This window comes from Medicago truncatula, chromosome 1 (genome assembly GCF_003473485.1).
Source record: "Medicago truncatula cultivar Jemalong A17 chromosome 1, MtrunA17r5.0-ANR, whole genome shotgun sequence".
Lineage (NCBI taxonomy): Eukaryota > Viridiplantae > Streptophyta > Magnoliopsida > Fabales > Fabaceae > Medicago > Medicago truncatula.
Window position 1 is genome coordinate 10,504,956 of NC_053042.1, and position 66,230 is coordinate 10,571,185.

General features: G+C 32.9%; 8 protein-coding genes and 2 non-coding genes across 12 annotated transcripts; 5 read left to right on the plus strand and 5 right to left on the minus strand.

Annotated features, from left to right (window-relative positions):
- Positions 1 to 3,108: 3,108 nt before the first annotated feature.
- On the minus strand, positions 3,109 to 3,738 carry LOC112418131 (uncharacterized). The gene has a single exon (XM_024774395.1). It carries the CDS (start codon positions 3,736 to 3,738, stop codon positions 3,109 to 3,111), a length of 630 nt encoding a protein of 209 aa, XP_024630163.1.
- Positions 3,739 to 7,891: 4,153 nt separating this feature from the next.
- On the plus strand, positions 7,892 to 8,652 carry LOC25482468 (uncharacterized). Its single transcript, XM_013611032.3, has one exon. The coding sequence runs from the start codon at positions 8,094 to 8,096 to the stop codon at positions 8,424 to 8,426; it is 333 nt and encodes a 110-aa protein (XP_013466486.1). The 5' UTR covers positions 7,892 to 8,093; the 3' UTR covers positions 8,427 to 8,652.
- Positions 8,653 to 10,417: 1,765 nt separating this feature from the next.
- LOC11422505 (chlorophyllide a oxygenase, chloroplastic) lies at positions 10,418 to 15,375 on the minus strand. Its single transcript, XM_003589550.4, has 9 exons — positions 15,213 to 15,375; positions 14,028 to 14,252; positions 13,429 to 13,533; positions 13,060 to 13,335; positions 12,763 to 12,910; positions 12,435 to 12,619; positions 12,189 to 12,301; positions 11,412 to 11,706; positions 10,418 to 10,968 (listed from the first exon to the last, which is right to left on the minus strand). Exons 1-9 carry the CDS (start codon positions 15,285 to 15,287, stop codon positions 10,795 to 10,797), a joined length of 1,596 nt encoding a protein of 531 aa, XP_003589598.2. The 5' UTR covers positions 15,288 to 15,375; the 3' UTR covers positions 10,418 to 10,794.
- Positions 15,376 to 18,539: 3,164 nt separating this feature from the next.
- TRNAQ-UUG (transfer RNA glutamine (anticodon UUG)) lies at positions 18,540 to 18,611 on the minus strand. The gene has a single exon. It is a non-coding gene; the product is annotated as a tRNA-Gln (tRNA).
- A 6,092-nt stretch (positions 18,612 to 24,703) lies between these two features.
- TRNAM-CAU (transfer RNA methionine (anticodon CAU)) lies at positions 24,704 to 24,788 on the plus strand. Its single transcript is given in 2 exon segments — positions 24,704 to 24,741; positions 24,753 to 24,788. It is a non-coding gene; the product is annotated as a tRNA-Met (tRNA).
- A 520-nt stretch (positions 24,789 to 25,308) lies between these two features.
- On the minus strand, positions 25,309 to 30,307 carry LOC25482469 (filament-like plant protein). Of its 3 annotated transcripts, none has more exons than XM_013611033.3 (5): positions 30,149 to 30,307; positions 29,140 to 29,303; positions 28,054 to 28,471; positions 26,052 to 27,616; positions 25,309 to 25,800 (listed from the first exon to the last, which is right to left on the minus strand). In XM_013611033.3, the coding sequence occupies exons 2-5, from the start codon at positions 29,251 to 29,253 to the stop codon at positions 25,405 to 25,407; spliced, it is 2,493 nt and encodes an 830-aa protein (XP_013466487.1). In that variant the 5' UTR covers positions 29,254 to 29,303; positions 30,149 to 30,307; the 3' UTR covers positions 25,309 to 25,404. The 3 variants fall into 3 exon arrangements, with proteins under 3 accessions (XP_013466487.1, XP_024631287.1, XP_039689744.1); XM_024775519.2 differs by having other exon boundaries at positions 28,054 to 28,474; XM_039833810.1 differs by lacking the exon at positions 30,149 to 30,307 and adding an exon at positions 29,682 to 29,888 and having other exon boundaries at positions 28,054 to 28,474.
- An 8,574-nt stretch (positions 30,308 to 38,881) lies between these two features.
- On the minus strand, positions 38,882 to 41,306 carry LOC112418135 (protein FAR1-RELATED SEQUENCE 5-like). The gene is made up of 3 exons (XM_024774402.2): positions 39,210 to 41,306; positions 39,016 to 39,129; positions 38,882 to 38,920 (listed from the first exon to the last, which is right to left on the minus strand). The coding sequence occupies exons 1-3, from the start codon at positions 41,304 to 41,306 to the stop codon at positions 38,882 to 38,884; spliced, it is 2,250 nt and encodes a 749-aa protein (XP_024630170.2).
- Positions 41,307 to 47,700: 6,394 nt separating this feature from the next.
- LOC25482472 (uncharacterized protein At4g08330, chloroplastic) lies at positions 47,701 to 50,890 on the plus strand. The gene is made up of 2 exons (XM_024775521.2): positions 47,701 to 48,062; positions 50,009 to 50,890. Exons 1-2 carry the CDS (start codon positions 47,971 to 47,973, stop codon positions 50,403 to 50,405), a joined length of 489 nt encoding a protein of 162 aa, XP_024631289.1. The 5' UTR covers positions 47,701 to 47,970; the 3' UTR covers positions 50,406 to 50,890.
- A 1,504-nt stretch (positions 50,891 to 52,394) lies between these two features.
- LOC11418204 (esterase) lies at positions 52,395 to 56,352 on the plus strand. The gene is made up of 5 exons (XM_003589528.4): positions 52,395 to 52,753; positions 54,155 to 54,364; positions 54,470 to 54,639; positions 55,359 to 55,623; positions 55,951 to 56,352. The coding sequence occupies exons 1-5, from the start codon at positions 52,471 to 52,473 to the stop codon at positions 56,220 to 56,222; spliced, it is 1,200 nt and encodes a 399-aa protein (XP_003589576.2). The 5' UTR covers positions 52,395 to 52,470; the 3' UTR covers positions 56,223 to 56,352.
- Positions 56,353 to 57,413: 1,061 nt separating this feature from the next.
- Positions 57,414 to 60,556, plus strand: LOC11417926 (esterase). Its single transcript, XM_003589529.3, has 5 exons — positions 57,414 to 57,761; positions 59,122 to 59,331; positions 59,432 to 59,601; positions 59,725 to 59,989; positions 60,185 to 60,556. Exons 1-5 carry the CDS (start codon positions 57,482 to 57,484, stop codon positions 60,445 to 60,447), a joined length of 1,188 nt encoding a protein of 395 aa, XP_003589577.2. The 5' UTR covers positions 57,414 to 57,481; the 3' UTR covers positions 60,448 to 60,556.
- Positions 60,557 to 66,230: the final 5,674 nt, after the last annotated feature.

Below are 66,230 nucleotides of genomic sequence, written 5' to 3' on the forward strand. Positions count from 1 at the left end.
CGGACACACACGGCCATGGGCACGTGAATGCCATATGGGGCCTGAGTGCAATTCACCAGACCAATTCTAGGTATGAGACAGGCGTGAATCAGCCTTTGTAATGCTCAATGGCATTAGCGCGGCTGTGCCACCTCATATTGAAGAATCTGGTTCAGTGAATTAGAACAATTGCTATGCCGGAAACAGGAGGAAGGGTGAACAATTGAGCAGCAAGGGAAACACGATGCAGGTATGAAACAGTAGAATAAAGCAGCTGAGCAAAAAGGAAGGAAACAGGGGAAATAATTGCGCAGCAGAGGGAACACGATCAAATTGCTATAGCCATAAAATTATCAAGGGAATCTATGATTCGTTTGAAGCCAATAATTAGGAGAAAAGTGGAATAGCAGCAAAACCTGATCGGTGATGGCATATGGAAGCGATCAAGATTCTCACACAAATAATTGTATTGTGAAGAAAAAACCACAACCGAATGGAACCAATGAACAATTAGTGGCTTTGAACATAGCAGGTGATCAAAATGGATACGGCGCACGGCTAGGTTTTGAAAACCGTAACCTTCTCATAAAGAATACTCCTCCGTCCCAAATTATATGTCGCAGGAGAAAAAAATTGTCCCAATGTCGCTTTACAATAGCAATGCAACATTAATGTTACTTTTCCTATTATAACATTAACTATTTATTACTCCATCTTCTTTCAATTACTTCATTTATATTTCCCATATTATTTATTAAGGACAATTTTGTAAAACAACTCATAATATCTCATTTCCACACAATATTAATTGCATTTCTTAATATGTATGAAATGCCTAAAACGTCATACAATTTGGGACGGAGGGAGTAGTACGCATCAAAATGGTCATAGTGGTATTCCTCTCAATTTGTTTTCGACCAATAAAAAAGAGAGAAAAGTAAGGTTGTCATAAAAGTTGTCACACATGGTTGTACAAATATCACTACTCTTTATTTAAGGCTATAATTGAAAGTGAAAAAGACAGCGCAAAACCATCTATTACAATATAATATAAATTTTTATCGTTTTGAATGATATCAATAACAATATATCATTTTTTTCTCTCTTGTGCTAATGCATATAAATTAAAAATGGAAAAATTACACATTTCGCCCCTTAATTTAATTTTAATTAACACTTTCATCTTTATCTTTTTTTTTTCAATTTCATCATTTATGTTATAATCAGGTAACACTTTCGTTCTATATCTTTTTCTTTTCATGATTTAGTCTTTTGTGTTATAAAATGTCAATGTTGATAAAGAAAGTAGACCATTTTGGGCTTTCTTTTTCTCCTTCCAATCACACCCTTAAGCAAATTTGATCATAAATTTTGTGCTGGCTTTTTCTCCTTCCAATTATAACCTTAAGGAAATTTGATCATAAGAATGCTATTTTGTTGGTGTCATTTAAAAAGATAAGAACTTATATTATATTTGTTATATTTTTCTATACTATATATAAAGAAAGTATACCATTTTGGGCTGCCTTTTTCTCCTTCCAATTATACTCTTAAGTAAATTTGACATAAGAATGCTATTTTGTTGATGTCATTAAAAAAAATAAGAATTTATATTATATTTTTATATTTTTTGAAAGATATTATATTTGTTATATTGTTGATATCATTGAAAAAAATAAGTATAATTTATTACAATATGAAAGTACAAAATATCTATTATCTATACCTATAATTTTGATTAAAATAGAATTAATTTTAATTAAAATTTCATAAAAATTACCGTTTGTAATTTATATGCATTAAATATTAATGCAATAACAAGAGCAGACAGACGGGCACGGTGCCCTTCTAAACTCAAAATCTTATATCTTTATTAAAATAAAAAGATATTTAATTGAAAATCACTTTGTGCCCGTCTATTTGTCCTTCTTATTGCGTCAATGCGTATAAATTATAAATAATAATTTTTATAAATTTTTTATAAAATTAATTTGATTTTGATTCAAATTATAGCGTATAGATAATAAATATTTTGCACTTTCACAATGTAACAAAGGATGCTTATCTTTTTCAATGATACATGGTATAACAAATATAATATCTTTCAAAAACATATAACAAATATAATTAAAAAAATTATCTTTTTGAATGACACCAACAAAATAATATTCTTATAGTCAAATTTGTTTAACGATATAACTAGAAGGAAAAAAGTCGGTCCAAAACGGCCTTTTTTTCTATATAAATAGTATAGATATGTGTTTGTGACTTTTTTTTATAAAGATGTTTGTAACTTTTAAATAGTAACAAACTATGTTTATCTTTTACCTATTGTATATAATAAAAATTCTTATCTTTTTCAAGAACACCAACAATATAGCATTCTTAAAAGCAAATTTGTTTAAGGATATAACTGGAATAATAAAAAAGTAAACCCAAAAAAATAATGTATTCCCTGTATTGTTTATAAATTCATATTGGTATAAAAGATATTCATGATAATCAACCATCAACCATATTTAACATTGATTCATGGTTTCTTTTTTCCTAAAAAGAAATATATTTATTCATTCGAATCGGTCGGTTACATAAAAAACTTTGACCGGAATAATGTGACGAAATGAAAGTGAACGAAATACTCATCTTTCGGATATGCAATATTGACGACTGAGTCATTGATTTAATATGTAATGGTCGAGGTTAATCTGTCAATCTGAATCATACAAACAAACACAGTAACGAAACGTGAAATCGAACAATACCACACAAAGACAGAGAACAAACCAATGTTGTACTTAGATGACGAAATTACAAAAGAAAAACATGTTTTATGTGAAACCAATTGTTTCAATTAAAATATGAAAAAACTGATGTAGATGGATGATTATGGGTCAAAAAATGACCACAAAATCATCGTTATTTCGTGAATGAAGAAGAAGGAAGAGAGAACTTAGAAGGTAGATATTCTTTCAATAAAAAATTTGGGCAGGCTGTGTTGAACATTATGAACTTTTAAGAACTAAATTATGATAAAATTCTAAATACTAAAATACTTTAAAAAAAACAAACACTTATATCAATTCTATTCAAAGTTTCTGTAAAAACATCAATTATTATCTAAAAAAGTGATCATTGAATTTGAGAACGACACACTGGACAAGAATATAAACGATTGTGAAAGCTACATTGTTTAAGCCACCGAGCAACACAATGTTCATGAAAAAAATGCATACACTTGGTACGAATAATGTGTGGTACTTCTGATCCATCACAAAATTCCTCCAAACAAATTGAACATTGTTCTCTTGAACAAAAAGAAGTATCAACATCTTTCACTTTAAGCTTCTCCAACATCTTGGAAAGGGACGCAATAGCATTCTCATCATCACTAATATTTGATGTTGTGTCAACAAACACATCCATCTCCAATATTCTATATCCTTCAAAGTTGACTGTGTTCATATACCTAGCGTACTCACCCATAAGAAGTAGGGTTTCTTCCAACACTTCATGAGGAAGATCCACCGACAAGAAAGTGTTACGCAAAAAGGTATAGGATAAACTATCTTGATCCACGGATTCAAACTCATCGTAATCACATAAGATGTTACCAGGAATAAGGAAGTCATAGTGGTTGAATGAAGTCGAGTGAAAGTGGTGAAGTTTAATGAGGAAACATTCATGTGGAGAAAAACTTTGTGGGATAGTGTTTTGGGATTCCTCAATATAGATAAAATAGGATTCAGTAGAGGACGACATGGATGATATGAATGAGATTATGAGTGATTCTTCACTAGGGTTAAAGAATTGTGTTAAGTTAGGAGTAGGTATTTCACTATTTTGTTATTTATAAAGGAGGAATTCAAAGAGTCATCATTAGTCAAGGAAAACTATTGTTTTTTTTGTTTGACTCATGAAAACTATTGAATTGAAAAATTAGATAACGTCAATTACAGTTAGGATTTTATTTTGAAGCACACAAATATAGTTTTTTTTTTGTTTTATTTGACTCAGAACATAATTGTAGCTAGGATTAAAATATGCAGAGGAATGAAAACTTTTGTAACTACATTTGACTGACTTTTGTTTTAGGACAATGCTATTTGTTTTAGAGTATTTCAAATTTATCCTTCCTATTTAACTACTTCCTCCGTTCTTTTTTAAGTGTTGTTTTGGAATATTAACATCAAATTAGCAAAGTGTATTTTTGCAAATTTAATTTTTATTATATCCTTATTTTAATCCACCAATATATTCCTACTTTTTGCACACACTTTTTCTTTCCAATAAATTTAATACGTTATCTTTCTCTCATAACAAATAATTGTTAGTTACTATCTTTTTCTCCAACCAATTCTTATTCGTTGCACACTTTGTCTCTCTCATAACAAATAATTGTCAATTTTTTTTGGTTGATAAACGAAATGGCAAAGGCATTATAAACTCACACACACAAGTGGAGGTACCAGGGTTCGAACCCCAGTCATTGCATCCGGCCTAACAATTTCGGCATTTTTGTCAGTTGAGCTAGGACTTGTCGATATAATTAACAAGAAACAAACTTTGTTTTAAAAAAAATACAAATAATTTTGTTTAAAAATACAAACTTGAGTTTTGCAAATATATAGCATTAATTAGTTTTATTAAAAAAGATAAGAGTAATTGACAAATGGTATAATTGACAAGGATAACCCTAAAACACCAAAATGACAGTTAAATAAAAACGCTAAAACCGCACTCAAATGACACTTAAAAATAAAGAGAGAGAGTATCATTTTGATAGTTTAAGTGTGCAGTTTGTCAATTATACTCTTTTCTCAATTACTCTTACTAGAGTTTAATATATTATTTTTAGAATCGCTCTTCTAGGGTTTGCACCTAGCATGAGCGCAGCCCCTAATTTTCAAATTCATCACCAAATTGCTTTGTTTCAATTGATTTCAAGGTGAGTGCTAGCTAGTTTCATTTGTTTCATTTCACAGTGAGGTTCCATTCACCATCAGGATTTCAACGTATCATTAGAATCACTTGGTGGGCTGCTAGTTCAATTGCACGTTATCCAATTGCTTTGAATTCACTTGCTAGTTCATTTGCTTGCTTTGCTCCTTGGTGCGGTTCCTTCACATCCTGCCTCACCATGTTTGTTTGACTGGCAGGCGGAACTGGCAGCTCCGGTTTCAATTCTGTTGGTTCACTTCCGATCTCTGCTACTCGAACTGTTATGTTTTCGTTCCTATGCATGTTTAGACTGTTGCACCCCCTCCCAAATATTTTGCGGCGGCATTAGGGGGTTATAGGTCCTCATCATCAGAAGAGGCCCCATATCCGGTTCCCTGCTTCAAAGGGGATGCGCTCTCCATCAAGATCGGACAAAATGAATATTCAAAAGGTCTGGCCGAATGTCAGTATGCTTTTAGGGGACGGCCGATCTTGAATAAAGGAGATAAACCTTACACGACGCATGATTTGGCTTCCAAATTAGGCAAGGTTTGGAAGATGGTACATAAATGGAAGATGGTTTCACTCAGAAGGGGGTTTTATAATTTTCTTTTTGAGCATCCTGATGATTTAAACCATATTTAAGCGGCTGGCACTGTTTCTCTACAACCAGGTCTTCTTCGTCTCTCTCAATGGACGAAAGACTTTAACCACAATTCGCAAAAACAAACTCATGCTTCAATATGGATCAGGCTAGTTGCGTTGCCTTAGGAATATTGACGTGAAAGAACATTGAAGGAAATTGCTAGTGCAGTGGGTCCTCCTATTTCTCTAGACGTCCCTACTCGTAATAGGGCCTTTCGACATTATGCGCGCATTCTGGTATATATTGATTTGTCGAAGAGAGTCTTTGATGAATTCTCATTGAAAGGGAGGGTTTTCCCTTTAAGGTGGTAGTACGGTACGAACGCTGTCCGCTTTTTTGTCATCATTGTTATGTCATTGGACATAATGTTACGACGTGAAAGTGGTTGCACCCGGAAGTCTCTAAGGATATGATTCTTGGTAAAAATCATGTGACTGAAACAAGCAAACATGGGACTCAACAGCATCGTGGTGACAAAGGAGCATCCTCCTCTGGTACCTTACAATATGTGGCAGTTGTTCCGCCAATAGCAGCCACAGTGGTGACAAAGAAGGCTTCGGAAATTGTTGCTACCCAACAAGATATTTCGGCCAACACTTTTAGTTTTGCTTTGGAAAACGTTACGGATGAGATTCCTCAAGTAGAGATGCCAAGGCCAGTCATACCGGTGATGGATTTGGTGACAGATAAAGAGCACGATGACGTCCATACTTTTGAAAAGGAGAGAATAGACGTTGATGTCCCAAAGGGACCGGTTAATTCTTCTCTGCGTGTTTACAATGTTGAGCATGTTGATGTGCATGAGGAGGTTATTGTTTCCCCAGTTAGAGTGATTCCTACTGACATCCAGAGCACGGCTGCACCTACTATCTCTGTTTCTACTGATACCGTGGTTGACTTGGCAACGGCTCAACTGCCTATGCAGTGTGTTCCCCATGAAGGTGCAGCTGCTGTTGCCATTACCGTTGTTATTCAGCCCACTGTGACGAACGCATAACCTATTTTGAATGCCACAATTGAAGAAACTTTAGTTAACAGCGATTTAGTCTCCCATGATGCTTCCCTAGAGCAACATATCAACCCAAGACTTCAGCATGACTTGGATCTTTGGCAGCGAATTAAAGATTATGATAAAAGAACGGCAGAAGAAGCTTCCTTCACTCCCTCTTTGACGAAGAAGCAAAAACAAAATCTAAGAAAGCAACTTCTTGATGGGAAGTCGTCGTATCGTACCCGCTCTAGGGGCCCTTCTCCGACTCCCTAATGAATTTTTTCTACTGGAACACTGGAGGTATTGGTAACTCGGCCTCTAAAGTTACTTTAAATAATCTATATTTGTCGCGTAAGCCTCTATTACTTTTTATTGCTGAACCGGTGAATTCCCGCATTGTATTGGAAGAGTATCGGGGTTCTGAATTTTTGTGTTAATGAAAGAGGTCCATTGATTCCTAATTTATGGGAGCTTCGATATTCAGCCTACTGTTATTTTTGGGTTCTGTTTGGTTAACTGTTTTACTCCCAGCTTTGAGTTTTGATTTCTTTAGGGACAGATGTGGTCTGCCTAATCACAAATTTTCATAGTTTGTTGCTCTTTTATTTTATCTTTTTTTTCTCTCTTTCTTGTTTCGAGGGTTTTGGCATATTCCTCCCTCTTGTACATATTTTCCCCTTTTTTTAATAATATTGTGTTTGGCAGCATATGATGGAGGTTCTCCGAGGTGCAAACCTAGTTGGGATGTCGGTGCTTCCTCTTGATGCTTGTCCTTTCTCCTGACTTGTCCAAAAAAAAAAAAAAATTACTCTTACTAATGCTACCTCCGTCCCTAATTATAGGACCCTTTTGAGAATTTTTTTTGTCCTTTTTATAAGACTCATTTGTTATTGCCAACTACATTATTTATTTCTTTACATACATGCCCATATTTATTATACATCTTTTTATTCAATCAGCAATAAATAACATGTTGAAAATATATACTAATTCTCTCTCTCTTAAGAATAAAATTGTAAAAACAATAGTGATTAGAAACAAATTTAATACAAATATCTACTTTCTTAATTCATGTGATTTTTAACAAAAAGGTCTTATATTATATATAGGGACGGTAGTAAAAGAATATGAATAATGTTGTAAATAGTGTAAAATATGTATAGAATAGATTATTATTATTATTATTATTATTATTATTATTATTATTATTACTACCAAAAATACGGACACCAAAAGATACACAAATTACTTTCTGATTCTATAATCCAAAACACTTAAAACATGTTTCACATTATAGAATCTGAACGGGTAAGATTGGAAAAATGTAGGGCACACGAGAAGGGTGGGGGTGCGATAAGAAGCTCTCCAAAAAAAAAAAAAAATCAAGAACCATAGTACAAATAGCCCATACAAAACTCTCTCGAAAATTCCAGATTCGAGAAAGAGAAACTTGGATAGCAACTCAGCGACATTAACAGCGTAACATAGAAACTCAGCAATATTATTATTAACAGCGAGAGAGAGAGAGAGAGTTGAAAAATGTTCTTCTTCTTTGCAGGAGGGATAGAAAACCAGGTTCGCCAGGTGGTGAAATCAGGTGTGGGAAGGTGCATCAACTGCAATTCACGCGCTGATCTTGTTGAATACGACAAAGTTCTGAAACTTTTCTTCGTTCCCGTTTGGCGGTGGCCAGGGAAAGACACTCTTTTGTATTGTCAAGACTGCAAGTTCATGTTTCCACAATCGCATTCCCTCCCTCCACCGCCGTCTAGCGGTGGAACGACGTTGCCGGACGCATTGCGATGCCGGTTCTGTGATCGGAATGTGGCTGCTGATTTCACGTTCTGTCCTTACTGTGGCGAACAACTGTAAACGCAAGCTTGGTTAGTGTTTGTTGATTGGGTTTAGAAAATCAAATATATGAATTCTAAGAGAAGCTTATGTGATTAGTATAATAAGATTATAGGATGTGTTAAGGTTTTTAATTTTACTTTTGATAATAAAGTATAGGGTTTTATGTTTTGTACTTAGTTTTGTTATATTACAAAATTAATATTCATGTTACTTTTTACATGTTTATTTTCCCCCTTGTTATTAACAGTATGTGTGTTTGTGAATGCATTTTTGTTTAAGCTAATTTCACATTTATATACCAACTTTATCCATTAAAAAGTATGATAGTATCAACATTATGCTTGTCTAAGTAAAACTGAATTCAAATTCCTTTAACAGATCTGTGAGGTTGAACTTTGTGCAAATTGTATACAATTTTTAAACTCATTTGTAGTTTATATGAAGCACGGTTACGGATACACTGACACCTATAATAGCTTGAAAAAATGACATGCTTCAGTATAATCATACGTGTCAATGTCAAACAGTGATGCGCGTCCGACATCATAACACATCTAAATTGAGGAGTATCCATGCTTAATAACTAGTAACTAGTTAGTTAATGAACTAAAAACCCATTGAAAGAAATCAAACCAGGCTCTATTACCACTTGTCGGACTAATATGCAAGAAAATGTCGAAATGAATAAGGGTGAATATAGAGTTGAGAGATTATAAGTGATTGGAATGTAAAAAAATATATATATATTCATGGTAACCAAGTAGTTACTTTATGAGGTCCTTTATATTAAGCAAACAAAACAAAGTACACACAACAAAACTAACTAACTGGTTATTTATTAAAACTAACTAACAAATGAGTTTAAATTATCTACAATACAAATGTGATTGGAAAGAAAGACTCTCTTAAAGATCGTCACCTAAGTACACTTACTGGTGAAGTGGTTCCAACATTACCAGTGTTAAAGTTTCCAAAGTCTCAACAGAGGTTCCATCAAATTGTTATTCTGTTAAATCGGCATACAAATTCTTAACAGAATTTAACAATCAGTTGGTTGAGGAGGTCAACACTAAGATGTGGCATAAATCTAATCCAGTGAAAGTAGTAGTGTTTACTTGACAAGTTATTCATAATTGGATACCTTCGAAGGATAACTTCTTTAAGAGAGAAATTTTTTATAGAGAAGCTCTGAATTGTGTAGGAAGGTGAAGTGAGCAAGAGACAGCATGCAAATTATTCTTCTGTTCTATTCTGGCTAATTGGATGGGTATGAATGTAGTATGCTAAAATAATTGCAGTTCTCATCTTAATTCCTTCTCGGGAATACCTCATGTGGAAGGAAAGGGGTACAACTGAGATTAAGAACGATATGGTTTGCATGTTGTGGGGTATTTTAAAGAAGAAATGCAAAAATATTTAAGATAATATTGTTTCTCTCTTGAAACTTCATGCAGTCGAAATCAATGTTTGTACCAAAAGTTGTCACAAAATGGTTGTACGAATATCATTTCTCTTAAGAATAAGGTCAGCTCTGGAACATATAGCTGGTGCCTTAAGTCCTTGCCAATAGTTTGCAAGAGACGATTGGTGTCAACTTGTTTGCATTAGATTTATGATAGCTGCCATCAAAATTATTGCTTTGGATGCTGCAAATTTTTGGACATAATTGAAAAGTATGGCCTAAGTTGGTTGGCTTATGACCTTGACTGACCTGCATAATTTTGCAAGTTGCACAATTGGGTTTAAGAGAATAATCTCTCATTAAGGAATTAGGATTATTTAGGCTACCTATTTCAAATCAGTTTTGTGGAGTTTCTTGTGTTGGGATCTTTCTTTTTTATTTTATCCTTGGTTAGCTATTATTGTTGCGAATTTTTATTTTTTGCTAACATTAGCTATATTAATTCATTAGTTTAATTTTTCTGTTCCAATCAAAAGTAGCTTAAATTGGAGATGCATTTAATACTAAGTTTCATGTGTTAATTTGAAAAAGGGTAGAAGTACTCAGATTGTAACTGAAACCAGTCAGGAATTCTTAATCAACATTGTACTAATATATTGTCATACAACAATCCCCTTCATTCAAGGGTGTGGTTATAACACCACCATCTAAGATGGTGAAACCATAAATTGGATTTAACACTGTACACAAATTTAAGAGGTAAAAAAATTGTCAAGCCTCAAAGAGTACAACCTTGTCATTCTACAAAGGAACAGACTCTTATATCAACATAACATTCCCGGGTAGCTTCACTAGGTTGATGCAAAGCCATGAAGTTCTAATGCAAGGTTGTCTAAGAGCTTTGACTAAAAAGAAAAATATCCTTATTGGATCTTAAGAAGCATGTCAATAAGTGAGACAAAAAGCATTGTTTAATTTGTGTATTTAATTATTATGTGTGTTGAAGGGTAGTTGCTTATCTCCCTTTTCCAATGCATCCCTCCAAAGCCTATACCTTACTCCAAGCTTGTCATAGGTAACTGGCACATTCCATACATTTGCACCTTTATTCATTCTCTCTTGTTGACCAACCACTAGTCGTAGATCCTCGTTTAAAACCTAAAGTATGGAAATATCAACACAATATTAGAAGTTGAAGTCAGTTTTGAGAGTCATTTACATTCACAGGCACATCCACATATTTATTTATCTTTACAGTAGAATAGCACTTCATCAATAATCAAACTTGAAAACTTCGAGTCATGTCAATTTTTCTGAAATCGAGTTATAGATACGAAATATCTCCATCGAAGAACCAATTAGGCACATATGATGAATACTCTTACCACTTTCTTATGGTATCTGAGTTTCTTACCACTTGGACCAATCACAGGTTGGTAAGTCATATACTCATCAATTTAAACACGGAATTACGTTTTTACGCCATAAATACCCAAAAAAATTCCTTTTGAGGCGTTATTCATTTTGGTTCCTTTTATTCCCCTTGCTCAAACGCAGTCAATTGTGAATTCACAATTCAAAAAGGGAGAAAAAAACATTACCTGTTCTGCAAAATGCCTCCATAGATGTTCCATAAAAGGCATATGCTTAAGAAGGGGAGCGAAATCCAGTGACATTCTATATAGCAGTCTTGTTTTATCTTTTGAAGAGGGTAAGCAGACATGTAGTTGGTGCAGGTGTGTTGAACATTCTTTGGTGCTTTGTCCTTCTAGTTTCCCAGGCTTCGAAATTCCAATGGTTGATAGAACCATACAAGGTGGTCGAAACTCCATATCAATTGGATAGGGATCCCAATATCCTTGCAAACCAGATGCAGGTGTCAAAAAATTCACGAAGCTGCAAATTCAAATTCATAGAGAGTAAGTGACATATAAATGTATTATTTCATAATATTAGAGTAGTTATTACTAAAATTTAAACAGCTTAATTAAGTTCTTGTATTGTAAAAGCATACCAAATAAGTAGTAATGTATAAATTATTTTTATCACAAGAAATAAAATAATATCAAATTGTTCAATAAAATGATATCTTCGAGAGCTCATGGAAATAAGTTGTTTCCATGTACTTTTCCAAACAGTGCCACAAGTGCTTATGCCAGGTAAATAAGATCAAATAAACAAATTCAAACAGGCCCTAAGTTATGATGATACATTAACACAGAAAAAACATAGCACTGCAATACATTTACCATAATGTTGTCAAAAGAAAAAGGCTTCTAAGAGTTTGTTATAACAAATTGGCTATTTTGAAGAACTTAAATCAATTTCATTTTCACATATTGAATCATATCACTTTAAAGGGTATAAACGATACAAACCTGGGAACACTCCATCCCTTAGCAAATGTTGAAGTATGAGTAAAAGGGGCGTGCGCAAGATCCAAAAGGTTGTCCAAAAGTAAGCCGTGTTCAACCGGAAGTTCCATGACAATCTGTTTTGTGAAAAAATACCGGGTAAGAAACCATGATTTTTATCTTCTTTTTTCTTTATAATCATAAAATTGTAATTCACTGTTCTTTCATAGCTCAGAATACCTATTAGGACAGACTATACTTATTACATACCTCGGCATGGACTATAAATCCAGAAGGAGGTAGTAAAGAAGGAAGTGTGGCTGCTGGGGGATCACTGCCAGGCCAAATCCAGATCATCCCTTCTTTTTCAAAACATGGAATTGACTTTATCTTTACATTTAGCATTCGAGTAGATGGCATTTTCTCGCATTTTCCGTCAGTCGTATATTCCCAGCCTGATATCCAACCATTAGGCAATTTCAGTTTCTGTCTCATAGAAATAAATCTGTTGGCCGTGTCATGTAACTCACTACTACGATATAATAAGCATGTTACTGAAGCGAAAATGTTTAACATATTCATTCCGATGAATACTAACCGTGGTAGGGGCATGCGATACGACCCTCGTTTACAGAACCAAGGTGAAGGGGGCATGCTCTGTGTGCACATGTATTTTGAACACATCCAGGTTTGCCATCTTTACCCCTAAAGATAACCCATGGTTCCTCAAAACATTCCATTGGGACCTGGAATAGGGAAGGAGCAACACACTTATGAGACTAAAGACGACAAATATCTTTACGAAGACTAAAAGCAAAAAATGGTATATTTGCAAGGACTAAAAGCCTATTTTAAATCTTTTTTTTTTTAAATAAAAGGACTGATATTGACATACCATGGAATCATCCTTTAAGTCAGCAGAGAAAGCAACAGGATACCAGAAATTCTTTAAATTAGGATGGTATGACTGAACTGGACCTGATACATTTAAGCTTTTCTTTGGCTTCCTTCTTCTTTCAGTATGTACAGATTTATTAGAAGTACTCGGAGGAGAGGACGTCTCGGCAACTTCAGCCGTGCTTCTGTCTTGCAATAGCCTGTCATTTACCAATTCTTCCATGTAAGCGAGTTTATCTAAAGCAGTAGAAACTCTTGCTTCAGATATATGGACCTGCAGTAATTCATTAACTTTATTATATTGAGAAAGAAATCCGATTCGAAGCTTTGGTGGCTAGTTCAGTTCTGCTAATAGTTATTTATTTACCTGTCTGTGTGCTTCTGCTAATTCGTCCTGCAACCCAGCTAGATCCTTTTTCATGGTGCCAATTGACTTGAATTCACGAGCTAGAGGATTGAGAACTTCAACCACCTACACCAATAGTTCCTGATTATTAAGATAAACGCATGGTGGGATGCATTTTATAGCAAATCTAGGGAGAATACAACAACAACCAAACTTTATCACACTTGTTTGGATAAACAGCTTAATCAAGTGTTTTTCATATAAGTACTTGCATATTAAGCCACTTACATAGCAAAAGATAAAATGAAGTCAAATTATTTTCATATAAGCTATCAGCTATATTCAAAAACTATCCTGGAGAGTTTATGGAAATAAGCTGAAAGCAGATTATGGACATGTCATAGTTTGTTTTCATAAGCTCTCCCAAATAGTCTCACAAGATCTTATGGCCATAAATAAGCTCAAATAAGTCAATTCAAACAAACATAGATGGTGACCAATCAAAAGTTATATAGTACCGAATCTCTAATTTGATCCAACAAGGTCCATGCATGTCTGAATTCACAAAGAATCGGATTCTTTTAAAAACTTATACAACAATGACAGAAATTAGCTGAAACCTTTTCATGGAGGAGCATGATGGTAAGCACATCTTGCCGAGCTCGCCAATCTAAGTACTCAATATCATGCCTAGCCACTTCTATGGCTTGAAATACATCCAAAACTTTCCCTTTACTTAGTGGCGCCTTAGATCTTGGATCCTGTACATCAAATATCGCACCCCATGCACTTTTCTTGTCTGCTTCTCCAAACACAGCAAACACTCCAAATTTACCTTTCAAACCCTGAAAATCCACAACCCAAAAAACTATAAGCTTAAGAATAAGAAACCATACTCTTTCATATATAGACCAGAAGATGTAGACCCTACAGAGGAGAAACTTGCTTCTTGCTATACTAATAAATGGTAATGGTTATATTAAGTTTAAATTTAACAATGGTGTTCTTTGAACAACAAAATGCAAACACTTCATAAAAAACTGTAGGTAGTGAACTTTATCTCTCACTTTTTATCTTCTACAATTTGCACAATTTTAAAAGTACACGAGTAAAAAGACATAATATTTGACATCAAAATTCTGATGTCCGAAATTCGTTTCTCTAAGTTCAAACCCTAATTTGGGCATGCAACAGCGTTGAAACTCTTGGTGACAATTTGTCATCCATCTTGATCCCACAAGGCTCGAGGGATTACGCAGTTGTGTGCTAGGGATATCAGTTTACACAAAAAAACATAAATTCATTTCTCTAAATTTAATGGCGGCATAGATAGGTATTTCCTATTAAAAACCTAAAAGAAACAATGTATGATAATGTCAAACACTCAAGCCACACCTCCAACTTTGTCTAGTTAGCCTCAAACTCGAATTCTAAAATGGTATCAGAATCTATCTTAGATCAATTGGCCACCTATTATTAAACCACTCGAGTCACAAGTCTTGAGATTGAGGGAGTATATATTGATAAGTCTCATATTAAATAGTGATGTAGCCTAAGTAGTGACTAAATTTATATAATCTATATACAACTCATGCATCCCTTACCTTACAAGTCAACCTAAAGTCAAAATATATTTCATCTAAGACTGAAAGCTAAGTTTACATACGAAAAAAAAGACTAAAGCTAAGTTCATGATGCTAAATATTCATCTTGAGCTGAATTAAGATCATCATTCACCTTCGAAAACAAGCAACTAACAAAATAACAAAAAAAGGAAAGAGAAGAAGAAGAGGAAAGAGAGGTACCCTTTTGGTGTCAAGCTTGGAAGTTCTACAAAAGATAGGAAGAGATAAAGCAGAAGCAGTAGCTATGGCATTCATGGCTATGAAAGTGATGAGAAGAAGGAAAGAGAAACGAAAAAAAACATAAACAAGTTTGTTTGATATATTTGATGATTTTTTGTTGATAAGAGGTTGGTGTTCCTCGCGATCTCGGTTTGCCTAATACATAATGACACGTGGAAGAATGTGGAAACTGTTGGTTTACACGTGGCACTTGTTACTTCCACATGATTGTTGAAAATGTGGGACCTATTATGTTGCCAACTAGGATTGGGATGATATCTTCTCTATCTTCTTTGAGTTGTGTCTCTTGTCGTTTTTTGATTTCATTAGAGAAAATGAAGTGGGCATTAATTGGTTATTGGTTGTTCTGATTTTTGTGTTTGTGAAATCAAAATAGTAAGTCATTTTGATCATGATTTAGGAATCAAAGTAGATACTATTAGAATTTGATTGGAATACGCATATGTTCGGTATCACGGTGGTATATTAGAAACTTATTATAAGAGTGTTCTCTCGTAATTTTGTAAAAATACAAACATGATATTTGAAAAAACACGGTAGATAAATGAATTTGTGACATATCCATCAAGAAATCAAATACACACTGCATCGTGAAATACTAGAATTTGGTGTTATGATAATTTAACAAGTGAACTAAAGTGGTTAATAAACCAACAAATAAAATACACACTAATGTTTGAAAAACTTTGAGTTTGATCCATAAATAAAATAATTATAGATCAAACTTCAAATTAACATGATTCATTTCTCTTGAGAATCAGAGATTTTAACACAGAGTTTGTTGTTGTGTTAATTTTGATTTAGAGTTTTAAAGGTTGGATGGAAATTTATCTAGAGATATTTTAGGATTAGAATGACTAGTTTTTTTTTTTAATTATAAAAAACATATAATGTTTTGTTTTTATATTTATGAAATGGAAAATTAGTCCTTCAAATTTAAGATGATTGAGTTCACCTCAAAAAAGGAAAATAAGATGATTGGTTTATCTCCTAATTTGCTGATGTGCATAATTCAAATATGCAAACACTCTAATAATGTTGTTTGAATTGAACATCAAAATATGGATATCATATATTTTGTTATGTGTGTGTTTTATTTTTTTAAGAAACCAAATTAGCTCGTCGAAAATGTGTTTATGTTAAGGTCCCTTTTATCATCTCAAAAAAAATGTCCCTTAAAAAAATCATCTCAAAAAAATGTTAATGTCCTTTTTACATATTTTAAAAGTACACGCAAAATTCAAAACCATTATATTCAACAATTTAATCTAAAAAAAAAACTCATCTATAAAGTCGCATTCAGCAACAAAAAAATCTTCCATGCAAATAAATTCATAATTTTTTTGTTAAAATAGTCCTTAAATTTATTGGTCAAAATAGTCAATGGAAGGTGGCAGTTACGTGTAGATGTCTATATATGCACTTAATATCTTCTGAATTTGGACTCCCCAAGTAACCCAAAAATAACAATGTTAGATGACTACGATAGATGGAGGGATTAAAAAGTCACTAAATATTCCCCTTTTTTGTTTTACTGGAAGTGACTATAAACCTTAAACTTGGGTGAAAATTTTCATTTCATAAATTTATGTGACCTAATAGCAATTTTGATGGTAAAAATTATTCGCATCTTACAAATTTGTTCACTGTAAAATCTTTTTTTTTTTTTAGTTTTTCATATCAAATGTTTTCATTTTTAGAGATGACAATCGAAGATAGAAAAGAAGCCGATTAATTAATCGTCAAAAGTAAGTGAGATTTAAAGCAAATTTTAATATGTGTGGTATTTTTAATTTTTAAAGACGCATTTTAGTTAATAGCATCTAATGAAAAATATTTTTTTTCTTTTTAGGTCTAAAACGAGGATTTTAGAGTCTCAATATGGGCATGATCTTTTTTTATGAGGAGAGTTTCAGCATTCAGCATGATCATATTCATCGTTGTATCTACCGTTTGTAAAAATGCATGGTGATATAATAGCATCTACAATGTTAGAACCAAAATTTTGTTCTTCAACCATTTTTTGTGGGCTCATGGATGTCACGTAGGATTTAAGAACTATCACTCATTTCTACTTCAATGTAAAGAACCATATTTGTGTTCTTATATTACTTTTTAGGGTCTCACAATTCCTATGATGCCCGGATACTCCAAAACGGAGACGTACCATATCGGATACCGATACTCGCGGATACGTACCCACAAAGTATCGGAATTAATTATTTTAATTTTAAAAAATATTTTATCTAATACTTATAGGATATTTCATAGATACACGAGGATACTTACATGATACTTCATAGATACACAAGGATACTTCCAAGATACTTTACATATATGTATCCTAGAAAAGATGAAGTATAAAAAAGTGAGAGAATGTTGTAGAAATCCAGTAGAGATGTATATGATTCAATTTTAGATATTCATCAGTAGAATTAATCAACATTGGATAAAATTTGTGTTGAATATTTATCTCGATATCCTAACAAATGAAAATAAATATGGTTTACAAGAAAACTTTACATACACGTAATAATGAAGGGTAGTCAATGCTTATTTTCTTCAAGTATTTTATATACATATAAGTTTTAGTATGAAAATTTCGTTAACTTATCATAGCCGTATCGTATCCTAAATTTAAAAAAATCCACGTATCCGCGTACCTGTATCGTATCGTACCCGCACCCGTATTCGTATCCGGGCTTCATAGCACAATTCATAATTTATGTTTTTCCTTTTTTAACTTGCATTTTTATGGTCCCCATAATTTCTAATTTCCCTTATTTTTGAACGTTCTTCAGGGAGAACTGTTCTCCAAAATGGCATCCGCATCATTCCTCTCCAATGGGCTAGAAAGTATGAACACATTCTTAGTGCCTCAAGGACTGTGCATGGAACAGCGCTGGAGATGCTATAAACCTCTCGGACTTACACCAATAGCATGAGTGAATGATGTCTCCCAAAATATATTAGGGAAGTTTTATGGTGTATAAGTTAATCAATTTGTTTGATTAAGTATTGTCATAGGACTTATCATTGATTTTTCACGCCATATATTTTTTTGTCGATTCTCTATTACTATAAAAATTAATGACAAAGAGAAATGGAGGGAGAGAAAGAGTTTAAGATATAGTGAGTTTGATTTATTGGTCAAAATAGTCCTTAAATTAATCCCGTGAAAAAGTAAGATGTTAAAAATTTAATTCTCAGCATTAAAAAAGTATGGGTAATTGTTTGTCACGGAAAAAACAAAAAAGATTATTAAGGAGGTCCTACCGGGAGTCGAACCCAGGTCGCTGGATTCAAAGTCCAGAGTGCTAACCACTACACCATAGAACCACCACATGTTCATATTTCACATAGTGTAAAAATAAATGAAAGACGAAATAAGCTTTTACCACTGCTTGCCAAAGAAATACAAACTTCTACAGATATAATAACGGTCAAATTAAATCATTCAACTATATATAATAATAACTATTAATTAGGATCTTTCAAAAAAAAAAAAAAACTATTAATCAGGTTCTCCTACACCTTAAATTGGAACTTTTTCTCTTTAAACTTCAATAAAAAAGTTTTTTTTAAGCTTGTTGACTGTGTGAATTTCTATAAATGCTAGTGACTCAGACATAACAATGATGCGGGATGAGAACAATTTATATCCTCCTCGCCCATAAAATTGATGTGATATGGGTAACCTTGTCTCCAATTCCTGACATGAGTGAAAAATAGAACCACAAAGTTGTATCCAATCAGGTTTAGGTATATGTGTCCCGTCCTTCCTCCGCAATAACTTGGAGTGTATTATGGTACTTTTATAAATAAAAAAATAAAAAAGTTTAAGACTATGTAGTTTCAACAATATGAACAAATGAAAGAAATAATTTGTTTTAAAAATATATCCAACCACGTAACTTAGAAAACTAAGTTGCGGGTTATGTTGCGCCTTGATCCACATGCATCCTCCAACATCATTTATCTAAAAAAGACAAATTAAACTCTCATAATCCTTCTAGGTTGTTAGGAATAGAGATTCGATCATTTCATGGGACCAATGTTGGATAGACGAGGTGTTGGTTGTTAGGAAGTTAGACATTAATATTTCTTAGTTTACGCTCTGCTAAGGTTGCATATCTTGTAGATGAGATTGGAGAGTGGAACTCTAGGAAGCTTCAAGAGTGACATCCAGTGCAATTAATGCATACAATTCATGCCATTGGGCATATTAGGGAGTTGATATTACTTTCTGCCCATGGGGAGTCGATGATTACTCTATTACTTTTGGTCATAATGTGTTGTGTAACTTTAACATCGATAGGACAGTTTTCTATCGGGGACCAGGTGTGGAAAATTGATGCTCAGGAAAGAGTCTAACTATTGTCATCATTGTGGTGATGTTACTGAAACCACTCTTCATGTCCTTAGGGACTGTCCAATGGCTTTGCTGGTTTGGATTAGTAAAGTTGATGTCCAGCTTCGGAGCAGTTTTTTATAGCGAATTTGGATTATTGGATTGACCAAAACCTGCTAAGACCAACATGGGCTAGCTTTTAGACGACAACGTGTCATGCTTTGTGGGTGTGGAAAAACAAATTGATTCATGACAATGATATCGTTATACCAAGGTTTCCATGGCAAAACATCAGCCAAAGGGTTCAGTTGTATCATACTCATGCTAGTGCTAGTCCTTCAATTATGTAGTTGAATCGTTGAAGAAATCTAATAGAATCCTCTGGATTTTGGATGGATTTGACTCAAAAAAAATGGTGTTTCTAAAGGCGTGTTCACCATTGGATGTGAAGGAGTGCTCGGGGATAAATATTGATTGAATTTGCAAATTTTCTAAGAGGTTAGGTGATTGTAATGCCTATATAGCATAATTATGGGGGGTTTATGAAGGTTTGATGTTGGCTAGGACTCGTGGCATTAACAAATTGGATATTGGTGTTGATTTATTAGTAGTGGCTACATCAACCGTTGCTGGTGAAGGAAGCACAATTGTTGGGTGGAGTCTCATGCAAAATATTAGGCGTTTGCTTCGCTTAGATGGGGAGGTTCAAGTTAGTCACATCTTTAGAGAAGCTAACAAATGTGTGGATGCTTTGACAAATATGATGGGTGAAGACATTTTCTTCTTTATTTGTAGCTAATTATGATGGTATTTCGCCACCACAAGTAGTTAAGCGGTAGTTGTCCTTCTCTTTGGGCTTCATCCCTCTTGTATTCCCCCACCCCCTAAAAAAAAACTTGTATTTTACGAACCCACCAACCGCCAATGTCCTTATTCTCAAACACCTTATCCCACTTTACCCAATTGACTTTCCTAGCTTCCTTACTCCCCCCTAATAAAAACATTTAAAAACATATTCAATATAGGAGAAAAGAGATATGGGAGACTTAATGAGGGAAAAATAATAGATTGGTAATGAGGATTATCCTTTGATAACAATCATACTGCAATTTATGATTGGCGATGTATCATTTGCAACGCATATCACTCGTAAATAAAATACTCACCTTCGATGAAAGATACATTTTCTCGTTCATATTTACGTTTGGGATCTTCTAACACTCATATTGACTTGAGCCTGGAGTCAAAGTCATCATCTGCCGCATCGAAGCAACCCATCTCGCCGTCTCACGTGCACCTCATATCAATACTACATTATAATATTATTTTCTAAGTTTCCAAATAAACATTTCTTTAAGAGATGCTTAAATTACATTATTCTCTCATCTTATGTCAATGTTATTACCCTTTTATATTTACTAGTACTTGGACTCATGCGATACACGGGAAGTTAATTATCTAAATTTTGATATTTGTAAAATTGCATTATCATATATAAAAATAAAAACACTAATTTGTTATATGTTTGAATCAATTTTGACAAAAATTACTCAATAAAAAAAAATGAAATAAAACACACATGCATGCACGCACGCACACTCGCGTGCGCACACACATACAAACACATATAAACTTGAACTCCGTAACACATTGATAAAACAATCTTGTATGTATTTTCTTATAAACATAGTAGCAAGTGATGAAGCATTGTGGATATGTCATGGAAAAAGTTATAATATATATAAATGAATATGTGTATCAAAACTAAACATTGGGATAATTAATATAATGAGAATGTAGAATTTAAAGACACTAACGGGTGCTGGTAGTGTTAGAGTAATGACGGGGCCTTTGCAATATTGTGGTTGTGGCCTAGTATGATTCTGGGGCCACAACCTGTGAATCCGAAAAGTCCATTACTCCATGCTAATAAGCTAGTTTGCATGGGTATGTTTTTCTACTTGGCGAAGCACAAAAGTATTTGGCCTTTGTTGTGCAAACATTAAGTAATCATATGCACAAAAGGTTGTTGAGTGAAACAATAAGAAAACCACCAAGAAAAGTTGCAAATGAAATTCCATTACTCAAGTTTTAGATGGAGATTATGCTAAGAAGTGCAATGGTTTCTCAGTTTAAATAGGAGAATTGTACTAAGAAGGGTGTTTATGAGGAAATGTGTTTCTGCATGCACAATTGGAATGTTTTAATGGAACTTGCAAAGAAAATCAATTGAAGTCTTTTTTTTTTTTTTTTTTTTTCACATAACCATGGCAAAAAAAACTATTGTTATTTAATATAGTGATTTAGTACTATTTCAAAAACTATCAAACTAAAAAAAACATAATGAATGAAATGTACGTATTTCCAAATTATACTATCTATGACCGTTTATCCTCTCTTTTTATTGGTCTAATGCGTATAAATCATGAACAATATTTTTTTTTATGAAACTTTGGTTTAAGTTATTTTGATTTTGATTGAAATTCTACGTATAGATAATAAATATTTTACACTTTCCTATTGTAACATATTATACTTGTCTTTTTCAATGGTATTAACAATAAAACAAATATAGTATAAATTCTTATCTTTTTTTAATAACATCAACAAAATATCATTCTTATATTCAAATTTGCTTTTAAGCTCAAAACCATGTATTTTTATTTTATTTTATATATATATATATATATATATATATATATATATATATATATATATATATATATATATAGTATAGATAAACCAAGATTATTCTATATCCTTAGTCCTTTCAGCCACTTCCGCAATATTTGACACCTTCCCATTATAAAAAATAAAAATAAAAAATGTTATTGCGCTCCAATCAGATGCACATCTTAACTAACCAAATTAGATGAGACATTTGACTACCAATCTTTCCATTACATACCTATTCTATAATATATAACTAGACATCTAAGTCAAATTATTTTCAATGAATAATGATTTAACTCGTAAAGGAATGTTGTCTATGTAATCTTAAAGGAAACTTTAATGGAACATTTCTTTCAGTATAGTACAGTTGCAGGATATGCAAAAGGGAGGACAAATTTCATGTTCTTGATTTGGTTTGCGACTTCTTGGGTTCTCTGGAAGGAAAGAAATAACAGAATTTTCCGGGGCGAAGAGATCTACTCTTAAGCTTCTGGAAAATATAAAACTTCTTTCCTTTTGGTGGCATACGGCAAAATTTACAGCATTCCCTTATAAGTTTCATGATTGGTGCCAAAATCCTTTGTTGTGCTTGGGTGGTGCATAATTTTTGTTTCCTTGTTGTTTGAACTCTCTTGGTAATCTTTGGGCTATTCACTTTGGTACACCTTGTTCTGGAGAGATAGTTGGTTGTTAATATATTTCATTTTAATTTCTTAAAAACTATAAGGATCATATTCATTAATCTAGTTGTGTTATTTTTAATAGGCAGTATTAATTTAGTTGTTAACATTATTAAATTTAATTATTTTGAAAGATAAATTTATCATACAATAATAAAATAAATTTAATCAATGTAGTCAAATTCTTAGATCATTTTAAGAAAATTATCCGTTTAATAATACTACTAGCTATCAGTAACAATTATCTTATTGAAAGAAAAAAAAAACTATATTGAATATATAGCTGTATATTTAGCAACAACATTGGTATAGCAAAAGGAGTTAGTCTATTACATTACAATGTGACAAATTACGATTTAAATCTCGATTAAATGAGTTGTCGATATAAAAAATAATATAATAAGTAAAATGAGAGTCCCAAACAAAACCTCGACAAACAATAGTCTTGAAAGGAGCAATAATTGACCCATCCAGATATATCTAACAACAATTGGGGGAGAAGAATTTTTAGGGATAATACTTGGGTGACATTGTGGTTGGTGACATTGACCAACCACAATGTCACAAGTGTACAAAGAAACAAAAAAATATTGTGAAAGAGAAAGAAGAAAGATATTTGTGACATTGTGGTTGACCAATGTCACAATGTCACCAACCACAATGTCATCCAAGTGCTACCCAATTTTTAGAGTGATGAGATGGTGTTCAACATAAAGTTAGGGAATACTTTAAGGTTTTGTTTGTTTTTGAGTTTGAAAAGGAAGAGAGGGGAGGAATTTGGAAAGAAAAAAAAAGAGTCAGTGGAGGAAATAGAGGACAATGGCAGAGGAGAGGGATTTGAAATGTTAACTTTTCTTCATAATACAAAACTCTCTTCATTTGGAAAACTCAAAAATTATACTTGTGGAGAATTTTGGAGGGTTTTTGAAGATTTATAGGAATGTTTCAAATTTAATATATATCGTTATAATATTTTTAAAATTAAAAATATGGTAATCATAAGCGTTAACTTATCATTACCTAAAAAACACCTCCTTTAAAAAATGTGAAAAACTTCTCTATTTTCCACCCCCGTCCATGGGTACCCGCCCAAACCAACCCCAATTTGACGGGTTTTCCCCAATTTGACTGGGCTTTCCCCAATTTTAAAATACGGGTACGGGGCGGGTAACAGGGATATATGTACCCACCCCGAACTCATACCCAAACCCTACCCGAATGTAGAAAGGTCATGTTTTTGTTTTTGTTGAGGGGGTTTATAATGATATGTCATGTTATTTGGTTTAATAATTGTCATGATATAAGAACTTTTATTGATAGTTAAAGGAGAAACCGAATTATTCGATAAGGAAATGTTAAAATGAACGCAAATTGTTGGATAATGCATTACAATATTACCATTGAAGTTTAATAAAAACTCTTTTTTTTATTAAAAATATTGATTCCACTGCGGGGATGGGGATGAGGCGGGAATACCCGAACCCATTAAGGACGGGGACGGGATTCAATTTCTCATCCCCGTTGGATATTGATAGGGTAACATGTAAGTATATAGGAGTAAGGACTGGGGATGGGGAAGATAAAATCAGTCTCCTCACCGTCCCATTGCCATGCCTACCCTCCAAACTCCTAAACTATGCGCTCAAAAAATGCTTACAAAGAAATTTATATTTATTTCACATAGTGTGGTATAATCATATTAGTAGTTTGTGAAGAAATAGCATCAAGGGGTGGTGGCGCAGTTGGCTAGCGCGTAGGTCTCATAGCTTCTGAGTAATCCTGAGGTCGAGAGTTCGAGCCTCTCTCACCCCAATAACTATTTTTTTTTCTTTTTTAAATTTTCTCAATGATTCCAATTCCAGTAATTAACAACGTTGAACTTGAAACAAAGACAAAAGCAAAAGACACGCTGCGTAATGCTTAAAGCATATGTTTTGATCGAAAAGAGTGAAAAAGCAAAAGCATAGGCCACGTTATGCCATGTTACATTTCTTTCTTATCCATTATTATGATTTGATCATAAAATGTTCAAGGGATAGACCTAGAATTTTAATACCATAAAATGTTGTTTTTTATTGATTTTTTCAAATGTTATCAAACGCCGATATTTCTTATTGAAGGTGTCTCCAAATGTCTAACCGGTATTGCTAATATGTATTGGTGTCTAACATTGAAGCACGTTGCACTCAAAATATCATTTTTATTTTTTTAAATTACTACCGGTGTCTTCGTGTTGGTATCATTATCGTGTCTGGTATCTGTTTTGTTTTTTCATTGTTCAAATGTCAAAGGCATAAAATACCCAACGCAAAGATTTAAATAAAGGAGATAATTTATGCAAATAAACTGAGTGTAGTTGGGTCTTTTCATTGAATGACAAAATGAATCTGTCTACAACGGAGTAAAAGAATAACTACTTCTGTTTAATCTAAATTTCTAGCCGAATACCACTCTTGGTTCGCGAGAAAAATTTTGCGAAACCAATTCGACCCTTCTCAGAACTGGCGTGATTTGGCAAGGTCGCTGATGAAGTAGAAGAAGTCGATGAAAGTGGTGAGCTTTCCTCATATTTGTTCAGGGAAGCACCGGAGCTACCATCAGCCAACCTAGAAGAAGTGGAGTCTCTCTTAGGTGAAAATGTGCCATTTGAATGCATCCTCCACATCTCTCCACCAGCATGAGCAATGATTGCTGGACTTGCGGGAATGCTAGCAGTGTCAATAAGGAAATCCTCAAGTGTGGCCAGGGATTTCAGCTGGTTCCCCAAAGATGCTATTGTTTTCTGGCATTCGGCAAGCTTTCCGGCAGCGAGTGCTAGGTCCTCCTGACATAGAAAAGATCAAATGCATTGCATGAGTGCAGCTACATTGAAAGTATATATATGCTTCTTCCGATTTCAAATATAAGCAAAAAAACATAATAGTCCAAAATAAAAGCAAAATATAACCTAGTTAATGATATCAACCCTATAATATCTTAGATGTTATTTTCCAATAACCTATTTTTATGAAATAAATTTCTATGAAGTATAGTTTGAGGAATGCAATCATTTTATGGATGTCAATGATGACCAACCTGCTTGATTTTCTTTTCTCCATACAAGCTAGCTGTTGGCCTGAGTATCTCTTCCTCCAATTCCCTACACTTCACTGCAATTTCTTCAGACATGGCCCTCTCCTTTTCAACCTCTGCTTCTAAGAAATCAACCTTCGCACATTTCCTTTCAAACTCTTCCACCAGGTCCTTACACTTGGCCGCAATTTCGTCTGACGCAGCCCTCTCCTTAACAATCTCTGATTCTAACAATTCAAGCTTTGCACATTTGCTTTCTAGCTCTTCCTCTAGACCCTCACATTTTATTGCAATTTCATGTGACATGTTCTTCTCCTTATCAACGTCAGCTTCTAATAAGCCAAGCATTGCAGACTTGCTTTCTAACTCTTCCTCCAGGTCCTTACACTTCATCACAATTTCATGCAACAAAGCCCTTTCCTTATCAACCTCTGCTTCTAATAAGTTGACCTTGGAAGATAGCGTGTGAGAGTCTGCCTCCATGCTCATTAGGCGATTTTCTATCGTTTGCTTTGATTTGTAGGCATTTTCTAGCTCAATTTGAAGCTCCTCCAATTTCTGAACTGCCTCCTTTAACTGAAGATGCGACTCCTCGATACACTCTTCACTTTTCATCAAAGCTATCTCTAGTTCAGCTTTATCTGCTTGCACCTTCTCTAACTTCCCTTTTAGTTCATCCATTTGCTGAGTCATGATGTCAAATTCAGCTCTGAGAGTACTTTCTTTGTCAACGCATTTATCGGCAACAACCAACTCCTCAACAAAGCTGCTTGCGTTCTTAGTCTCAGGCAATGCAGCGAGTCGTTCCATTTCAAGAAAATCGTCCATCAGATCTATTTTAAGAGAACTTGATGGATCAGCTTGTCGGCAGCACTTTTCATTCTTGAATTGATCAAGCTCGGCAATTAGCGCAGACGCCCACGAGTCAGAACAACTTGGTTCACACCTGTTTTCTGAACCATTCATCTTGAGGATATCACAATCCACCGCAGTTAGCCTCTCCGTACTGTCCGACTGACTATCTGTGAGAGATTCAACGCAAAATGAGGATGAAGCAATGGATTTATGATCTTTTGAAGCTATTGTCTTCAATCTCCGACACTCAGACTCAAGCTTGGCTACTTTCTTGATGCTTTCTAAATGTTGCTTACTAGCTGTCTCGGCTGCTTGGGTGCTCAAATCCCTCTCAACAGTTCTGATTTTCAGCTCTTCCGATTGAACTAGGATCTCGTGCCTGAGAGCCATATTCTCAGTCTCCAACCATTCGACCTTTTGACGCATATCACGTTCAATAGAAGATTTGGTATTTGAAGCATCTAATTTCTTCTGGAGCTCAACGAGCTTGCTCTCGAGTTTAACTTTGTCTGATTCCAATTCGTGAGTCTTTTCGGCTACGGCGTCTTGGATATTCGCTTCGTGCTCTTCTCTTGTTTGTCTTAGCTGCCTAACGCACTCCTTAAGTGCTCCATCTAGATGAGTGACTCTATCTTCAAGAGATGAATTCCTGAGAGTGACTGTGTCAAGGTTCTTCTTTAAAACTGCTACTTCATTTTCAGCCTTTTCCCAGCCTAAGCAAACAAATAAAAAGGCTCAATTAAGACTACAAAAAAGGGAGAAAAAGAATAGGATGGCAAACAATATATCCAGGAAATGGAATCATACAAACAGATAACTACGTGCCAATGTAAGAAAATAATTCTAATTCTAATATATCACATGAACCTCTTAATCTAATATAATAATGACATTATAATTCAGAAGCAATTTGAATTTTGCTTTTGATAAACCCTATCTAAGTCCTAACCTAACTCCCATTTATGAGGTGAAACTTAGGATTTGGAGTTTTTGCAGTCACTGGTGACTGTTGAATAGAGACCGAACGGTACAGTATCAACACATATCCAAGAAAGGATAGAATGGTAATCAAGTAATAGAGTATAGTTAGTGATTTTTCCGAGAATTACAGAAAGCAATAGATGAATGTACTTAGTTATTATTAACATACCTGCTATGGCTTCTTCAGCGACTTTTGCATGCTGTTTAACCAAGTCTTCTTTGGCATTGACATTAACAAGAGCAGCAGATAGCTTCTCAGATATATCCCTCGACCCGTCATTTAGATCTTCTTCTTTTCCATTCGATATATTAACAATAGCAGCAGATAGCTTCTCAGATATATCCCTCGAACCATCATTTAGATCATCTTCTTTTTCATTTGATTTATTTTCATTTTCTCCATTTGCATCTACCTCTGATGAACCACCATTTATGATGCATGTAGTAGGTAAAGGTGTTGATGCAATGTCATCGGGAAGTTGTTCATTGATAACTGAACAATCATCAACATCTTCAGCACAAGCTACAGCTTTTGAGGTGACATCAGGTGAATAATTGCTTCCATTGGAAGATTCCTTTGATACTTCCTGCTTTCAAGTTTCAATGACACAAAAATACTAATCAGAAATGAAAGAAAAAAGCTGGTCTAACACAAGTGTTTAGGGCACGAGGTGTGCGAGTACTGTAAACCCCGGATTGCCGAATTTGATTTCTAATGATAAAAAAAATACTTTCAACACTCCTTAAGTAAAAACTTCTTCCTGAACAAGTCTAGGAAAGATAACTAACCGCGGAACTTGACTTTATCAATAGAACTTACCGATTCAAGACCAACTGTTTCAGTCTTTTCAGACACTCATCTTACAGAAATTTTATTTATATTACAAGATTCACACAAGCATAGCTAAGAAAAATGTGGTATGTGGTATATGGTATGCAATGTGTTGCCTATTATATTATTATCGCAATACTCTCTTTTGCATGAATCTGGTACATTGTACGCAGGAAGGTGAATTCAGTAGCAGTGTTTATTGAGAAAACCCAGTAACTATATTCAAAAGGATGCTTATGTAGAACATATTTACACAGTATTATTATAATATCATCAGATTGGAGAAAACAATAGTAACTTAAGTAACTTGGCAGTAAGTGAGTGAACCTCGTGTTTTCCATACATGAAATAAATGAAATTCAAATTCAAATCTCGTGACTAATACTTATGAGACATCCAAAGAACACAGATAATCTTTCATACCTGTTCATCAGAAAACTTCTCAGAATGAGAGGAAACTGATCCTGAACTCTCAGCTTCGCCCGGACTCTTCTCGGAAGACTTTCGCTTCCATAACCATCTCTTCTTATCCGTCATTGTGTTTACCAATCAAACACCAAATCAACTCAACACAAAAGAGCATTCATCTGCACACATTTTTAACCAAAATGTTCACAAGATCAGTCAAAACTCAATACAAAATCATGTTAATTCAAAATGTTTCAATATACTATAATCAAGAGAAAACTTGAACAAACCCTAGCCAAGTTGTCAACTTGTCACAGAATAAACACATTCAACAGAAACCCAGAAACAAAAATACACTTTTTCTTCAATAATCTCAATGATGCATACAACAAAAAAATAAAATAATGAAAAGATGAAAACTTTTTCTAACAATCACAACCAACTTTCCTTATAAGAATAAAAAAAAACTAACTTTAAGAGAAGTTTGAGCTAGAAATCATTGAAACCCATTTTTCCTACACAAAATTCAAATTTAAAAATCCAAACAGCAACATTACATTTTGCAGCATATTTACTAGCCAAGTCTTCAACTTGTTACAGAACAAATACATCCAACAAAAACCCAGAAACAAAACACACTTTCTCTTCAACAAATTCAAAAAAAAAATCAAAAAATTCAAAAACAAAAAAAAAACAACTTTGCTTAAAAAAATGAACTTTATGTTGATTGAAACAAATAAGAGAAGTTTGAGCTAAACATCACTGAGACCCATTTTTCCTACACAAAATTCAAATTTAAAAATCCAAATATCAAACATTAAATTTTCTGCAAAATTTTCTGACCCTATGTGATAAAACAGTGGATGGTTACTGTCAATTTCTCATTCAACTTAAATGCATTGAACATTCCCATAAAAATCTAATCTTTACCAAAAAAAATACAGTTCTTTTAATAAAGTTTAATTATGAACTGTTAAATAAAGAAATGAAATAGTAAAAAAAAAAAAAAATGAAAACGAAATACCTTTGACTAGTGATGATGGCAACTGAACTGAACCAAATGAAAGGAAACAATAAATGGAAGCAAATGAAAGGTGAGAGTACAGAGTGGAGATTTAAAGACTGTTTTAATGTGAAAGAAAATGAAACGGGTGCATAGTAAATGATAGCAATAAATTAATAATATTAATAAAAATAGTAATAAAAAAACAAAAACATTTAAATAATCAGATGATAAAGAATTTCTTTCGACTTATTCATGGATAGGAGGTGGGCAAACTTGGACCAACCTGTATGTACCCAATGCAATCAGGCCCATTCGATTTGGGTTAATACGGATCACGGGTTGATCGGATGGTTGACACAGGTTGCAATGAGAAACTGATATTGAAAATGGTTTGCAACGGACTTGTATGTAGCACACGATTGGTTGTTCGATTTGAGGGTTTGGGTTCGAACCCGAACCGAACTGATGCCCACCCCTATCCAAGGGTTTTGCAAATGGAATAATGTTAAATTTTTAATGGCTCAGTCGATTAGTTCATACAATTGTGCGTAAATGATATTTAATTTAAAAATAAATAAATATACTGGTATTAATAATTAAAAAAAATGGGCAGGCAAAAAATCTGTAAAATGTGTCAGTAAGAGTAACAGTGAGTGTTCACATAGGAACGCAACAAGAACAAAGGTAGCAGGTAATGGATTGGGTTAGGCTTCTTTTTCTTGTTTTATTTACATATTAGGTGTTATTAATTATTATTTATATGAAATAAAACTATAGTATAAAAAAGAGGGGCATGTGATATTGAAAATGTGTCAGAGTCATAGTTGTGTGAAATTGAAGGGTGTGCTTTGTGGTAGTGGGGGTGTGTGACCACAAACACTTTTTCAGCTTTTCACGAAAATGTTTTTATTTGTTTATTTTTGAACTTGAACTGCACTTATTCCCGCCCACGGCTAATACTCCTTCATTGTTGGCTTCATTTTCTCATGTTATTATTTGATCAACTCTATGGTATAGAAGGGATCTATATCACAAATAAAATAAAGTAGATTCAGATAGTTAATGAGATCAACCAACTAACTAACGAATTATTAAAAAGAATTTGAATTGGATTTATGAATTTAACAATTTTGTATTAGACTTTATTTATTTTCTAATCAAACTTCAGATTATCAAAAATTATTTCTTTTAGAATCGAAACGTTAACACAAAGATGCATCATATAAAAGTTGTTTTTACCATTGAATCAATAAATCTTATTATTAAATTGTATGTAATAAGATTATTATTGAATAGATAATTTTAGTCTTGGAATTTTTTTTCATTCAATTTCCACAAATTCAAATTTTGTTGTTTTTAATCCATAACATCAACTTATTGGGCCACGTATGATGTCAAAAACTAAAAACAACAAATTTTTAATTTACAAGGACTATACTCAAACAAAAAACTTACAGAAATTAAACAAACACTATAAATACAGGGAATAGAATTGTATTTAAACCTTGTCATCATTATTAGTATTGGTCAAACATGATTTTAATATATTTATTTTTTGTTTTTAGTTCTTATAAGAATTTGTTTGCCACTTCTAGTCTTTTAAAATATTTTTGTTAAAGCTTTTGATTTTGGTTGTTAAATTTCGATCTATGAGGCTGACAAATACTCAAACACCCAATGGTTAATATGCTTTGACTGGTGTATCATGTAACAAAGAACTAGAGTTTGTATATATAGCATTGGTCTCCCTCTTTCTCTACAACTCTAAGCAATATGACCTTAACTTATTCGTAGTAGCCATTGTGAGATTAAACCATTCACATTTTAAACCCAACAATCTCACCATCGAGTTTGAGTTTCCACCTTTCTCATATACTTGATCCAAACAATAGGATTCCACTTGTGCTCCCCCATAAAGCCGAGCCATGGCCACAAAAGAGATAGACGTCATATCTTCATCCGAAATCTTAATACATTAGGTATATGAGTTACATTTTACTCATTCATATGCAATGTAAAACTTAATCACTCACATTTAAACACCAATAGTTATTTATACTTTAGTATTAGGAGAACTTAAAAAATCACTATTAATTTTGGTGAGTCTGATACATATTAAATTTGTCTACTACAAAAATGATTTTAAGTTTATTTATTTTAAATTTTTTGACTAAAATTTGTTAGTTTATCTTTGTAGAATATATTTTTTTTGTTACCTTTTCTTGCATGTATAATAAAGGTCTCATTTTATGGTTTACTTTATGCCTTAGAATTTATGTTTGAATCGGCCTTGTCTAGTGGTGGAGTCAAACAACATGTCCACTGGTCTTTAACACTTAGGAAGATATTGTTGAAATTATAGAGTGATTGGATCAATGGTCTAATATTGAATATGAATGAGTTACATAACAAATATATAAAAGAAATAATTCATTTATTTAATGACTTAAAGTTTTTAAATGGAGATATGGAGTCAGGATCTTTTAGTAGTTTATATCATTAATTCATTGTTTCTTGCGACGTTCCTTTGAACTTTTTTATTTGGCATATCCAAAATACTACTATATATAGAGTTGACAAGTTCATGATGATGACGATGACGACTTGAACCATGCTAGTTCATGGCTTAGAGGATGATCAAATTTTAATAAAAGCATTTGGCATACCCTCTTGGCTTTAAGCTCTAATCATGTCAATCTAAAATGTTTGTGAACAAGATGGCATCAAGATGGAACGGTGAAAAATGCTTTGCACATAGCCACAACTTTCATCAATGTATTATACATGTACACTAAAATATCCACAAACCAAATATTGTTGTGACCCATTTTGCAACTGAGAAGAGGCAACATACATCTATTATTCAAATAAATATTTGGAATTAATGTTTTATGAACACCTTTTTTTTTTTCATACCTCCATTATAACCCTCATGTGACATTAGAGACATTTTTGTAATTTCACCTCACCATTACTCTCTCTTTCATCTTCATCCCTCTTCTATCCCTCACACAGATCTCTCTCTCTCTCTCTCTCTCAAACCTTTCACCCTCCCTCATCACCACCACCGACGCCCACCCACCACACCCCACCACCACCATCGTCCCCCTCCATACTGGTGTCTATCTTCCATCACAATCATCCTCCTCCACCATTTTTCTCGCTTGCGTTTTATTTATTTATCTCTCTCTCTCTCTCTCTCTCTCTCTCTCTCTCTCTCTCAACTGCGTTCTCCTCTATCACCATCATAAGAGAAGGAAATTTTAAATGTTCAGGCTATATATATCTTCTTCCCTTTTCCCTCTCTATGAACACAACCATCGCCACTCTCTCTTTCACCTCGCCACCACCATCACCGTCGTTCGTCAATCACCACCATCGTGCATTTTTTTTCGTTTTTTGTTGCAGATTTGTGTTTTTTCTTTAGATATATGTGTGTTTTTTGGTTCATCCAGCACCACCTCCGCGTGTTTTTGGTCCACTTTTAGTTCGTTTTTTTCCTTCAGATATGCGTGTTTCTTGCTGTTTTGTTGGAACTTGGCAGTTAAAATTTTCTTTATGAGTTGTAAATAGCACACGACTTGGAGGGAAGAAAAGGTAGTACAAAGTGATTTTGATCTTATCCAAACAGGTGAGACATCAACTCTAGTTACTTAATGTGTTGTCCACTTCTCATAGGTGGCATTTAGGATGCACAAATGTTAAATTTGTGCACCATACACAAGTTTTTGTGAACCGTTGGATCATATGAAGAACATGTTATTACAGTAGACTCTCAACACTTGATAAAATAACTTCTTGGATTTCTCTCTCTATGTCTAAGAAGAAAATAACTTCCAACCAAGAACAAAAACAGTGAAGAACAGGATGAATAAGTTTGGTAAACGAAAAATTCATATGTTTCTCAATTGAAGTTATATGAAATCAAAGTTCCAATTCTACTCATGGATATACTTTAGTGTCAAAATCTCCCTTCTGATTTCTCCCAATTTCCTTAATCTTTTGTTGTTTTTCTATATATCAGCAAGTGTAAGAATGAGGACCAGACAAGGGAATTCTAGCAAGATCAACCGTGCAGATTTCTGTATCAATGTTGATTTTTCTAGATCTTGAATTTTACATTTAACACCCAAAGTCTTGAAATCGTCCCAAAAATCAACATTCAATTCAATGAATCAAAGCCATGAAATCAAAGCAAAAAAAGGATATGCATGAGATTTTAGATCTGAATAAAATTCTCCTCAACAACTCTTGCTCAAGACATGAATGATTATTTCATTTTTTATTTGTTAAATTGTAGGTTTTTATTTTATTTAACGAAATTAAATTAAAAATAATAAGCAAGAACAAGAGAAGGAGACGAATTTGATGTTGTTGCTGGTGGTGGTGGGTGGGTGAGAATGGAGGAGAGAATGGTGAAAAGAATCTAGTGGTGAGGGTCTATAACAAAACTATGTTATTCATTTAATCTAATGGTCACAAAAAAACTTGTGCATGGTGCACAAATTTGGTATTTGTGCATTCTAAATGCCACCCTTCTCATAGGTTCCTTCTTAGTTATTTTGATGTATTGTTCATTTCTCATAGGTTCTCTTTTGTTTGCCATAGGTTCTTTATGCATCCAATATTTATTTGTTCATGTCTTTCTTTTTGTAGCATGTGTCATATTAAATATGTTTCATTTGTAGCACATGACTTTTGTTTCACTTGTACATTAATTTCTGAATGATCCTTGACAAAACAAATTATTCCTTAAAGGCCAAAATCTTTTGTACCCATGATTAACAATTAATTCTATTTTGTCTTGCTTGGGTTGACTTTGGCGAAGCAAGTATTAGGTATGGAGAGGAACATTGTTCAGAGAATGTTCTAATGATTTTTGTTTGCTTTGTAACCTGGTATATAAAATTCACTCAAGAGCACAAGTTAAATAAACACTAATATCATAATTCTTAAAATATAATTTAAATGTTTTGTTATCATTAAAAAATTAGAAGGGATTTTTAGATTTTATCTCAACAGAAAGTAGACTTGAGAGGGGTCTGCACCGGCGAGAAGCCAGCGGCATTGACGCGGCGGATTGTCGAAGAAAAAAGTGGAGAGAGAGGGAGAGAGAGAGAGAGAGAGAGCTGAGTTGACACAAAGTTATTGTTTTAAATTAAACTATGTGCCACATGAGGGTGTAAAAGGGGTGGATTGCCGCATGTGGTGGTCTATATATCAGGACTGAATATTTGGTTTATATTAAGGTAATTTGTGTAATTTTCAAGTTTCCATTTTGAAATTTTCAAAAGAGAAATGTTATATTAACAATTGTTTGGCTGTTCAACACCACATATATAGTGTAGATACTATATCATTTTTTAATTAGCTGTTTTTCTTTTTTATAGTCATAAATTGTGTTTTTTTTTATAAATTTATAATTTATTTATTTGTTTATGCATAATTTTAATATTAGTGGTTGAAAGTGAAGGTTGATGAAGATGGCAACGGACTATCATAATGATAATTGGTGGTGGTCATAAAGGTAGCCGGTGGTGATGGTGATTAGAAGTGGATGGGCGTTGATCGGAGTGGTGGTCAATGGTGGTTGGAGTAGTTCCCTATGGTGGTCATATAAATGATCAAAGTGATTGGCGTTGATCGTAGTGGTGGTCGAAGTTGTGGTTGAAATGATGACTGGTGGTTGTCAATGTGGTGGTTGGCGATGGTCGACAATGGTGGTCAAAGTATTGTTGGGTTACTACTAGTGGTGACATGTTAGCGTTAAAAAAATAATACTTATAAAACTTATTTTTGGGTCTTGAGATTTAAGTGAAAATTGATTTCAAATTAAATTAAAAATCAATTCAACAACATTTTATGCGAACATGTTATGTTTATAAATTTGACTTTCAAAATAAAAAAATTCGCAACCTCCTTAAGGGTTTGTTTGTTTTGGGTGATAGTTGAAGGAAAGATTGAGGAAAGGATAGAAAGTGGAAGGATTGACAATCTTTCCATAGTTTAGAAGTTCCTTAAAATGTGAAGGAAAAATTCTGATGATTGGGTCCCACACAAAAAAAGTTTCAACTCTATGTTGAACGGAAAGTGTAGAGAAGAAACTATTTATAGCAAAATTACATAAAAGACCTATAAATGCAAATGATTTTCAATGTTATATTAAAGTATATTGAATCAAAATTAAAATACACTATGTGATAAAGTAACTTCTTACTGCTGTGTTCTATCTTTTTTTTTTTTTGAATAAATATATCTGTGTTCTATCAAAATAAAATCAACGTACGATTTTGTAGTTTTATATTATTAATGAAATTACAATTTTAAATCATACTTTCCTTCCACTTTATTAAATATAAATCTTACTTTCCTTCCACTTTCACTCATACCAAACAACTAAAAAATCATTCCATTTTCCATTCATTTTCTATTCACTTTCTTCTTTCCTTTAATAATCTTTCCTCTTACTATCCTTCCTTTCACTTTCTTTGATCTTCCAAACATACCCTAAATGACCCCTAAATACTTCTTAAATTAAATCATAGTTGTTCTCAATGATAGCGAAAATGAAATTTGAAGTTTGAACGAAATTCTCTATTTATTACTGTAAATTTTATTTTATTTGCTATATTTTTTTAATTTAAAATTGATTAAGATGAGTTTTGATTCGTTTTGTGAAGACTTATTTGATTTAAATTTAATATTAGAATTAATTTAATTCAATTTTTGATTATATAATAAAGAAAGATAATTTTTTTCGTTCAAAATCAAAGATATCTCTGGCTCCGTGTTTAACTATGGAGTTTAACCTTTCGAGTTAATTGAGATACATTTACAAGGTCAATCTCTTCCAATAAATTAAGGAGTCTAAATAGGGGAGCACTTCAGTGCCATAGCAATATGGTGCCATTGTGCCATAGGACCAATTAGAATTTGACACGTGTCAAGGCTTATTAAAATAATAAAAAATAGAAAAAACAAGTTTAATTGAAATAAAAAGAAAGCGATGCAGAAAAAGCACAGAAAACGTGATCCAGCAAACATGTTCTTTCTCGCTTCCAGCAAACGCGATCCAGAAACCACCACCGGTTTTCTTCGCCGTCCGCCACCGTAACCATCAACCACCGCCCTCCGCCGCACTGTTGTACATCAATTTATCACAGGTCGTCGGTTATTCACATCCCTCCTTCTCAATCTCGTATTCGATTGAATCCATATGTTGTTTTGGTGAATAAGATTTTTGGCTTATCAAGATGATTTTTGGTGTGTCAAGGGTTGCAGGAAGGTTGGATCTGTTTGAAGGATTTTGAACAAGAAGACTGGACAGCTGCTATTGGGATGGAAAGTCTCTAAAGAAGGCTTAGATCTTGTTATGTGTATTCAATTAATTCATTTTTGATTACATGTATATTAGATTAAGTCTCTGTCATGTAATTTGGATCTCAATGTGTATATGAAATTAAGTTTTATCCATCAATGAAATCATTTTTTGTTTCAATATTTTTTTTGTTAGTATTATGCTTTCTCATTATTTCTTCATAACAATGGTTACTCTTGATTGAAAACAATGTATTGGTGCTGTTTTGAATCAATTGTAGAATATGGTATACTAATATAACAAGCTTTCCATCAATAATACATAATTAGCTAAATTGTAGACATACTTTATTGAGTTGAATTGGAACCAGATATACTACTTAAAATTTCCTGCTTACTGAATTTTAAAAGGTATTGCGTTGCTTTTCATTCTGCTCTAATGGTTTGAATCTGGTTGATATATACTTACTTTATTTTAAGGTTTAGAATATGTGTTTTTAACTGTCATATAGTTAACAAGATTTTATAGCTGGCAATTAGTTTAATGAGATACTACCTCCTTTGCAAATAAGCTCCTTTTTCCAATTTCACATGTATTAAGGTCATCTCAATGTGTCTATTTTGTATATGGAAGTTCGTAATATAACAAGTTTGTGTTTGTGTTTTTTGCGCGACTGGTTTTGGTCTGCTGTTTGTGCGACTGGTTTTTGGACTTTCAGGAAAACCTGTCTACCTTTACAATATATACATTAAAGGATTTGAATTGCACAACATTGCTGAAACAACATTGCAAAATTGCACAAGTTTGGTTAGGAGTTAGGACTCTGCTGAAACAACATTGCAAAATTGCACAATTAATTTTTGTATATCTTTACAATATATACATAAAGGATTTGAATTGTTAGTGCAAAATTACTAACTAGTTTACACTAATTTTTTTTTTGAATCAGTTAATATTATTCACGACGAGATGTACTAAAACGGTACTGCTCGCGGATAAAACAAAGAAAATCAGAACAAATCAAGGTGCCGCATTTATACGGAACACCTATAGATACTCCCAACAAAAAATACAACTCCACACTAAGAAGCTCAAAAGCTACACATGATGCTAACATATACAATTAAGGAACAGAGGTAGAAATGAACAACTAAAAACAGTCCCTAATGGAAACTGTCAAAATGCAAAATTCAACTATTCCCAGCCAAGCATATCCAAGCATCAAAAACAGCCCCTGAGAACACACCAACAGAGCTGTACGAATCCAAAAAGCAGGAGACACACCAAAATAGCTGCCATTAAAAAACAGTTACCAAATACTCCCCTAACAGAGACTTAATCAGCTCCAAATACAACTCTGTAAATGCAAACTAACTGCACATAATAATTTTCAAAAAATAATCAGCTCGGTTTCTTTCAATTGAGATCGAATGTCAAAGTAATGCTCCAATATTTGTATCATCAAAAGGTGCCTACATTAATAACAAAAAATAATTAGAATCATGATTGTGCGATGAAAAATAATTAGTATAAGAATAGTTCCTTATGAAAAAAAATATGAAATTACCATCAACATAGTTGTGTGACTAACAAACATATCCTCACGTGCTAGCGGGGGCTCATAAGTTGGAGGCGCGGAACAAGATACTCCATCAACCATATTAGTTGTTAATTCTCTAACCTAAAATGATTATGTAACATTAAAATAAGTGAAAGTACATGTAAAACTAAAACAAGTAATCTATGTATCGACTTATATACCTGTGAACTTCTTTGAGGTGCGACACGGCTAGATTGAGCGTGTTTACTTGGAGGAGCACTTCTTTTCTTGGGCTGACGCTCAAGGAAACTTTTATGTCGCTTAGTTCCCTTTGAGCTGGGTTGTTTCTTGAATCCCTTTGGTTGCATAGCATCAGAACTCACAAATGATGGATGATCGTTGTCATTGTCTCTACCTTGTGTTGGACATTCTGTTACTTTCTTGAACATTTCATCTACACTTTTATCAACAAACATGAGACTTTCTTCACTATGCGATGCTGCTACAGTTGCCGCTCTAATGAACTTAGAGACAACTTGTCTGAACATTCGATTTCTAGACAACTTAGGATCTTGTTCAACCTCTTTTCCCCTAAAATCTTGCACAATGCCACAACGGGCTTCTCTTGTCCACCTTCTTAAAATATACATATCAGGAATCACTTTAACATCGTTCAGCTCAAACACTTTTAATGCATGGGAACAAAGTATGCCAAATGTATCATACTTCTTACAACTACAAGTAATGGAAGTTGAAACACGATTAAATGACACTCTAAAAGATCCTTCATGTTTCGTATTAGTAATGACATATTCACATAGAGAGTCAGTTTCATGTCTAATAGGTATAGACAAAGCCAAGAATAACTTAAACTCGTTTTGAAACAACTCAAATATAGTGTGTGTGTATATCTTTCCCATTTGGATTAGTAATGGTGAAGTTTCATACACTAACCTTGCAAGCTTATGTGAGGACTCATAATCACATTTCAGTTCTTTTTCTCTCTTCTCCCCAACAACTCTTTCGAAATGTTTGAAGAATTGCAGGATACCCAAATTCGGTTTTAGACAACATTTAAAGTGAGCATTCAAACTTTCACTAACTTGTGTACTTCGCATGCCAAGTGTTAATGCTTCCTTCATATAACATGCAGCCCATTTTTTTTTTATTTCATAAACTGAGTTGATCCAAGTTGTTCCATGAAGATTATGTTCATTGACCAAGTCAAACCAAGCTTTCTCAAAATCTGCTTCAATGCCAATCTCATACATGCACTTGCTGAAATCTGTTAGCAAAGAAGCTCCTTTCTTCATCCTGTTTCCAAGATGTTTAATTCCATTCTGCAACAAATGCCATGTGCATAAACCATGGTGAGTCTCAGGCATCACTTCTTCAAGTGCCCTAGACATTGCTTGATCTTGGTCAGTGAAGATCGTCTTTGGTTTTTTGTTGTTGTGTGCTTGTAAGAATGTTTCAAACAACCATTTAAATGATGGAATTGTCTCATCATACATTAGAGCTGCACCAAAAATGATCGAACCTCTATAATGGTTGAAACCAGAAAAAAAGGCAAGCGGTCTATTGGCATCGTTGGTACAATATGTGGTGTCCAATGAAACAACATCACCAAAATACCCGTAATCCAAAATCATATTTGCATCACACCAGAACACATTTGTAATCTGTTCATCTATATCCATCTGATATGCATAAAAGAAGGACGGATTCTCCAACAACTGTCGTTGAAAATACTGTGAAAGATATCCAGCATCACCATACACCATACTTCTTTGTCTTTTTGTAGTGATATAGTTTCTTACATCCACCTCTGTAAATCCAACATTAGCGCTATGCCCTGCATGTGTGCTCATAAGTTGATACACTTCCTTCTGCCTTAATCCAGAGTCATCGGCCATATCAATCTCATATGCTTGTACTTCAGTTATCTTTCTATGTGATCGAAGCATGTGCGTTGTCTCTCGATTTAGTAGATCATGGTTATGGTTTTCTACAAACTCATTGATAACCAACTTTCCATTTTTACTCGAAAGTGTAATTCTTGCTAAGCATTTCGTTCTAGTCTCGCCTCTCCGAATTTTTCCTTCATATGCACATTTATCCTCTTTCTTCCGTATTCCTTCCTTACAACAAACAAACCTACATGACGATACACTACCGTCTTTCTTCCAGTTTGTAAAGCGTACTCTAACTCCGAAGCCCTCACGTAAACCATAAGCAAGATAAAACTGTTCAGCCTCTTCTCTAGTGTCAAATTCCATTCCAAGTCTTGGCTTCCAATCATCATTTGAAGAAGCCATGTCAAATACCCAAATGAAGGTACCTGACAAGTAAATAAAAGACGTAAGAACAAGGAGTGTCACTAAACAGGTTAACAATACATCCAAATGAAGGTATCTACTCATACATCAGACCAAAAAACAGAGCATATTTATTGCTCCTAAAAAACCTAATTCATCTAATGTTTAGCTATTAAACAGAGCATATGTATTGCTCCTAAAAAACAGAGCATATTTACCCCTTGCAATGAGTTTACTTCAATCATAAAATAAAACCCTAAATTTCTTAAAATCTAATCCTACAGAATTGAAATTGGTTCAAAAGCTTGTTTTCTTTCCCTAATCAAGTGTAGTTAATCCTTATTTTAATTTTGAGTTCCGTTTTTGTTTGTTCTCATGACCATAACTATTCAAAAGATGAAGAAAAAAAAAGATAAGGAAGAAAGAAAGAACCTTACGATGCCAGACTATCAAGCGACGGCGCGGCGGAGGTGGTCATCGGAGGCGGACGCGTGAATACTAGTTTGGGTGAATGTCACCGCTGCTGCTTGAAGTGGCAAGAAGAAAGAGCGGCAACGTATTCTACGTTTTGCTTTTTCTGCATCGCTTTCTTTTTATTTCAATTAAACTTTTTTTTCTATTTTTTTTATTATTTTAATAAGCCTTGACACGTGTCAAATTCTAATTGGTCCTATGGCACAATGGCACCATATTGCTATGGCACTGAAGTGCTTCCCGTCTAAATATCTATTATATATGGCAACTATGTTGGTTAAAGAAAGAAAAATTGTAAATAAAAAAGTTTAAGTGAATGATAAAATTGAAAGAAAAAACCCTACATCGAAACTTAATATCCCTTTATATACAGGTATTTTTCTACACAGTATGCTGACGCTACAATTTCTTTGTAAACTTATTTTAGTTGACTTAATTCAGTTAGGGATATAGGCACATGTTATGTTAGTATCTCTAGACACAGTCTTCAACTTTAAGGAACTACACATCTGCATTTATAAAGAAAAGGTTCTATATAGTGTTGTTATTGACGTGAAGGCAACGCATGTGTTTTTCCAATAAGAATTGCATTTTAAATTTACTCTTGAAAGTCTCATTGGTGTTATATTTGTATGTTTTTTCTTTGTCTTTGTTTGCAGTTGTAGACATGGATTGTTTCCACCTTAAATGCAGCCTTGTTCAAAGTATGCAAATGAGGGTTTTCCTAATCTTGCCCGACTTAAGCTGCAATAAATATAATTTGAACATTTTTTGTGAACCTACCAATTTATTTTTAGAAGAAGGTGTCATTGATAATTTGAAAAATGTGGTCGTGAGGTAAATATAATTTGAACATAATAAAATGGCTTTTTCTCTTCATATTTTTTTTTCCTATATAAATATATACAATTCCATCTATTTTTTTTTATTGAATACAATGACTCCCATATCCGATTATCTAATGTAATATCATATTTTCAATGCATAGATATAAATGACATATGTCAAATAAATCCAAGGGCTAATAATAAAATCTTAAAATAGAGACTAATTCAGTTGATTCCTCTCATCATCTTCATTGCTGAAACACCAATATCCATCTAGCTTCTTCCACTCATCAATATCCATGGCTGCCTCTCCCTTTTCCTCTCGCCGGTGCCGTCGCCGCCACCCATCACTTTCCTTCCGACAGCGGCCGGATAGTCACCGGAAGCCATGGAGAAGATGTAAAGGATCAAAACTGTATGGATAACATGTTTCTATTCTACATCATCAAACTTTTCAACCAACAACCGAAACCCACACGCCAATTGATGCCTACTTGCTTGCTGATTTATAACTTCAGAATATGATAAATGTACAGAAATCAAATTCTACAGTCTATACTATTTCATTCAGTTCATAAACAAAATGAAGATTTATACAACACATATGAGATAAAAGGGGTAAATTGAAACTATTCGATCTGTGTACATCTCATCTTCACCCACCCCTAAAAAAATACAATTTGCTAGATTATTATTATTCCAAACAAAATTCTCTTTTTCAGCTTCCAAAAAACAAATCTAGAAGGGTTCCGATCAACAACTTCAGAAAACGGTTACTATCCGGCAGCTGTCGGAAGAAAAGAGATGAGCGGCGCCGTGTTGGTTAGTGTTGGTTGCGGGATGGTGGAGTTCGCTCATGACGCTGACGGCAACGAAGAATGGTGTGTGAGGCTAGGGAAGAGATACGCCGCTGGTATAGGCGGAGAGGGGTTCCGTCAGCGGCGGCGGCAATGATAATGGGGGAGGAAGATGGAAAGCTATGAGAGAACAGAACACGTGATTGCTTTCTATTTTTTATTACCTGAATTCTTTAATCGTTAGATTTAATTTTGTCATGTGTCATTCATCTAAGTCTTAAAATGGAGTAAATTGAGGAAACATAAATTGAGCAAAGATGGACTCAACGTTGCAAAGCCTCTATCTATTTTTTAAACTTTGCTCTATCTCAATGTAGCGTCTCAGTCATAAATGCCTTCAGAAATGAAAATTCGTTGTGTGATTGGAGCAAACACTAAGTGCCTGTTTGGTTCAGCGTTTGATGGCCCCCAAACGCGGTTCTGACACTCAAACGCGGTTTCAGCCTTTTTTATTATGTTTGGATAGCTGCAGAATCAATTCTCCAAAACGTGGTTTTGCTTCCAAACGCGAGTCTGTGAAAAGCTATAGATTGGAGCTTCTGCGGCAAAGCACAATTGATTCCAATCAATAATTTTCAATAACAAACATATTTTACCTAATTACCCTTAACCTCTTCTCCAATTTACCCAGATCCATCACTCCTTACAAAACCCACAACCACACAGATCTGTCTTTCCCCTCTATAAGCTTGAGGCCATCTTGCAAGAATTGAGTCATGGAGAGATGGTAGAGTGGGAAAATAATATTGAGAGATTTGGAAAGAAATCGAAATGATAGTGTAATGGAAGAAACACCAGAGAAGAGGGTTCTAGAGAAATCAGAGTGATGCTGGAGAAATGAAAGAGAGCACATAATCTTATTTTCTTTGATTTTTTTTACTATGGGTTGGGTTAATGTTTTTTTCTTTAATGGTAGTGTTATTTTACTATTATGTTTTTTTGCATACGCTGAAATTTTCTTTACACCTTTTGATTCTTATAGTATATTAAAAATTAGTCAATTGATAAAAATAATATTAAAAATAAATGTTATAAATTAATTATTTTAAAATGAATTTGTGAAGCAATAAAAATTCAAATATGATAAGTTCAAATAATTATCTAAAATGATATTTATTTTTAATAACATTAGAAGGATAATTTAGTCACTATACATTCAAAATCAATTTTAATTCAAACTATCCAAACAACATCAACTCATAAGAATCACTTCTGTTAACGTGTATCCAAACATAATCAATTTACATTCAACTCACTTTTAATCAAAATCAATTCTCTCAAACTCAATTCTATCAAAATCAATTCTCGCCACCGCCCTACCAAACACACACTAAGACTAAAGAAATTCAAAAGGCTTATTCTAGCCTAAGGTACAACAAATTCAAAATATATTGGTAACAACAGCTAGAATTTAAAGGCTGCTCTAAGACAATTAAGTCACCATCAAATTTTATTTAAAATAGAGAAAATGTTGGAAAAACTTTTAAATTGAAAAATGGTTTTTGAAGCTAGATTTGGAGTTTGAGAGTTGATTAAGTGTAAAGAATGTATTATCACTCCACAACATAAAAAACGGTTATCTCTAGTTAATTGAAAAAGATTATGCTAACTTTATTTTCTCGTAATTGTTAAATACTGTAAAAATTCAACTTGTCAAATGAAAATATCTATTATTTTGCAATAGATATATATCTAAATAGAGAGTGAAATATGACTTGACAAAAAATAAAGAGAGTGAAATATGAAGCCTTTTTCATTATGTTAAACAAGAGTGGTTCTTTCTCCTATGTATCTTCTAATGCGATTAAGAATTCAACGCTACACATATCTTGAGTTAAAAATGTTTGTCTATTAGTTGTTTTTAAATAAATATTGCTAATTGAATGTTGGAAACATATATTAAGTGCAAAATTAACTATGATGAGTTTGTCTTATTACTGGTTGGTGTATTTTAAATATCTGTTTGTTTAGGGGTTAAAATATTTGTTGTAAATGAGAGTTTTAGAACTATCAAATTGTACTATTTAAGTGTCAACAACTCAATGATTGAAAAGATGCAAAGTCTAGTTTAACATTTTAAAATGATTTTTTCTCTCGATTAATTTGTTTTAAAAAACAATTTTAAAAATATAAAGTTGTCACAATTTATCCCAAAAAAAAAAACTCAAGGTGTGTATTATCCCAAAAAAAAAACAATTTTAACACATACTTCAATTTTTAAAAAGATAAAAGAATCAAAAATTATTTCATCCATAAATCGAACTCGATTTAACCACATTTAAGCTCAATCACTTGATTAAATATTAGGTATACAATAAAAAGGAAAGAGGGGTGTTTGCCTCAGAAGAAAAATAAAAATAAAAATAAAGAAAACGAAGTGAAGGAGCAAACATGAGGGGGGGCGCTTGTGCTCTTTTCTTTCCCACTATGATTTATTTTCATCTCTCTCAAACTCTTGTTTTTTCTTTTATGGTGATAAAGATATAGAAAGATATTCGGGGTTTGGTTCCGTGAGTATGTGTTCTTATTTATACTAAAAAATTAGGTTAAAGTTTTTGGTTGCTAAGGAAGAGGCCAAAAACTGGAGTGAAGAGCAGTTGAACTTGTACCATACTATTGTTGCTTGCTTGCAGGACTGTTTGCAAGATTGTGGAGAGGTGTTTCAAAATTCCAAAGTAGTGGTTTGATCAAAATGGAAAAATGAAAAAGTATACGTCAAAGAGAAATTGAAGATACATTGCCTTTCCCATTCTTTTTTGATGTTGTTTGTTTTAGATGTTTTTTTTTTTAGGAATTTTGTGAGATAGCTTGCTGTACTTTTGTTTTCATTTTGTAATTTTACTTTTTCTTTTCTTTTTTAATTTAAGACTAATATGAGAGATTATTTTATTTTGTTGGGTTTTTATACTTTTTGAGATGACTAAGAACATCCACGATTGTAGTAAATTAATAAGGACTCTTTAAATAGATTTCACGTGTACATATCATTTATTTATAATTTTTTAATAAACGTTCTTATTAATGATCCAATGACTCCAATGATGATACACTAACATGGACTCTAATGAAGAGTTTTTAAATAAGTCCTACAATATGCAAATATATTATTTCATTTATGTGTCCATTTAAAAAAATTTAAAAAGAAATTAAAGATATCTAAAATAACATTAATTTTAAAGGTCAGACCAACTTATACATTTTTTATTTCTTCTTTTAATTGTGGGACTTAATTGTTGAGAAGAGAAAATTCTTATATAGTTGCTGATAACTAATAGGTAACCATTTTTTTCTTCTTTCAATAAGGGTTCTTAATAAGTTGATGTCCTTGTTAAGTAAAAAACTCCATATTGAAGATGCTATAAGAATGACGACAAACATAAAAAAATTCTTATTTGGATTTTTTTATTGGCCCGATAAAATTAAGGTGCCAAACACATAGATAAATGAAAAATATACTTGCATATTTACAACTCTTGCTTTATCACAAATGTGTGAGGGAGTGTTGAGGAGTTTCATGATGGCTGGTCTTAATGTGGTGTATAATTGATAATGGTGAAGGTTACTCCTTTTGAAATGATCCTTGGTTAGATGAGGGTTCTTTACGTTTATGGTTCAGCAAATTGTTTGATATTCATGTAGATAAAAATATTTTTGTGGCTAAGATGTTTAGATTAGGTTAAGGGATTGAGGGTGAGGGATGAAGTTGGAGGGGGTGCTTTTTGCTTGGGAAGACGATCTATTAGGGGAGTTTTGTTCATCGTTGGATAACGTTGTTTTACATAATTCTACAACATACACTTAAGTTTTGGAAAAATGATCTAAAACATGGTTCTACAACAAAAGAAGTCTATAATCTATTGACTCTCGAAGAGCAACCCATTCATTCTACTTTCAAAGATATCATTTGGAATAAAATGGTGTCTCTTAAAGTTTATAACTTCACATGACGGTTGCTAATAAAAGGATACCGACTAGAGACAACTTAACTCGTTGTGGAGTTTTTCATTCACAAATCTTTGACCTACTCTAGGAAACAAGAATCGATTAACACCAAAATAACACCCAAACATATGATACAACATTCTATCAACTGAGTTAAACTTATACCACACCGGACAATTTTCCCCCAATAAAAATAAAAACAATTATAAAATTACAAAAAATTAAATTTTAAATATTTTTTGTTTTATATTGCTTTCAACACTTTTCTCTCCCTTCTTAATTATTATCCCTGGGTCATGTTCATGTAAGTTAAACCGAAACTGAAACTTTTGTTTCTCTCTACACAACAAGGACAACAATAACTCACTTGTGAAACAGCGTCGTTTCGATCTTGTTCTGTCTTCGGTCAAACACGCGTTTCATCAGGGACACGCTGTCCTCACAAACAACTTCCAATTCCCCATAACACATATCTCTCTCACACGCGCTCTTCGCCGTCACGGTGGCTCTTCCTCAATCCACCGCCACCACCGCTATAAAACCGTCACCGGAGAAAACCATTTAATGGATAATAATTCGGTTTTCAATGGACATGGAAATTATAACCGAACATTCTCCTCTTATTCTTCCGCTTCTCAGAGAGATGTTCGTTACAGGTTTCATTCTCATGATTCTCAACTTTGTTTAATCCAATTCTTTGAATTTTTAAGGTTTTTTTTTTTGTTATGCTTACGAGGTTTTTGTGTTTTCGATCATGACAAGGATGCTTTTTTTTTTTTTGGTCTATTTCAATACACATGACACAATTCATTGTCAATCTTAAACCTATTTTATTAACTGAATCACTAGTTTAATTTCTGAAATTGTAGTTAATTGTTCAGTTGATTAAGTGATTTAGGAAATTTCATAAAAATCTCTTTTTGTGAAAATTTCTAATTATATTACTCAAAAGAACTATGCATGAAGCACAGATAAGTTATGATTTTCAATTGGGTCATGCTAACAATTGTTAAGTATTCAAAAAAAGGAAATACTTGATAAGTTTTAGTATGTAAAAAAATTTGATTTTTAAAGTTTCAATATGTTGAATACACAATTCTCAGAAGAAAATTTCCAATTTAGGTTTGTTAGCATTTCCCTTTTCAATTTTCAGAGCTATTTTGAGATACTGAGAATCTTTTTGGCTAAATTGACTTCTGACTATAAATTTGGGGACTAAATTGGTGATTCAGTTTATATGTCACATCAGAAACTACAAATTAGGATGATAGTACATTGCATTGATAGAGGGCCATTTTAAATTGTTAACTGATTTAAGAAGGAAAGAAATTTTCATGGTTGGTAATGAAACATTAGATTATTGGGTGATCAGTCACTTTCACAACTTGGATTTGCTTGTTCTATCATAGAGACATATGTTATGCTATGTGATGCATGCATAAACATAGGAAAGTAAAGTGTCTGTTTTTCTGTGTCTTGATTTCCGTAGAAACTTCGAACATTGATAGGAGTTGCATTTGACATTTACTCTTGAATGTCTCATTGGAGTTATATTTGTTTTTTATCCTGTCTCCTTTGTTTGTAGCTATGAAGCATGGACACTCCTCGGATCAGGTGTGTCCGACACGACACTGAATTATGTGATTTTCTCAAGTTATTAGCGGTGTCGGCGTGTCAATGTCGTGTCCGGTGTCCGTGTTCATATCCGTGCTTCATAGGTTTGTAGGTTTTAGGAGATTTATAGACTTGTGTGCTGTTTTTACTGTTCTCTAATCGCAATTCAGCTCATGGGTTGTGTATTCAATATTATAAATTGTTATATTTTATTGGTGAATAGTACAAACAAAAATTATAGAACAACATCTAAGTTTAGAATTGGAGTACAAAGCCTTCCTTTGAGCTGAGTATGGCACAGTGGTGAGGTTCAACTTGTTGAATTTTAACTATAACCAACAATTGTAACAAGGCTTTTGTACAATGTACAAAGAGCAATCTGGTGCTATAGAGTTTGTGTTGCTAGAGTCCAGAGAAGGGGTAAACCTAGTATGGATCAGTTGCCGGCACAGCTTTACCTTACATTTATAAGAGGATTACTTGACCCCTTCCAATCATATATCAACTACTTAAACCGCTGCGTCAAGCTTCCATTTAGACTTTCATGGATAAAATGTGTTAGGAAAAATAGCCTTATTTTGAATACGATCAAGCTCTGTTTAGTTTGCTAGGTTCAAGCACTGAGCAACAGTAGAAAAAATGACTTAGTTACACAAAGTTCTAAACTTTTTAACATTTTCTTTTGATCATTTCCGAACACTTGGTTGGTGGTTGACAGCTTCATGATTTTGATTATGGCACAACATGGGAAGTGCTATAGTTTGAGCCCCTGGAGCTTAAAAATAGAATACAACATAGGTTAGATTGCATTTCTCCTTCAGTTTAAGGATTTTATCGGATGCTCAACCAAATATTTTGTCAAAATATGTTGTGGGCTTGTTATTTTGGTTATGATTTGTTAAAGTGGTGGAACTGTATTTTGTTTTCTTATTGTTGCCTTATTATCTTTCTTTTCAAAAAAAATACCCTATCTTTATATTTTTCGCAGCTGTGGCGCTTGTGGTTATGAGCTGAACCTATCATCGTCAAACCGGAACACCACATCTATCGGATCAAAATACGGGAAGTCCATAAAGCGAGGTATCATATCATTTTTCAATATTGATGATAGCAGATTTACCCAGGTTGATGAGATTCAGTGCGCACCACATTTTCATAAGCACTCATGGGGCTTGTTCCGCCGAAGAACGAAGCTTCTTTGTCGCAAGTGTGGCAATCATATAGGAAATGCATACAATGGTTTCACTTCTTCTTTCCCTCTCGTGACAGACGGAGAAGAGTCATCCCCTAGCTCCAAAGTGTCCAGTGGTGTAAAATATGACATTCGTATTCGTTCATTGCAGCCCTCATCTTCCGACGAATCTGGAATTCCTGTATTAGCTTGAAATACCGGGTAATAGTTGTACTTTTTCCTTGCTACATAGTAGTCATTGGTGCAGGTTAGAAGTTCATCGATATGTGCAGTGATCCGGTTTGGCAAGGTTTTTGTATTTTCCCTCATCAAAATGTGAATAATAGATGTATGTGAAGGTTTAATAATCGAGTTTAAAAAAAATACTTAAGTGGTGACATTCTGTCAAGTTAATCAACTTGGCAACATCAGATATTCATTTCATATCATCGTAGGGCTCATTGATAAACAACTTAATTAAGTGTTTATACGATAAACACTTGTTGTTTAAGCGAACACATGTGAAATGCATCTTATCAATGAGCTCACATGCGTTCACTTATATAACAGGTGTTTATCATATCTAAGATCACTCAAAAACTTATGCTTGTAGATAAGTCTAAATAACTGGTTGATAAGTCAATTTAAATCGTAGTCTTCATAATATTTTAGTGTGTGATATTTTCTGAAGACTTTGTCGAAAGTGCACAAGTATAATAGTATTGCATTATATGCTTCTTTTTCATCATTGGATCAATATGACCCTTCATATCTCATTTGATCTAATGATAAGATTTTTTTATCCAATTGTTGTGAAAATTAAATTGTGCATGATGCAAGACTTATCTCATCTGTGCAGAATAGAATTGATCGTTTTCTAAAATGATAAGAAATATGAACAATTAGGAGTTTTGATTCTGAAGCAAACACCAGAAAGTAAGTTACTATCAAAATTCTCAAATTAGGCAAGACTTGAATACTAAATAGATGTATCAAGTCAATACATAATTGTCCAACATGGTGAAAAGACCAACTTTATTCCATGGATGTTTCTACAACGAATACATGTTTAATCTAAGGTCGACGTTAAAGCGACATTAAAGTGACTTTGAAGTTAATCAAAACAATTCTATTGCTTAAGTCAACATTGGCTGCACAATTCGTACCTCAATCCCCATCCATGGTATTAGTAGTATTTTCTTCATTGGATTTGGAAAATATTATTTGTCAATTAATATGTACATCTGAAAACCACTCGAAACTCTAACGATGAACGACGACATCCTTAAAGAAGTAAAGCTTTACCGCCCTTTTTGTCCTTATTGTTGTGACATTTACTTGATTAGTGTCGATTTGACAAAAGTAAGGAAAAACAAAAGTGAGGCATATTGAAATAACTAATCAAGTCACCGTCTTGGCTGTGAAGACGACGAGAATCGTGAACATCTACTTGACGACGAGAATCATGAACCTAAAAGTAACATCAACGATCGATAAAGTTTTAAACGAGAATCATGAACATCTATTTGACGACGAGAATCATGAACTTAAAAGTAACATCAACGATCGATAAAGTTTTAAACGATTTTAAAGCGTTGCTTTGCGGTAGACCATTTATCGAAGTGGCTACCAGATAATTTGTTAAAAACTAGACATGTGAATTAAAAATGGAGAATGAAACTACTACTTAACCTAGATATTAGCTTGCTATTTTGGTTTTCAATATCAAGCAATATCAAAGAATAAAAAGCCATTTCAATCATTCAATGTATTGAATATGTGAAATGTTAGTCAGCAGTCACTATAATCACCAAAATATTAAAACATATTCAAAAGTTGAAATTTCAAACCTCTAGAAATCCATGTCTTATCATTGTTAAGAATAATCAGTAGTGGTAGGTTTCACTTAGCGACAACTCATTAATTTAAATAAATTCAAACTTTTAATAAATAAAAGCTAAAGATGTAGAAAGATCATATGACAATCCCCATGAGTTTAGCTCGGTTGGTAGGGATATTGTATTTTATATGCAGGATCAGGGTTCGAACCCCAGACATTCCACTTCTGCACAATTAAATTGTGTGAGCTCTAACCACTAAACTACTTGACAACAAAAAGAAAGATCATATGACATGTGGTTAGAAAAGTTTCATTTACAAGTTATCATCATGTAAGACAATACATTTTGAAAGAAACATAACATAAACATAACATTGGAAAAGTCTAAATTTCTAGTAAGCATATAATAGAGACCAACAATGTTAGTTCTTATTCTCAAATGTTCTTGTCTTGTACCCAAATGGAGTTTGGTAGCAGAAACATGTTTCATATTTCAAGTGTAACATTTTTTGTGGTGTTATCTATAGCTACTACCACAGTGATTGAAAGTAGCAGCAATAGTGAGTGCAATTTCCGTGCAATCTTTAACTTTGGTGACTCAAACTCAGACACTGGTGGCTTGGCTGCTTCCTTTGTAGCACCAAAGCCACCATATGGAGAGACTTATTTCCACAGACCTAATGGGAGGTTCTCTGATGGCCGTCTAATTGTTGATTTCATTGGTAATGTTGTTTTCTACTTCAACATATTTCTATGTACATGATTGAGCTTTTATGTTTATAAACTTAGAAGTTCTACTTCTACATATTACAAGGTTGGGAAATTTTCATGAGTTTAATTGGTTCATGAGGAGTGTAATATTTTTATTTTTGGTAACTAGGGTAAATTTATTTTAAAGATGCATTCGGTTACATCTCGTTACATAATAATTAAGGAAAATACTAACGACCGCCTTTAGGGTACTCTTTAACACCTTAATTAGTAAGGTTTTATATAAATTGATGAATTCAATGCATTGAAAATTGAATCATTTGACATTTTCTTAATTAGGAATCTTTAAAGAGTGCTCTTAAGACACTCGCAATACATAATAGTACAAAAGAAACAATTCGATATTTATATAAGACCAGTTCGATATTGTACAAAAGAAACAAAAGATTTTTAGAAACAAAATTAATTGAAATCACTTTTTAAAAAATTAATTATGAAAGATGATTTTTAAGAGAAGCTACTCAAAAAAATTTTCATTTTAACAAGTTTTTAGATTACATATATTTGATATTTCTAAAAACTTAAAACAAACAACTGGAATTTTTTAAAAGTAACTTTTTTATTTTTGAAAAATAAGCTTTAACAAACAGACTCATAAGTTAGAACTAACTGTGTATGTATAACTATAACTATGAACTCATTTTCTATAGTATTTATTTATTTATGCTAAAGCTAATGTTTAAAAAATTGAACTAATGGAGGTTAGTTCAGTTGGCAAGAAGTTGGCTCATAACCCCGTAAATGTTTGATTTCAACTTCCATTCTCGATATGTCATTGATGTGTAATCTATAAATATCTCTTTCAACTCTCCTAAACCTTCAATTACTACTATTCACAAAAAATCAGACATCAAACTCGCAATTTCCCGAAAACTTTTGCCACGACAAGATCATGATTGTAGTTTATTAATGCATGCATTTAGCCATTTCAATCTTTAAGACTTTAACCATCCATGTTTTCCATTTAAGGCAAAATCTAACGGTTGTTAATTAGTCGTGATAAGTCGGAACGTTTTTTCTCGCTGTGAATAGCATGACTCTTGTTTTAAACCATTCGAACCAAGATAAATCTATAGTCAAATTGCTCAAATAATTGAACCTTAAACAATCTTGGTTCATAATTCAACCAGTTGAACCGTTCAATTCAATATTTAAAACATCTACCAAAACATAATAACATCCTTTTGGCAGTACCAAATTAACTCTAAGTCCGAATTGTATGCCTCTTGTAGCAATTTATTCTAATCAATTTAATTCTAATTCTAAATAAAAGGTTTACATTCCAAACCAATTTATGATATATTTCTGCAAAAAAGAAAACCAAATTATGATATGTAATATTGTAATTTCAGCTCAAAGTTTTGGACTCCCTTATCTAAGTGCATATCTTGATTCATTGGGGACCAATTTTTCACATGGTGCAAACTTTGCAACAACATCATCAACAATTAGACCCCCACCAAGTATTATACCTCAGGGTGGATTCAGTCCTTTCTACCTTGATGTCCAATACACTCAATTCAGAGATTTCAAACCTAGAACACAATTCATTAGACAACAAGGTACAAGAAAAACTTACATTAATTTAATATTCACACATACTTTTAGGTGGTTCTTAATAATAAAGACATGGTTTACTATGGTTTTATTCTTGTTTTTCTTTGTAGGAGGATTATTTGCAAGCTTGATGCCCAAAGAAGAGTATTTCTCTAAGGCTTTGTACACATTTGATATTGGTCAAAATGATCTTGGTGCTGGCTTTTTTGGAAACATGACTATACAACAAGTAAATGCTTCTGTGCCAGAGATAATCAATAGTTTCTCCAAAAATGTTAAGGTAGTTCAATATCCTTTCTAAATATTTTATTTAGCTTACTTTTTTTTAATGGATTTTCTATTTTAAATGGACTCTTTTTTTAGTGCATGTAAATTAGCAAGTTATAGTCCTCGTGAGCTTAACTCAGATGGTAAGGACAATGCATAATATATGTAAGGTCTGGAATTCGAATCTTGGCCAAAAAAAAAAAAATAGCAAGTTATAACTACAAACTTACTGTTATGCCTTATGATATATTTTTCTAATTTGGACCAACCGAAAAAATTAGTGATTTCAAGTGAAAAAATGAAAGTTACTCCTCTCATCAGAGAAATTGCTAAAAATATATTCAACAGTAGTTAACTACAGTTCGTCTTTTTCAATTGTAGTTAACTACTGTTGGACATTTCTTAAAGCAGTCTAATAACTTTTTAAGTCGGTTTTAGCCAGCTTAAAAAGTAATTGAACCACCGGACTATAGTTAACTACAATTGGATACATGTTTTGCAATTTTTCCCATGAGAAGAATAACTTTCTTAAAAAATTCTATCGAGACTTGCAAAGTTACACCCACTTATTTTGTATTGCGTATAATTTAACAAGTTATAATACAAAAGTTGTATAATAATATACCACAAGGTGTAACTTGCTATATACACCCCTTTAAAAATAAATGGGGCGTAAATTAGTAATCCCCTTTCTTAATTTATTAATCTCATTTGATGAACTTGGTGATTCAGGACATATACAATTTGGGTGGTAGATCATTTTGGATACACAACACAGGACCCATTGGCTGCCTCCCTTATATTTTGGTGAATTTTCCATTAGCTGAAAAGGATGAAAATGGTTGTGCAAAGCAATATAATGAAGTAGCGCAATATTTCAACCTAAAGTTGAAGGAAGCAGTGGTTAAACTTCGTGATGATCTTCCTTTGGCTGCAATCACATATGTAGATATCTACTCTGTTAAGTATTCCCTTTATAACAACCCAAAAAAATATGGTGAGTCAAATTATGAGTACATATGTTACATTTTATTTTGAGAAAAATAATAGTTTTCTAGGAATATTCTTCCTTTTGTCACTACTTTAAGTAGTTTCTATTAAACATAATTTTCCAAATATAATTTTCAAATAAAAACTTGAAACTGTTTCAAATAATCTAAAAACTGTTTCAAATAAAAGGCTGTTTTAAGTAGCTTCTATTAAACATATACCCACCAGGGTTGTCTTGTGATATTTATTTGGGACCGAGTATGCTCTTTTTAAAGGTTTTAGGTTCGATATGTCAATTTAAATAGACTAATTTAAGTTATTCATTGATATGCAGGATTTGAGCATCCCCTAATTGCTTGTTGTGGCTATGGAGGAGAGTATAATTACAGCAGTAGTGTTGGATGTGGAGGAACCATAAAGGTCAATGGCACTCAAATTTTTGTAGGTTCATGTGAAAGACCATCTGCAAGAGTGAATTGGGATGGAGTTCACTACACTGAAGCAGCTAGCAAGATTATTTTCCATGAAATTTCTTCTGGAGCTTTCTCTGATCCACCCATTTCCTTGAATATGGCATGCCACAGAAATTCTACCAAAATATATTGAGCTTTATTTGCTTATTGATGCAAAAGTTTATTACAGAATAAAGTGTTCTTCCACATCATACCTTAATATTCCATCTCACAAGAAATACATTGGGTTAACCTATGATTTCAATGCCAATTTCATACTCATACCCAATAATATCTTTTGCATAAGAGGAAACATGACTATATGTTTTAACATAAAAGGGGAGGAAAGCATAGTTCAAGCTTCTTTTAGGGTTGAGGATTATTTTACCTTAAAGATGGGCAATTTTTATATTTAAACATACCCATTTATTTATGTATGTCACTTTCTCTTTTCTTTTAAAAAATATGATATTTTTTTAAAAATTGATAAAAAAAGTTTGGCAAACACACTTGCACGTAAGACCCAAGTCTAGAAATGAGTTGAGTCAAACTTTGTTTGAGCTCAACTCAACCTAATAGGAATTGGTTCGATTCAAAATTCGATTAAAATTTGAAACAAACATTTTTCTTTTGGCTTGAGTTCAGTTCATTTAAAGTTCATGAACATACCCTTATGTAGAGTGTAGTCATTGAGCGTTACACTTTACAATGATAAGGAGCCGTTATAGTATGTTGGTTTGAACCATTGCTCCATATTGCTGCCAACATTTCCCTTGTGAGTTGAACTTTAGATATATATATATATATAACTAAAGTTCAACTCATTTATTTAAAGAAATTAATATTCAACTCATGTTCAATTCATTTAGTTTATCAATCAAAATAAAAGAGTTAACTGTCAAATCAAATTTCAAGCATTAACGGAGTTAATCCGATTATTGCCAACCCTACATATGGACGCCCCTTTTCTTCTCTCTGTCGTGCTATGCATGCTCCCTGTTTCGCACGCTACTGCACTCGACGGATTTGGTGCGCAACTACTCTCTTTTTGATTGCTGCCACTTGCCATAGGGAATTACTTCTCTTTTATTCTCTCAAATCATGGGCCAAACTCATTACAGTAAAAACTCTATCTTTATTTATTCTTCCTTCTTTTAATTTGTGCGTGGACTCCCACTTACCTAACATAACACCCTTATAAAAAATGCTAACAAATATCCTTAAAACACTTGTTAAAACATTTAAAGAGGAAGTTTTGTTTTAGAAATGATGCATTTAATACATTGAAAGTTTTAAAAGTAATTTTTTCTATGCTAAATTACAATTGAGGTCCTTTAAGTTATCTAATTATAACATCCTAGTCCTTTTAATTTATCTATAAATTCAAGGTTTTGATAAGCATGATATGATCATATGATAATTCCATTGGTTCATTTGTGCTTCATAATGAAATTCATGGCACCAATTGAGATGTCACTTGTGTCTTTGATTGTGCTTATTTTATGTACTAGTGCCCCAATATCTGCCACAAATTTTTTTGATTGTCCTGCCATATTTAACTTTGGTGCTTCAAACGCTGATACTGGTGGTTTGGCTGCTGCCTTTCAAGCACTTCAGTTGCCAAATGGAGAGACTTTTTTCAATAGATCAACTGGAAGATTTTCTGATGGACGAATCATTATTGATTTCATAGGTAATCCTTTCTTTCTCTATTTCATTTTCCATATTGTAGATAACTACAGTAAGAAATATTGCACGGTCGGTGTAAATAAGTTCTACACATACATCTAATATTGTTTTGTTAAATCATTTTAGAAGTTAGAAATATATAACTTATTATACCTTATTAGTTGATATGGCACCACATCATTTGATGCAAATATAAAAAAACTTGTATATCGACATTATATATAAATTAAACTCTAATTTATCATTAAAAAATGTAAATACATTCTCAATGTTATGATATCAATGATTATAAAGATAAACCTCTGAAAATAGCATACATTTTAGACAAATGTATTTTTTAAATTTATGTGTCTAACTTTATATACAACGATTAATTGGTAATAGACAGATAACAATAATGAGGTAATTGCCTAAGGCTCTGTTTGAGAGTTTGGAGGGGAGGGGAAGGAAGGACTTGAAAATAAAGGAAGAAAGGAGTGGGAAAAATGAAAAGTTTTGGGAGAGGAGTACTTTAAGGGGCTTAGTTTTCTTTATAATACAAAATCTTTTCAATTTAGAAGAACTAAAAAATTGTATTGAAGGAGGATTTTGGAAAGGAGGTGGGGTGAACAAATTTTCCAAATTCAATATATATTGTTATGATACATAAAAATTAAAAGTATATATAAATGTTAGACCGTCTCCAATCAACCCTAATCCCGCCTTTTTTGGCGGGTCTAAATAATTATTTTGAAAAAAAAGGTTTGCAAGGAATCAAACTAGGTACCCATAATAACAACCTTAGAGCTTTTACCACTAGACCACTAACATTTTTATTGAAATATTGTTGCTTCTAAAATATATATGCAATCCTAAAGGCCTTTTTTTTTAAGCCACCAACACTCATTTTTATTGTGTTATTTCCACGTTTGATTACTTTCACATAATTTAATTTATGAGTTTGATTCCATATTCATTTTTGTTGATGCAAACAGAATGTTTCTAATTTTCTTTTTTGAGATTTTGTATGTTGACACTCTCAATCATATTTAGTTTGATTGTTTCTATGACTTCGAATGTAACTATAAAATTAATAATATAGTCAGTTTGATACTTATATATGAAACTCTACAAAACCCGTACATCGTACGGGTTGGAGTTTAGTCTAATTAATAGAAAGAGATTAGTTGGAGGGAAAAGAGGTTTTGGAGGGAAAATTTATAGGAAGAACTTGTAGGATTATAATTATAAAATAAATCATAACAAACCCAAATACATCACAATAATATATAGGAACTCACATAGTTTTACATCATTGAAGAATAATTGCTTTATTTATGAAGGATTTTAATTTTATTTAACTATGTATAATTTTGGAATTTCAGCACAGAGCTTTGGACTTCCCTTTCTTAGTCCATACCTTAATTCTCTCGGACCCAACTTCACACATGGTGTAAACTTTGCAACAGCAGCGTCAACAATCAAAATTCCTAATAGTATTATACCTAATGGAATGTTCAGTCCATTTTACCTTCGAATTCAGTACATTCAATTCAGAGATTTCATACCCAGAACAAAATTCATTAGGGATCAAGGTCAATTTAACATTTTTTTCATTGATTTTTTTTGTTCTCATTGATATCATTCTTCAAATATACCATTTTCTTCTTCTTCATTTTTCAAATATATGGCCAGGAGGAGTTTTTGCAACGTTGATCCCCAAAGAAGAATATTTTTCCAAAGCCTTGTACACATTTGATATTGGTCAAAATGATCTTACTGGTGGTTTTTTTGGTAATGTGACTATACAACAAGTCAATGCTACTATACCCGATATAGTAAACAATTTCATAGTGAATATCAAGGTATTTTTTTTTTTTACAAGAAATATCAAGGTGATCGATTGAACACCCATCTTCAATAAACATTATAATTTGTTGATTTCTCAATTTATTGTTCTCAATTGATGACACTTATTGGTGATCTAGAACATACACAGTTTAGGGGCCAGATCATTTTGGATACACAACACAGGGCCAATTGGTTGTCTTCCTTTAATTTTGGCTAATTTTCCATCAGCTATAAAGGATAGCTATGGTTGTGCAAAGCAATACAATGAAGTATCTCAATATTTCAATTTAAAGTTGAAGGAAGCATTAGCTCAACTTCGTGTCGATCTTCCTCTTGCTGCAATCACATATGTTGATGTCTACTCTCCTAAGTACTCTCTTTTTCAAAATCCAAAAAAATACGGTGAGCCAAACCAAGATGACCCCATTTTCAAATTATATTTCGATTGACAATGAGTTTGGTAAAATTACATGTTGAAACTCCAAATTGTAACTTTTACTAAAATTATAGCGAATCGCCATGATTCTAGTAATTTTGCACTAAATCCAAAAATATGTACATATATGTTATTAATTTTAAAGCTTCATTGCAATCTAGGGTTTGAGCTTCCACTAGTGGCATGTTGTGGCTATGGAGGGGAGTACAACTATGACAATCGTGCTAGATGTGGAGAAACCATAAATATAAATGGTACAAGAATTTTTGTGGGTTCGTGCAAAAGTCCATCTACTAGAATAATATGGGATGGAACCCATTACACAGAGGCAGCTAATAAGATTGTCTTTGATCAAATCTCTACTGGAGCTTTCACAGATCCTCCCATTCCTCTAAATAGGGCATGTTACAGAAAGTTAACTTGAAGTTAATGAGTTTTCTATATTAAAATAAGGTGAACCCTGGCACCAATTACAAAATAAATACTATATTTAGTATATGGTAAAAATGAATAAATTTCTTTATATTAGAAAATATGTTTTTGCGCTTAGTGGAGACACATTACACCAAAAAAATAATGTTTTTGCAGCCACATTTTTGCGTCAAACACCTCATTTTAACTTCAAACATTCTTCAAAATAGTATTCCTCTTTTTCTTTCATAAAGTTCACCTTAGAATTACTCAAAGCATAATTAATTCTATAACAAATTGTAAAAGGATGATTACCCTTTTTCATAAAATTCGAGTTTTCCAACTTATAATGAGGACCTAAGTTAACATCCCATTTTTTATTTTATTTTATTTTTTATTTTACTCTAGTTTTTCATTATAAGTTGGAAAACTCGAATTTTATGAAAAAGGGTAATCATCCTTTTACAATCTGTTATAGAATTAATTATGCTTTGAGTAATTCACACCATAGCATAAAATTTATAGGAAAAAATACAATTCATATTGATGAATTATTTACACCTTTAGTTACCCTAAAGTCACATATATTTAGAAATTTAGCAAGAAATAGTTTTTCCTTGATAAAAGCTGAGAAATATCAATTCGAAGAAACAGAAAAACCATTGATCAGGAATTAGAGCCTTAGAGTAACACCACCCAAAAGAGATTTTGAAATCTCAGAACAAAAAGAGATAAATAAATAAATTACAAAGCTCAAGTTGTCTCTACAACTCGAAAAACTAAACAAAAGAATTTAAATTTGTCTATAGAAAAAGTCTTCCGCACTCTGCTAAAATTTTGGTATCAGAGCAAACCTCGTTCCTAAAGAAATAAAAAAAATTAAAATAAAAAAAGCTTATGACGTCTGTTAACATTTTAACCGACTTAAAAGGTCATGGGTACAAATACCCACCATAGTAAGATGGGTACACAAGTTGTCACCCTAAACTAAACTTACAGGGAGATATGTGATGTTAAATTTTTATTTTTTGTTTGACTAAAATGTGATGTTTATTTAATAGTATGTAATGTTGATTTCAGAATACTAAACCTAATTGTAAACATAAATTAAGATTTATTTCATGGAAAATATTAACGAGTGTTTCTTGGACACTCTTTAAGAATCATGAGTAACAAATATATATGAAATATATGATTCTAGTTTTACTTAATGTTGATATTATCCTTGCTATTTATGTTTATGTATGATTTGAAATGTTATCAAAAGTTGTTAGAGTAGAGATCCATTTCGATTCTTAAATAAAATGATTTTATCCATGACTCGCGCTAACCTACCCACGAAAACCTTTGCCACCAGCTTATAGAGTGATTTAGGAAGAGAGAGCAGATTGAAGTCACCCAACTGAAGAGGGGAATCCGCATTAGGAATTAAGGTAACAAAATAAGACGAAAAACTCTGCGTGAGACTACCATGGTCGAAAAACTGATCCAAACATAATCCCAACATAAATCCTAAGTAACGACTCGAACCTCTTGAAGAAATAAAAAGTAAAACCCTTCAGACTAGAACCTCTTGTATGTAAGCACCCTTTGCATCTAGGCCTCACCATCTTTGGATCTAGGGACAAAGGGAGTAGTAGGCCTCACCATCTTTGCTCTTGGTGGAGTTTTTCTCCTATGTTCTTGATCAAACTTGAATCTTGGTAAATTTACGTTATGAAAGATGATTGATGAACCAAATTGACCTATATGATTGATGTATTTTGTTCTTCATCAAAGTTGAATCTTGGTAAATTTACGTTAAGCTCGCAATATCCAATGTGAATTTGATCTAATTTCTCATATAGGTCCTCCTCATCTTGGACGGATTTGAACCGAACAAAGTCAAACATATTCCCCCCACTTATCTCTTTTCCTTCGTATGAACACATCAATGAATGTTCCAAATTCGTTGAACCTCTCCCGCAATGACTCAGATGTTGACTCCTAAAAGTAGAAAGTATATTTTTCAATCCTTTTCCTCACAGAGTTATGAAGCTTTCTACGTTTCCTCCGCCTTTCTGGTGGCGAACTCATCTTGAACTAAAAAAAAGAATAGTAAATCAAATGGGAAACAAAGCAACATAGAGAAACTAAATTCCTGCGAAGTAAAAAAGGTTGAAGTTGTCGAGGGAAATTGATAAACAATTGACAATTGAAAATAAAACTTTAAAGAATATATGGAAAAGACGAGAAATAAGTATGGTGTTGGTCTGGTGGAGCTTTGCGGGGTGAAGAAGTTGTGAAGAAACTTAGTTTAAGTGAAAAATGGGGACTTTGTGATAACTGAGTAAAAATGATTTGAAAAAGTTGCAAAAAGGTGAAAAGAAAAAGAATGGTTGCTTTGTGGTTAGTTAATATAAAAGATAGCACATGAAAATATGATTTTCTTGTGGGAAAGATGGGACAAAGATTCAAATAAGATTATAGAAATTGTGCATAAATTAAAGGAGCTCAAGGAAACATGGGAAACAACACTTCCATCAAAACCAACCTTAGTAGGGCTACCATTTCACTAAAAGACTTTGTCTTAGATTTTCATAGTATATTTAAAAATAAAATAAAAAAACTAGATTGAAAGATGATTGATGGACTAAATTGATTAACAATTTTAACTTTAGAGACCATTCTGTCATTTTATAAATTTGGACCACTAAATGATCAGATTCTTACTAATTCGAATAAAAATGGTGCATACATTAATATTTATACTTTTCAAAAGGAGATATATTCTCCATGCTGAAGTTTAATTGACGAGAGGTGGTATGAAGTTAAGAGACAGAATGGTCGTGTGAACAAATGAGGGAGAGTGGACATTTTGATCTCAACTCGACAGTTGAATTTGATTTACCGCATAAAATCGAATTTAAATTCTAAGCCTTTTGATCTTAAATCAACAGTTGTGATCTACTACATTAAGAAGTTTTTTTTGGAAGATAGGTGGTTACCTATTTGACCATATTTTGTACTCAATTTTTCATCTTATCATTTTCAATTATATATTTTTGTCGAATGGATCTCAACCAATATAATTTTCAACTATCTTTGTTGAACTTCATGCAAAATTATCAACATTTTAATACTCAAAATTTTCAATTTTTGCCATCTTAAAAAACGAGTTCTTTGACAATTTCAAGCAGATTCATTAGAGTATATTTTAGAGCACTTTTCATATTAATATTAATTAAAAATATTGAACTAATATTTTAAGCTGCAATAAAATTAAGTATGAATAAAATACTAATATGTAAGATAAAGTTGTCGGATTCAATATATGCTCCTTATAATGGCCTCATTTGAGCCATTATAAGGAGTGGTGAAAATTGGATTCGTATTGTGTTCATGTAGCTCGGTGGCGTGTGTTCACGTGAACTTAATTCAGTTGGTAAGGATAATGCATAATATTATATGCAAGTAGTGGTGTTTGTATCGCAAAATTTCAAATTGTTTGTATCTTTTATCACCCTCGATGTATTTATTGCTTTTTGGTGTGCTTTTCTAATTAAAAAAAAATTTGCTTATAATTTTTTTGCATTATCTTAGTAGGTGTGTTTGTTATTTAGGAGTTATAGTGGCTTTGCCTCTTAAACTTTTTCATTGGTGTAACATCTTTTATAGGTAGTCTTGATACCTAATCATTTTAATATATTCCTTTCTGCTTCTTCTAAACATAATTCAACTGATAATATACACAGTCACGTGCCACGTCAGCGCCACGTAAGGAAATTTGGTGAGTCAAATAGTCTAGGGGCCATTTTTGAATAATCTTATTTTTACAAGGATGGAATCCAAAACTTTTTTTTACAGAGGATAAAACCAAAAATGACCTATATTACAGGGGAGTAAAGCACTATTAACCTTTTTTTTGTTGGACCTAAAACCTCACAATTTTGTATGTAAGTTTTATGCAATATTTATTACTACAACATACTAAGGCTATGTTTGGCCAAGCTTTTTTAGGGCTTATAAGCTTTTTGGAAGCCAAAGCTAACAATAAGTGCTTTAGAAGCAAAGCTAAAAGTTGTTTGGTAATTGTCATTTTTTTTTAACTTCAAAGTGTTTTTTAAGCTAAAAGTTGTTTGGTAAAATACTTTTTTAAAAGCTTAATGTTTTAGGACAAACTATGATATAAATGATTGAATATTTAAAAATAAAAGACAAATGTGAATAGAGTTTCATAAACTGTCATATGAAAGTATCTCTCAATTTTATTTTTTATAAAACGTAAATCATCTAAAAAGAGCTTAAATTCTTTAGTATTTTCTATTTTTTATGAAGTAAGTATTTTCTCCCCTAAAAAAAAATAAAGTAACTATTTTTCTATTTGGTAAAAACTTATAAATTTACAGAGTGGGAGGAGGAGAGTGTGAGGGAGTGTTCTTTGCTGTTTCACAATGTTGTTTTGTAGAAAAATGTTTATGATACTTGGAGGTGGTTGTTAGATCTTGTTCATGGATATTCGGTGCGAGAAGCTTACCGCTTCATTACAAGTAATGGCGGTCCAGTGGATAGGACTTTGGTAGATGACGTATGGCATAAGCTCATTCTGTCAAAGGTGCCTCTGTTTGTGTGGCATTTACTTAGAAACAGACTTCCTACTAAGGACAATTTGATGTGGTGGCGGGTTCTCCAAAATACAGAATCGGCTTGTGTCTCAGAATGTGGGGACACAGAAACGACATCTCATTTGTTTTTAGGATGTGATATTTTTGGCTCTCTTTGGTATCATGTTTGGCATTGGCTGGGAATTTCTTCAGTCTCCTTAGACGACATTCGACATCATCTTAACCAGTTTACAAGTATGTCGGGTTTGCCTCGAGTTACTCATTCATATTTAAGGCTTATATGGTTTGCTACTGTTTGGGCTATTTGGAAGGAAAGGAATAACCGTGTATTCCAAAATACAGTGTCTGCTCCTTCTGTTTTAGCTGGAAATGTTAAATTGACTTCTTTCTTATGGCTGAAATCTAATAAGGCAAAATTTAGCTATATGTATCATGATTGGTGGAAACACCCTATTCTTTGTATGGGGGCCACATGTAAGTTGTTGCGATTTATGGTGGGTGCCTGTTAATCCATCGAGTCCTTGATCTTGTAAGCATTGTAAATATTTTTGGTTGGTTCATTCTTTGCATGTCTTGTGCAGGGTGAATCAATTATGTTGGTTATATATATATATATATATATATATATATATATATATATATATATATCATTTTAGTTTGTTCAAAAAATAATTAGTAAAAAGCGAGTAGTTATAGACTTTAACATTTGCATTTTTCTTAAGCATTTAATAGTAGTTGTGTGTCAACCTAATTGAGATGTTTCCGTCTCTTCTTGATACCATTCCTACTTTGCCTATCAAAAAAATAGTATATACTGTCGGTGTAAATTTATATTATACATATATCTGATAAAATATTATCACGTTAGTTAATGAATATGATAAGAATTCGAGATTTGTTTTTACAATAAACAACAATCTTTGAAATAATTATTGGATCACATCAAATTTCAATTCGTAGTGGTGGTTGAAGTATGATAGGTTGATTTTTGGTGGACAAATTTATTGAATCTTAAGTTGTAAAGTTGTAAGTTGTCTTTCCAAAGTATTGGAATCGTAAGTTGTTAATGTTGTCTAAATTGTTGAAGTCGTAGTTGAAGCTGTTATTGGTGACTGTCTATGTTCAGGTGTTTTGTGAGAGGTGATGTACTCTTACGTTGTTATTTATAAGAGGTGGTGTACTCTTACGTTGT

What these genes read in the sequence shown, in the direction of transcription:
- LOC11418204 (XM_003589528.4), top strand. Translation starts at nt 52,471, where the DNA reads ATGTTCTTGTCTTGTACCCAAATGGAGTTTGGTAGCAGAAACATGTTT. An exon ending in TCTAATTGTTGATTTCATTG is followed by an intron (nt 52,754 to 54,154) that starts GTAATGTTGTTT and finishes TTGTAATTTCAG; the next exon opens with CTCAAAGTTTTGGACTCCCT. An exon ending in GTTTCTCCAAAAATGTTAAG is followed by an intron (nt 54,640 to 55,358) that starts GTAGTTCAATAT and finishes TTGGTGATTCAG; the next exon opens with GACATATACAATTTGGGTGG.
- LOC11417926 (XM_003589529.3), top strand. Translation starts at nt 57,482, where the DNA reads ATGATAATTCCATTGGTTCATTTGTGCTTCATAATGAAATTCATGGCA. An exon ending in AATCATTATTGATTTCATAG is followed by an intron (nt 57,762 to 59,121) that starts GTAATCCTTTCT and finishes TTGGAATTTCAG; the next exon opens with CACAGAGCTTTGGACTTCCC. An exon ending in AAAATTCATTAGGGATCAAG is followed by an intron (nt 59,332 to 59,431) that starts GTCAATTTAACA and finishes ATATATGGCCAG; the next exon opens with GAGGAGTTTTTGCAACGTTG.
- LOC25482472 (XM_024775521.2), top strand. Translation starts at nt 47,971, where the DNA reads ATGGATAATAATTCGGTTTTCAATGGACATGGAAATTATAACCGAACA. An exon ending in CAGAGAGATGTTCGTTACAG is followed by an intron (nt 48,063 to 50,008) that starts GTTTCATTCTCA and finishes TATTTTTCGCAG; the next exon opens with CTGTGGCGCTTGTGGTTATG.
- LOC25482468 (XM_013611032.3), top strand. Translation starts at nt 8,094, where the DNA reads ATGTTCTTCTTCTTTGCAGGAGGGATAGAAAACCAGGTTCGCCAGGTG.
- LOC112418135 (XM_024774402.2), bottom strand. Translation starts at nt 41,306, where the DNA reads ATGGCTTCTTCAAATGATGATTGGAAGCCAAGACTTGGAATGGAATTT. An exon ending in CACCTCAAAGAAGTTCACAG is followed by an intron (nt 39,130 to 39,209) that starts GTATATAAGTCG and finishes TAATCATTTTAG; the next exon opens with GTTAGAGAATTAACAACTAA. An exon ending in GTCACACAACTATGTTGATG is followed by an intron (nt 38,921 to 39,015) that starts GTAATTTCATAT and finishes TTATTAATGTAG; the next exon opens with GCACCTTTTGATGATACAAA.
- LOC11422505 (XM_003589550.4), bottom strand. Translation starts at nt 15,287, where the DNA reads ATGAATGCCATAGCTACTGCTTCTGCTTTATCTCTTCCTATCTTTTGT. An exon ending in TAGCAGAAGCACACAGACAG is followed by an intron (nt 13,336 to 13,428) that starts GTAAATAAATAA and finishes GAATTACTGCAG; the next exon opens with GTCCATATATCTGAAGCAAG. An exon ending in ACTTAAAGGATGATTCCATG is followed by an intron (nt 12,911 to 13,059) that starts GTATGTCAATAT and finishes TCCCTATTCCAG; the next exon opens with GTCCCAATGGAATGTTTTGA.
- LOC112418131 (XM_024774395.1), bottom strand. Translation starts at nt 3,738, where the DNA reads ATGTCGTCCTCTACTGAATCCTATTTTATCTATATTGAGGAATCCCAA.
- LOC25482469 (XM_024775519.2), bottom strand. Translation starts at nt 29,253, where the DNA reads ATGACGGATAAGAAGAGATGGTTATGGAAGCGAAAGTCTTCCGAGAAG. An exon ending in AGAAGTTTTCTGATGAACAG is followed by an intron (nt 28,475 to 29,139) that starts GTATGAAAGATT and finishes GAAACTTGAAAG; the next exon opens with CAGGAAGTATCAAAGGAATC. An exon ending in CGCTGAAGAAGCCATAGCAG is followed by an intron (nt 27,617 to 28,053) that starts GTATGTTAATAA and finishes TTGTTTGCTTAG; the next exon opens with GCTGGGAAAAGGCTGAAAAT.